At 40.5% G+C, this 72,089-nt stretch overlaps 1 protein-coding gene across 1 annotated transcript; it reads left to right on the top strand.

Annotated features, from left to right (window-relative positions):
* The first annotated feature begins 17,436 nt into the window (after window positions 1-17,436).
* On the top strand, window positions 17,437-54,044 carry SP3 (Sp3 transcription factor). The gene is made up of 7 exons (XM_059820338.1): window positions 17,437-17,468; window positions 17,799-17,923; window positions 18,102-18,218; window positions 28,604-29,966; window positions 42,970-43,162; window positions 49,865-50,061; window positions 52,324-54,044. Exons 1-7 carry the CDS (start codon window positions 17,462-17,464, stop codon window positions 52,638-52,640), a joined length of 2,319 nt encoding a protein of 772 aa, XP_059676321.1. The 5' UTR covers window positions 17,437-17,461; the 3' UTR covers window positions 52,641-54,044.
* The last annotated feature ends 18,045 nt before the right edge of the window (window positions 54,045-72,089 follow it).

Genomic DNA, 72,089 nt, shown 5'->3' with positions numbered 1-72,089 from the left:
GCCTTGTGACATTTGGGTTGCTAAAGTTATTGCTTTTGGTATGAAGTGGGTTGGTGGCTCTAGGCTCATGTGGGAGGACTAGCCTTGCTCAGAGGCAGCATGGTGGCTGCAAGGAAGTCAACCTCTCTCCCTGTTTCTTTTTCTCATTTCTACTCTATGCCCCTCTTCTTAGTTGCACAGGGACAAGTACAGAGCTCAAAAAGTTGTGCTGTGTGTTCCAAATGTGCATGTTGAAAGGAGGGAACAAAGCATGTAGCTTCGGGTGGAAATACTGAAAACAACAAGAAAACAGAATAAACAAAGCTAAAGAAAAGAGAAGTAAAACTTCTATAAATACCAAGCATAGCTAGGAATGAAGGGAACAGAAAGAAGGTATCATAGGTCAGGAAAGTGAAGCAAGAACTTTGGGGTGGGATATAAGAAACCATGAGACATCACAGGATGATCCACTGTTGATCCGGCTCACTGAGACACTGGCTATGGCACAGCCCTATTGAGGTGCCCTTCCCTGCAAGGCCAGCTGGATACCACACTGGTAGTCTTGCTCAGCTGGGCTTGAACAGAATGGGACACTTTCTTCTGCGGTCCCTAGTGGCTAATCCAGTATAGCAGTTAAGAAAGCAACGCCAGAAGACACAGTTCACTTAGGAGATACTTAGATCCTTGCCTTGAGTTGAAAAGGAAAGACCTATGCAGGCTTCTCCCAGAATCCCAAACTTGGTCTGACTGTAACAGTGAAATAGATTGATTATACCTTCTGCTCATCTGTTAGCACTGCGTTCAGCATTAAATCCTCTCTGACCTTGGAGCAGATACTGGTTTTCTCAGCTACAGTGATGCAAAGAAGACTAGTTATCAGTTCATGCTCAGAGACTTCCGACTTAGAGCAGCTAGAAACAGTCCTCAGCTAGAAACAGTTCATTATTTAAGAGTCTAGATAGTGTGACACGTTATTTCATTTGCTTCTTTTAAGTTCTTTGAGAGAACCTGGGAGACGTCAGCTGCCAGATGGCCAGCAGGAGCTGTAGAGCGTCTCTCCCATGGTGAGACCTGATATTTAAACCTGATGTTTGCTGCTCAGATGGTGTATGTGAACAAGCAGGATCCCAATGCACTTCCACTATTCACAGCCTGGGAAAGGTTGCAAGACCATTTTGTCTGTAAGTCGTCTTGTTACCGGAATTAATTTTTGCATTTTGGCACACCCCTGAGTTAGGAAGGAAGACTGTAAATATTCTGGGGGTTTTAAGAGAGTTACTACAAACTATGTAGTATTCTAATAGCTGCTCGCAAAGTTCTTGTTTATTTGGGAGCAACTTCTAAGTATCACATCTGTATAACTTTCAATGTTTAATATTAAAACATCTTGAGAGGATTTTAAAGATGTTTTTTTTTTCCTCTGTTGATTTTTGTGATGAGTCAGAAAATAGTTTTGATGCCCCTTCTGCCTCTGATTTTCTTGACCCCCAGCTGTTGTCCTGCAGCTGTAACAGACGCACACTGCACCTCCTGGGGTCTCACTGGCAGCACGAGGGGAAAATAGCCCTCAGCGAAATTCCATGGCAGGCATGCTGTGCTCCATGTGTAAAGCTGGTGGATCAAAGACGTAAACTAAGGGTATGTGCGGTTTTTATTTTTCAGTTCCTGCAGGGGGGTAAGACTTGCCTTAACTAGATCTACCTTCTAGGAACACAGTGTCAGTGTGGAAGAACACTGGGTCTTCCTGTTTCCTCAGTGTCCAGGTTGTATTTATCAGCCTTACAATAAAAGGATTCAAAAATGAATACGCAAAATGTTGAAAGGTGGAAGCAATCAGCTGGTCGGAGCCTAAGGAGCGTATTTGTATTCATGTCTCAGAAGTGAAAGCGTGATAATGTTCAGGTGCTCAGGCAGAGCAACAGAGCGGGCAGACTGTCAGGGCCTCGACCCGAGGAGCGGTGACAGTTTGCTTTCCTTCCTCCCCTCCATTTTTTTCCTTCATTCAACCAAGCAGCATAACCGCCTAGTGCTGCAGCATTTAAGTGCTGTTTTGCAACAGATGCACACAACCCAGAGTGCAGGCTTTCCTGGTATACACATTGCATCTTGTCACTGTGACTCTCCTAATCTATTTGTAAGTGTGCTACTCCCAGTCAACAGCTGCCATTTTCTTAGGGCTCAGTTCATACCGTGGTTAGACATTACACAGCGGATGAGCAGTCCCTTTGCTTGTGTAGCCTTCAGTTCTGGCCTGATTAGTGGCTTATATATGGTTAGTCTTTACACGTGAGGGAAAGAAACACCAAGGCAAATGTTCTCTGCAAGTCAGAGAGCTGTTGAGATGAGCTGGGCATCTGAATGTTCAAGCAAATGCGCGTGAAAATACAGGATACCTTATCGCAGCAGTATTTGCGATCTTGCTTTTCACTTCTGGTGTTGCAAGAGCAGCGGGTATTTGCTCAAGGAAGACTGTTTCCCGGTCAACGTTGTGCCATAACGTGATTCAGGGCAGCACTAGCGGGAAGGAGCACAGGAGCCCCGCTGGGACTGCCAGCTCTGACGGGTTTGGGCCCCCACAGCAAAGCCTGGATTAGCCCAAAGCACCTGGCTCCTGTCCTGGAGGAGACTGTGCACAATTGGAAGAAGAGCTAGAAGAAGGGGAAGCTGTAGCCCTACCTGAAGAGTAGGGAAGGACGTCGAGGACGCACCTGAAAAGAGAGAAGTCTAAGCAGGGCTGACACACAAGGTAGGTGACCGCAGCTTCGGGCACCTGATACACAGCTGGTTTGTGCTGCATAGCAGAGCTCACTCAGGACTTCAGCATGGAAGCAAATGCCTGTGGAAAATAAACGTGTGTCAAATGCACAGGTGATGGATGGAGTGAGTAATCGCACAAGATAGGCGAGAAAAACACGGAGATGAGATCAGCCGCAGGGGAAGTAGATCAAAGTCTGGGTAAAAGTGGAAAAGAAACAAGGGAGGGAGAGTTATCCCTCCTTTTTTGACAGTTTCTGGGACTAAAACAACTGTCCAGTGTAAGCACTGAATCAGAAACATTTTTTTCTTCTTTGTGTGAAATAAACTAGAATGTTTTTTAGACCAAGAACTGCCACTAAAATGCAAGCCTGTTTCCTGGAATGGAAAAAGGAAACTTACACAGCAAGAAGGGGGTTGAAAAGTAGCGGGAGGAAGGACTTTATCCTTCTCCTATTCATCCCTAACCTTTTCCTGGGAACTACCTTTTCTGATGGAAGGATATGTCACGTAAACCATGCAAATTGTTTTTTCTTATCATGATTTCACTTCAAACGTAAACACAAATGGGCTGCTCTGGGCTCTTTCTGGGCTTCTTGGGTGAGTGCACGTGCCTAAGGCATGCACCACTGCCTTACCCACCGCCCTGCAATGCTCGGCACTGCAAGAGCAGCCAGAGAGCAACAGGGCAGAAAGGCAAGGGGCCGAGGGGGAGCTGGGTGCCTGGGTTTGGAGCCCTGGTGGGAGGGGAGCCAGTAACGCTATTTTCTACGTGACAGAGGCAAAATATTGGGACAGACCATTTCTGTGATGGCCAGATACAATGACAGCGAGAGCAGCAATTTTAAGACCCACAGTGTCTGGACAAGGGAATGTTACATCTTTGTTTTGGTTACTTTTAGTATCTTCCTGTTACTAACAATGACCCCGTTGAGTGCCCCTTCCTATATGCAAACAGGCTGCTTGACTGCAGGCATGCCAGCGTAGTCTGTCGCATCAGCTGGCAGCATGCAAGGAGCCCAGCCTGTGGCCATGTACGTGTGTGAGTACCTCCATCCCCCTGAGGAGTCTGGGTGTATCTTGTATGCCTACCCGGGTGAGTAAAGTGAAGGTTCGTATGGCCACCAGGTCAGGCTGTGGGGGCATTTTGATTTAATCACGTCTCGTATATGGCAACGGGTATCATTGTATTTTTCAGCTTTGCTTTTTCCAACAGTTTTAGATACCTCATGTGGGGAAAGTAGTATCTTTTAAAGAATACATTCTATATTTGGTAATGATTCGAGGCATGAACGTGTCTGAAGGAGAAAGGCTTTTCAAGCGGCATGCTGCTGGCTCAAAGGTTCCTCAACAAACTCTGCCGGGCTCTACCTCTGAGCCGTGCTGCCCTCTCACCAGCCTGAGCCTTGAGGGATCAATTCGGGAACTGCTTGAGACTCTGCACGATATTCTTCAATAGGGCCTTTCTTCTCTGGAAGAAATATACAGGGAAAAGTCAGAGAGAATTAACAACTTAGATGGGCGGGTGGCAAGGCTTGAAAACAGTACAGAGGTGACTGAGAAAGGAGCACTGTCCCACAAGGAAACAGTTACTAATACTGCACAGGTGGATTTGGAAAAAAAGGTTTTGTTTTTTTTTTTTAAATACAGCACACCCTTAAAAAAAAAATAAAGTGGAAAACTAGATCTAACTAACCTCCAGCCAGTATCTTGGCAATAGCACTAATTGACAAAATGCTTCCAATGGCTTCTATTAACATCTAGGCTGAAAAGCTCAAGTCGGCTGTAATGCCCAGGGGCTGTAAGGATACGCTTCCTACACACAAGCATGTGTGAAATGGTCCAAACCGGAGAGTGCGTGAAAATGGTCCAAACCGGAGAGCGCGGGCCAGGCAGCAGCAGGCTCTGTGTGGGCTTTGCAGGATTCCCCACTCGGACGCTGAAGTGCCCAAGAGGACACAGAGTTGTTGATGAATTCAGAGCTGCTGCCACCATTAACGCCTTGAGTTATTTTCCTTCCGCATAACTACAGATGCGTGGTGCAGGCACAACTTGGGCTGGTGCTGCTTGGGAGCTGCATTTGTAGCTGGCCTGCTGCTTCCCGGGACGTTAACTGATGCTGTGTGACAGCAATTTGCAAATTGTGAAGGCATGTGTATGGGGAAAATCTACAACAGGAAGGAAAAACATTTTCCAAAGAACAGAATGGAGCAGTAGCCAAATAATTAGGCTCTTACTCAAAACAGAGGACAAGGAAGAACCTTGTTCCATTTTTCTTCTTTGAGGTGGAAAGATAGTGAAAGGGAGGATGGATTGGGATCCAAAAATTGGGAGTTTAGTTCTTGGTTCTGCCGTGACCTCTGGCAAGGCTCTCAATACTCCTGCACATCTCTCTCATTCATGACTGTGTGTGTGGGGATAATCTCTTCCATGATCAACAGAAATTTTATGAGGGGAACATCCTCAATGGACCAAGTCCTCAGGCAGGGAGGTAGAGCAGTACTGGAGGGAGTTGTCTGATTTCTATAATGGGCGCTGCTGAATTAGATAAGCAACAAGCCAGGATTTCAAACAGTTTTGGAGTTGAACAGTGTTGGTATCCAACAAAGAGCAAATGTTTTATATCGGGAGATAAGGATATTTTGTTTCTCACAGTGTAAACAAGAAAATATTTGTCTTTGTAGATTAGCTGCAGCAATGAAAATACTTCACATAGTCACTAGTTGGGAGTTCTCAGACACTGTTAATACAGCCGTAACAGTCTGGTACAGACTGGAATGGGGAGTTGAATTAAATACGAGATACTGGGCAGGTTGAGGCCTTTTTGCTCAGGATACAACAGGTTATGTTCTCTGTGAAGTCTCTTCTCTGCTTCTAATCATCATACTGATGACCTGTGTATCAAATGTGGACAAACGGTAGATGAACTGATGTGGAAATGGGAGAAAGGAGCATGAGCTCACTGTCGCGTTGGCTGCCACTCGTTTTTGATGCGCGAGTGGCTGCCTCTCCGACCCCATGGGAAATCATTAACATACTTAAATTCCTATTGACTTCTATGTGATAAAGGTAATGTCTAACTCACACTTTCCATGGAAGCCAAATTGGGGCTTTTTTATCCTGACTTTCACAAATAAGCTTCTTCACCCCATGGAAAGCCCAAAGGCAGATTACAAAGTTTCACGGATCATTTGGAAACCCCCAAAATTGTTTTTCTCTGTGGCCTTAGAAATCTGCTTCTCCGCCTGCCTCCTTCATTGCCTGAAAATCATGGGAATAAGGAAACATTTTCTGACTACAGCACTTCCAACTAGGAGCATTACCGTGAACTACAGAACTGTGAGTGGCTGGGTCCCAGAAACTCCGAAATCAAGCGCGTGTTTAACTTCTAGTCCATGGAGAGTCGTACTGCCCTGGGGTCTTAACTCCTTAGAGAACAGTAAATAAGAATAAGGCAGCTTTTTCTCCTTCTGGCCTAGAATTACCTTGCAGATTTAATTGACCTGTTTTATTGCAGATGTTTATGTTGAATTGTCCTACTACAGGAATTATCATTCATCCAGGAAATAAAATGGCTCCAATGACTGACTTGAGTGTCACATAAAAGAAGGTAAGAGTACTGCCAAATTTCTAAGATTTTATGATACTGTTCCCTTATACTGTTAAAATGAAAGTCAATTTGTTAAATATTTACTTACTTGACAAACATGCTGTTCTAACTTCCTCTCTATATCCTTAAGTAATGAATGACAGAGCACAAAAAGAAGGCTACTTGCCTAATTTATTTTAGATTAGTGCAGGAAAAACAGGGACTGACAAGTATAATGTAGTGAAGAGAATGGATATTTATTTTCCCATAAAATTGCAAAATGTAGCTAGTTTAAAAGACTGTAACTTGATTTTATTGCTCCAAGCCTTGGAGATTCTTATTACTGTGCCAGGTCATTATTACTCTTGTAGCAAAAAAAAGATTAAAAAAAAATAAAAAGTTCATTAAAAATATCTCAGGCTAACCTCACACATGTGTAGCAGCAAGAATAATGCCACACACATCCCTTTGTCACCCTGTGACAAGAATGGGCACTTATGTTTTTCTAGGAGTTAACCTTTTTGGGAAGAAGAGGGGAATAGCAGGATTTGGCTGCCGAATTCTTTCATTATCTCTCCTTCCTTTGTGTGGGGTATGAAGGACTGTGAATCAGAGCACTGCTAGATATGGCTACAGGCATCCAAGGCAGCCTAGGAGCATTGATTGCCTCAGCATCTACAAGCAAGATTGCTGAGCTTGAGAGCCAAGTTTCCTTGCCACACAACATGAAGAAGAATAAAAAGTTCCTGGATGATATTTTTAGAGATGTGAACGTGCCTAGCAAAGGAGGGTATGAAGCGTACAGTGCAGAAGAGAGGTATAGGTGAAAGATGAGTTACTGTGACTAGGACATAAAAAGGCAGGCAGACATCCAGAGGGGACTGCAAATGCTGGAGCACCAGAGTTTGTCCCCGGATGTGTGACTGATAGGTGATGAACATGCAACTCTGGGGTGAAGTGAACAAACCTTGTCAAACTCACCCCAGGTATGAATGGGGAAGGATTGTGACCAAGACAGCGCTACAGTGAGCAAGTGTCATGAAGACTGTGTGTTCAATCGTACATTATGCAACACACAGTTAGACCCTCTTTTGCTTTCAGTTTTCCTTTGGCATCCAAGTGAGGTGCCAAAGACGTGTGGCACTGGTTTGCGTGTCTCCCGCAGACCAGCAGAGCCAAGAGCCCTGCACTGCACCAGCAAGGGACAACAGTGCCAAGAAGCCTGACTTACCCCCTCCGGCTGCATCTTCTGCATGGATACCACACCTCTCTTGCAGAAAAATCAGGAAAGTCTATAGGCCTAAGATGTGTATCCCTCACCAAACTTCTGAGAATGGTTAGACCCTTGGACATCAGTGAGGTTAGAAAGTGGGATGAAAGGCTTTTTAACAGCACTGGCTCTTGCTAACTTAAACAAAACCAAAGTCCTGGCTGCCAGGGCAAGAAGTTTCTCTAGTCTCCAGGTTCGAGATCCTGAAGATGCTGTTTTCTCTTTGTCTAGTGTGCTGCATGAGGATCACTGAGACTCTGATGAGAATATCCCATGGTGTCTCTGAGAACACATTCTGGTCCTTCCTTTCACCTTGGGTTTCAGCTCATCAGGTTTGAGAAATCTGTATGAAAAAAAAAAAATCTTTTGTTCCCCAGAGTCAAAGGGCAAAAACCGAGTATGTCATCCTCAGAACCGGACAGCAATGGAATAGAAATCCAGCACAAACCAGTAGTCCCGTGAGCTACGGATCTGATGGGGTTGGTTTCCCTCGGGCGATCTCTTCTTTGGATTCTCCTAGGTCTACATAGCTGGAAGCTCCAACTGCAGCTTTTCCTGTGGGTGGGTATTCATAACGTCTTTCATCTTTGCAGCTTTCTTGGTGTTTAATAAGGGTTTAACTCAAGCTGCAGTGGGTCTCTCTTCTTTTACTTAGCAGCCTGTTTTCATGAAATGTATAGGAATGTAAATTTTTAGCCTTTTATTGCTATGTCAGATGTGGTTAAAATTGGCTACTGTTTGTTCTTGTTCCCCCTCTTTCTCTTGCATAACGTGCAAGTATGTACACGCACGTATGTGTGCACACATGCACGCACACACAGAGATTTATTATACATATGAGGAGATAATGATCTCAAAACCCTTTTAACTTCTGTAGGAATCCAGGCTAGGAAAAAAAGTATTGTATTGTAATGCTTTTTCTTTGGGAGAGGAAAAGGAGGATGAACTAAGTTTTTTTCCACGCAGCAGACAAAATATTCAATTACCACTCTGTTTAAACATAACATCCGTTGCTGAAAATCTGGCACCACTATTGTAAAGTAAAAGATGTAGTGTACTTGTGCTTATGCAGGGCACGCATGCTTCGCCTCCACTGCCTGAGTGGTCCTGCTGAGACTGGAGGAATGCGTAGGGAACGTAGGCTTGCCATTGAGATCCTGTCTCCATTACATCTTTTGGAGTTTTGCCATGGAAAGGAAGGCATTTTACCCTTCATTTGTAAGTAATTAAGATGATAGTGGAGTTTCTGAGTTTTCCAACTTTGTGAAAACAAACTAATAGCAATGATCCACTTCAATAATTCAGATATTAATTGACACAAGAGAGAAACAATACATTAAAAAATAATTAACTTTCGTTAATTAATTTTTAGAAATAGGAAGGACACCTGCAGCAAGTGCAAACGTTTGCAAATGTCATTAGACTGGGAAGGCTGTGCAGTAATTCTGAAATGAAAACAGGTCAAAAGGACCAAGAGTGATCTGCAGCACGGTCTGAGAAATAGCATGAACTACATGATTGCTAGTGAGCTGCAAAAAAGGGGATGAAGATGTGCATTTTTAAAAGATGTCTATAGAAGCCAGAGGTTAATTAGCATTTAAAAAATGTCTATTGGTGTTTTATGTCAGCACCACCAGTGTGTTAATTATTGTCATTTTCAAGCCTCAAATGTGCCTCTTTCAGACTTAAGCTGAAATAGATTGATGATTCTTTTACTAAGGCCTTTATCAGGTAAATTTTAATTAGTATCCTTTTTCCCTGAAAACAGTTTTTTCTATGACCAGACCTGGAATTTCAAATCTCACTCAGCTTTCTCTTCCTTGCTATTTGTGATGCAATTCCACTCGTCTGTGGTATCGCAGGAAGGTTAGGTGAACATAGCTGTTACCATGGTCTTGTCCAAATTTTAAATTTTGACTTCTCTGCAGCATAGACACATAAAAACCTGAAATGAACCCTAGAACTTTCCACCTTCTCTTTCAAAGTTAATAAGTAGAAAGGCACAAACCTAATTTGTTCTGTTGCTCTTAATGCTTATGTCTACTTTAATGAAATTATGCTTGCAGGAAAAACCACAAAGGCTTTATATGCCACCGTGGACATGCCAGAACTCTGTTCAACAACTGGGCTTCCTCACAGGGGAGTGAGAGTGGATCAGGCACTTTGGGGGCAGCCAAGCCAGCCAGTCTAGAGACAGCATGGGCTGCGTGCGGTCCCCCAGTGCTAGCTAAAACAAAATGCTGAGAACCACTGCAAGGTCAGGTCGTTCCTGCATCAGACACCTCCCTGGGAAGGTTCTCCTGCCATACATGGCCCGCAGCCCTCTTCTGGAAGCCGCTGCCCACAACTCGGCTTTCAAAGATCCTGTCAAGGATTGTTGTGGGGTTTTTTTGTAAGAAACAAAAAAACCTCTCTCACCTAAAGATATGTAACAGCTTAGAGCTATTATCCAGGTTTATAAATCTCCTTTACATACAAAAATGGACACTCACTTGGCCCCTCACTGTTCAGACCACCTTAACCCTGTGGCCTTTAGGCTGCTGGAACAGGGGCTGCTCACCAACACCTTGAGACTTGCCAAAGAGAGCACGGGTTATGGTTTGGAACGCAGCCCCACACCTCCTCCTCCTAGAGGGAGCCACAGAGTCCTGCTTGCTCTTGCTCTGGGAATGGGAATTTAGACTGAGACTCCTAAAACTAAGTCACTTCATCCCTCTAAAAATATTTCCATTCAGAATCTATAACTCCTGCTATTAAGTTTTCAATTTTTCAGTAAATGTATATGCATGTATATAATTTGCCAGTCTCTTTCATTTCCACAATGGTGTACTTTTCTATCAGTACCATTAAAAGTAAAATGCCAAACTGAGAAAAAGACAGAATTACGCTAGACAAGAAGTACATAACAAGACACTTTTTTTTTCTTTCAGGTTAATTTATCTACGTATCTATCTATTTATTTCCATGCCAATTTTGTGATGGGCTATGAGATGCCATATTACTGATTCTGCAAGTCATGGTTATAGACTTCTTCCTCTGAATAACTTTTCTAACCTTACCTGAAGGATCTATGATTTTTTTTTTATTATTCCTACAATTAAATTGTATCTGTTGTGATAACCTTGAAGGGTAGGAATTAAGCAAAAACAAACAGGATAATGATGGGGCCCAAAGGCAGTAACTTTTAGGAAGCTTGAAAAAAGATATGTGTTTCTCATTTAAGCGAGGTGAAATGAAAGAGCTGACTAGAGAGATTTACCTGCTAAAAGGCAAGTTTTCAGCTATGTACCTATCTGCTTTTTCCTGCCACCTCTCTCCAAATGGGAGATTAGATGAATTTGTTTCCTCTTTGTAAGAAACAAATTTTTTTAATGAAAAAAGTTCTTACTTAGATGGAATAAGCTGCCAATTGAATAAAAACCACCCAATTTTTACAGAGAAGATAGAACCAATATACTCTTTATTTATTTGTATACACAACTACAAACAAGACAATACAATTAATGGGGGAAAAAACCCCATGCAAGTATATTGAAATTATTCTCCTGTTTGAGTCACATAGTTTAACATGAGGAAGAAAAAAAAGCAGAATTAGTTTTCTCTAACATGTTATTAAGGACAGAGCCTGTTTACCAGTCAAATATTAGATGTCCCCATGGAATCTGACAATTTGCAAAATACACAAAAATGTATCACCCAGGGAGAGCTGCAGCTGTAACAAACGAGGAAGAATTTCTGACTAAAAGGGAACATGACTTATTTTGCCCTAACTGCTTAAAAAAATTTATAAATACAATGACTAGGCTAGAAACAATGTTCCAGAGGACTGTCCTCACACATTGGCATGTGTAGAGCTCGGACACACTTTCTGTTGGCCCCATTCTTTGAAGATCTGTCATCTGTGTTGGTGAAGAGTCACAGCCCTTAGATTTGTGTGCAGCCTGGGTTGTTAGGCTAGTTATTCACAGGTTCTTCCTCTTACTGTGGCTAGTTTGCTTGTCTCAGACCTCCAGTCTAGTGCAGAAAGTTTCTGGAGCTGGCGTGTCCTCGCTGTGAATGCTGTGCTGTCCATTAGTTTGCTAGGCCTTTCTTTATCCTGTCAACAGCTTCCACGGGACGCGAGCAGATCAGTGCAATCAAATGTCTCCCCTGCTAACAGCTGGATCTGGGTACCACAGATTTCTCTTTGACCTCTCTTTAATGGAGTTGTTTCAGGCAGAAACTAGTATTTTTAGAATTGCTTTCCCATTTAAAACAGAAAAATTGTTCTTCCAAAATCCAATTTCACTTTTACTAAATATTATTTGTCTTTTATACAGTTACACTTGGATACCATCACACTTGTGCAGTGGACTATACAAATGCCTTGATATTTCAGACGCTCTCAAGTACCATTTGTGCTACTCTAGAGGCTAGAAATCCCAGGCTACTGACAGGCACTTTACACAAACGTAGCCAAAAGCAAGTTCCTGCACAGTCTAGCAAGCTTGACAACATGAATTAATCTACTTGCTGCTGCTGAAGGGAATCCTACCTCTCCTCATCTGCTCCCACCCATGAAGCCCTGTCCCCCACTGTGTCTAGTTTATTTATCTTGCAATGTGGGGAGCAGTATTTTTGCAGGGTTTGTTTTCTGGCAGTTGTGTAAGTTGATTAAATTATGGCAAGGTCAATGAGCTATTAGGTTGGCTCAGCTTCTTCTGGTCAAACCACAACTACTGCTCAAGCCTGCACCACCATAGGGAGGTGCTTTCTGGGGGATGACGACATGATGCCAGCCAACACCCTTCTCTAGCCACTGCTGCTTCCTTACTGATTTTACACCAGGCAAGGACTCTGTTGATTTCTAAAGGGAAGAACTCAAGTCATGCAACTATCTCCCACTACTATGCGCTGACTCAAGAAACCTCACAAATCAACCTCTGGTCAGTCCTGCCTACGTAAAGATCTCCCAATATTCTTAAGCAAATGGGCCCATACCTGCCGCAGAAATTCAGAGTGCAATGTCTAGGACTAGTAGCTAGATTCCTATTCCTGTTTGCTGAGACTTAAACAAACTGGAAAGGAAGGCTGAAATTCAGAATGAAGTTGAGTTCTAGTAAGTTGAATAGGTCTGATTCAGAGCCTTGTAATTATCTTGGTCTTTGTAGTACCAAGTAAATGTTTGGCACTAAGAAACCAAAACATATGGCCCTCCAAATTCTACTGAAATTTTAAACAGATAACTAAAGTAAAAGAAGGTACCTCAAATTCAAAAGGATACCTCCTCTGAATTGTTGCGTTTTATGTCCTAGTTACTTTTTCAGGCATGAGTTTTACAGATAATTCTGCTTGTTGTCCCTTCAGCAAAGGCTGTGTTTTAAGGTCACTTGTTGAACTGAATCCCTACTGATTCTTCAATGCCATTTTAAACCCAGCCTTTCAAACTAAAGCGACCTGAGCCTGAGTTTTCCCAGTAGTACAGAACACGTTCCTGCCCATCTTGTCCAGTTGCATTCTAGGCTTCAGCATGGCAAAAACACCACTTTAGAGAGGAACGGAGTAACACGGATGTGAAAACTGAACCGGACCACATACCAATGACTCTTAAATAATACATTCCTTTAAATAAATGCAGGGTCACCAACAGAAGGGACAACTAAAGCCAGAAATAGTATGTCATAACTCAGAAGTTTCAAAGGAGTATACAGACAGAAAAGATATTTCCAAGTATAGCCAGCACTGTACTGGATGGAAGGTCTGTTAGGCGGTGCACCTCCTTCTGAACTTGTACTGAACTGATATCCTCACAGAGACTGAACTCCAAGACTTAAACCAATGAGATCTAAGTTACAGCAGCCAAATGCAGCATTGAGCTTACAACCGAACTACAGGGTAGATGTTAGTTTTGGCGTTCTTTCCAATTTGCATCTTATTTGATCTTTCAAAACCTTCCCCGAAGTTTCATCAGAAGCTGGTAGGCGTTACTTCCTCTCCTGAACTCTACTGCTACTTACCACAAAGGCTGCATCTCAGTTCTGAAATAGCTGTATTTTGGTAGCTGGTGGAGGTACTCTCATTATGTATAGACCAATGTTGCTTTCTCTGTATCTACATAGCTCAAATTACAACACACCATTTTCAGCAAATGGATTGAGAATTCATCCTAGGACCTGCAGTTTACCACAAGAGGCCTAGAAGCAGGAGGCAAGGGCTTAAAGAAGCAAGGCTCTTTAATAATAAACTGGTCATGGTTAGTTTATTCAGATCACATACAGTACATCTGGTGGGTAATCTCAAGAAAGAGGAAACAATGGCTCCTCTAATTGGGCATGGACCTCAATCTCTGTGGGGATACTGGCACAGTGCTAACTCAGCAGAAAGACCACCACCTAACAGAACTTCCAACCAGTACAGATACAATAATCTCCCTAATACATCCAGGATTTTTCTGGTGAACACCTTGATGCTAGTATACTGATAAGCAAAAAGCTACAAATAATGTCTTTTCTCATCTCCTTTTTTCCCGTGATTTTTTTTTTTTTTTTGCTTCTCATGTGTTCTTAATCTCCACTGGGAACTGGTAAATAAAAACACTTCATTTTTATTACCAATCAGTTTCTATGTAGCATTTCTGATTGAGTCTCTTCTTTACACCCCTTTTCATAATAGCATACCGTTTTTGCAACTTTCTTGTAATTTATCTTATTTTTTAATAGTATATTAATATTCTGTTTTGCTTCTTTTTTATCTGACTGTAGTATTATCATCATGGTGACGCCCTAATTTTAGGTACTTGACTAGAAGTTGGTCCTCAACTAGTGTTGTGAAGCCTATTTACATCTGAGTTTTATTGCACTGCAAAACTCCTTAATATATAAAAACAATCCCATTATTGACATTTCAAATAATTCTGTCCTAAAGCATTGAGGTTATGTCCCAAGCCTACAATCAGATCCATACAGGTAAACTACTCTATTGACAACATCTCACCGAAGTCATACAGCTCTCAACGTACATCCAATTGTAGAAGAAAGACCAACATTCTATTTAGCTTAAGTCCTAAACAACATAATCTTCCTAAAGCAAAATGCCATTGATAATATTTGGCAATACCCTGCTAATTAGCAAGGGCCAGTTTTTTAATATCGTTCCTGCCTTCCCAGCATCTGAACAAGAATTATTTCTCTTTCACATCAATCTTCAAATGAGCCACTTCCTAGGTTACTGGAAGTCCAAAGTCATCTGTAATAGTTCTGGTTCCAGGATAACAGGCTATCTTTCATTTCAGCAACAACTTCTGATAGTGCAAAACAAATTGCAGACTTTATACCAGCTGTAGAACTTTTTTTTAGATATTGCAGTAGTCTTGTGGATCGTGTAATCCTACATTTTAATTTTTCTTCTAAAATTTGCTTATGTATATATAATGACTTGTTTTTTAGAGGTTGTGGATTCTAGCTTTTACTGGCTAAAATTATTTCTGACATTATTATACTATGGTGTCAAACTAAATGTGACTTCTGTTCCTAGTTACAACTTTTGCTTCTCAAAGTGTTCTGTTATTACAATAAAAACAATGAATTGCAAAAAAAGCTTCCTCTCCTTTATCAATATGTTATTTAACTTGCCAACAACTGATTCTGAGACTATGTAAACAAATACAGACAGTTTAAAGACAGAAGTGGGGTTTGGGTTTTTAATACTCTGGAAAATATTGTGACAAACAGCTTTGGGATTAATTTACAGCTTACTATTAAAAGTCACCTGACGGCGCTCTCAACATACCGGCAAAAGTAAATGGGCTTAAAATAAGACTACACATCACACACTAAGAGCAATCTTCCACTGACAGGAAAGATACAGCAGCCTTCCTCCGTCATAACTTCCTGGTATTAAATTCATGTTTTCTCAGTGCATTTTTTCCTGTTCTGTAATAGTTTCTAGGCTAAGCCTGGGCAGTTACTGCAAGGTCATAGTGCTGGACTGATTAAAAAGCACTGTTTATTCTCTGCTCAGAGAGGCTGCTGAAAATCCTAACTGTATTTCTGCGTTTCCTAGTTACTAACTTCTCCATGGATTTATCTGGCTGGCCTGTGGCTTCAAATACTCAGCACAACTATGGACATATGCGACTATGTTCACTGTATCTTCCAGGTAATTTTCAGTGATAATTACATTAAATATTGTAACAGGAAAGGACGTTTGAGTTCTTCAATCCAATGCTTTTCAGCCTCATTCACAGACTCCCTGGAACACCACATGAAAGGTAACTAAGGAAAATTCATTCATCAGGTGAGTTTACAAGCTAAGGGTCAAAATCACTGCCTCAGCCCCCACACTGTCCTACCACCCTGCACGTGCGTTTGGATGTGAGGAAAGGCCAAGCTGAAGTTGTTCCTCTTTACAGGAACCCTTCACAAGCTACATGGTGCAGCAGGGAAACAGGCCCCACTAATAATCATTCCTGCATCATCAGATACTTATATAATGCTTTAAACATATTTCCTGCCTTAGTTTAGCAACCAGAGAGCTCACGGTTTCCTTTGTGTTGCATAACATGAGGGACAGAGCAGCAAACTGAGGCCGAGATGTTACTAATTCCCCTTAATATGACTAAAATAAAATCTGCTGGCATAAATACTCGATTTGTGCCCAGGCTCGGCTCCCTAGCTCAGAGCAGAGCGCGTCGTTGCTGTCGACGCTCCTGTTGGAAGGACGTGTCGCGTTAAAATCTTACGCGTGGCCTTATCCTCAATGGGTTTTATTTTACAGAGGAGGCAAAGGAGCTTTTTAGATTTAACCCGCCCGGGTCAGACAGGTGCGAGCCCGCGGCGGCCAGAAGGCTTATGCAACGGCCCGCGGGGTGGGCCATTGGGGTGTGGCTCCCGGGGCGGCCAGAGGCCGGCGCTGACCCGGGCGCCCCGTCCCGCAGGAGGGGGCGGCCCGCCCTGCGGGCTCGGGTACCCGGCGGCGGCGCGGGGCCGCCGCCAGGCAGGGCCTGCCCGGGCGGGCCGGCGCCCCTGGGGACCGCGCGCCGACATCTTAGCGCCGGCGGGGACGAAGCGCGGCGGCAGCAGTGGCGGCGCTGGCGGCTGGCGGGGCGCAGCTCGGCCGCCGCCCCGGAGCCGCGGCTGCCGCCAGCCCTGAGTGACACCCCCGCCAAGGAGATTTCAAACGAGCGCGGCTCCTGCCCGGCGCCTCCCGGGCACACGCGCACCGCGCCGCCTGCGCGGCGGGGGGACGGGGGACGGGGGGGGGGGGGGGGGAAGAGCGCCGCCGCGCAGCTGTGCCTCTGCGCTGACCCCTGCGGCGCGGGCGGGCGGCCAGGCCCCGCGGGCCGCGTCGTCCCGGCGCGGCGGCAGGGGAGCGCGGCGGCGCGGCCGCCTCCCCGCGGCGCGGGGGCCGCGCGGGCCCGGGCCGGAGCAGGCCGCGGGCTGTCGGCGGGTCCCGCTCATTGTTCCTCGCACAAGCCCTGGCAAACAGGAAGCCGCCTCGGCATGGGGCGCCCCCCCCGCCCCTAGCGGGTGACTGGCAGGCCGGGCGGCCAGTGCGAGCGGCGGCGGCGGCGAGGCGCAACCAATGAGCGCGCGCGCGCGGGCGTAGGCGGGAGTTCCGGGCTGGCAGGCGGGCGGGCGGGCGGCGGTGTCGGCCGGGCCCCCTCTCCCGCTGCAAGCCCCACCTTTCGGCTTTCCCGCACCGTCAATCAAAATAGGAAAAAAAACCCCGGAGTAGGCTCGGGCCGCCGCCGCCGCTTCAGCCCGTGAGCACAATAAGCATGTCCCCGGCGGCAGCCGCCTAGCCCCAGCCAGCAGGGCCTGTGTGCGAGCCAGCCAGCCTGCCTGCCTGCCTCCCGCCCAGCCAGCCAGCCGGCCGCTCGCACTCACACCATGACCGGTACGTACGCACCGACCGAGCCGCCCCGCGGGGCTCCCTGCTCCTGCTCCGGCCCTGCGCTTCCCCGCTCCGGCCCCGGAGCGTCCGTGTGCGAGCGAGGCGAGAGCGGCACTGAGAGCAGCAGCAGGAGGAGCAGGGGGAGGAGGGAGAAGAGGGGCAGGGGCAGCAGCACGGGGAGGAGGAGGAGGAGGAGGAGGAGGAGGAGGGCTCCGTGCGGGAGGGCGGGGGGAGCGCTGGGGTTAGGGGGGGGGGAAAGGGAGGGAGGGAGAGGGAGGGGGGTGATCGCTCCCGTCAGTGACTCTCCCCTCCCCCTCCCCGCTGTGCCCGCAGCTCCCGAGAAGCCCGTGAAACAAGAGGAAATGGCTGCCTTAGACGTGGACAGCAGCAGCCACAGCGAGTATCTCCAGCACGGCAACGGCGCCGCCTCGGCCTCCGCCGGGGCGGCCGCCCCCCAGGTAAGCGCAGGCCCGGCCGGGCCCCTTCCCCCCCTCCCCCGGGTGACACGTTGTGAGCGGGTGCGGGAGCCGGTGCCGCCGCCGCCGCTTCCTGTGTGCGCGTCTGCGAGGAGCCCGGTCGCTGTCCCGCACTAACCGCCACCCACTTTCTCTCCCTGAACCCGCCCATTGTGGGTAGGACGCTCAGCCGTCACCGCTCGCTCTGCTGGCGGCCACCTGCAGCAAGATCGGCCCGCCGTCGCCGGAGGAGGATGAGGCCGCCGCCGCCGCCGCTGCCTCTCACTCTGCCGGAGCGGTGAGTGCCCGCCCCGCCGCTCTCGCACGGCCTGCCGGGGGGAGAGACAGCACAGCCAGCCAGCCCGCCCGCCCGGGGGGAGGGACGGGACACACGGCACTGCCCGCCCGGGGGGAGGGACGATAGCAGGGCCGACCTGCCAGGAGAGGGGTCCCCGGGCTCCCCTGCCTCTCCAGGAGGAGCCGGGCTCCCGGGAGGAGGCGGGAGCCTAGCTCCCCCCTCGCCCGCCATTGGGAGCGGTGCCTTCATTTACTTTCAAAAACGGGGGGAGGCGGGAAATCGCCCTCCCCCGGCCCTGGCACCGGAGCGGCTCGCTCGGCACCCGGCGAGGCTAGGAGGCACCTCACCTCCACCTGAGCGCACGCCGGGTAGCCTCTCCTTAGCTGTCAGCCTGGAACCGCGCGCCCAGGCAGGAGCACAAAATGAAGGCTGGCTGTAGGGAGGGATGTAGTTAGAAGTAAAATGGCTGTTTAGAAGCCAACGCGGTGGTGGAAAGCTGCTTCCTGTATCGATGCTGTTTTTTCTAGGTGCAGTTATCATGCAGTCCCTCGCATTGTAAACTGAATCTCTGTCCTTATCTCTCATACGCTGTCGGCTCTGAAGGGAGCCTGATGACCTTGGGAACTTGTGTGATGAGATGGATCTTGCAGACTAGAAATGTATTCTTGTTGAAGCTGGTTTAACCATCTCCGTAACAAAAGCCTAATGGAAACTCATATGTCCCCTAATTGGTCTAGCTAAACTCTCTTGTTGACATATGCTCATAAAGTTAAAAGAGATGGGGCATTTCTAAATAACCGATACATAAAAATAGCAGTATATTAGAAGAGAGTTCCAAAATACCTTTTAAAATGGCATGATGAAGTATTTTTTGGCCTTAGTCCTTGAGAAATCACATATATTACCTCTGATCTTTTTTCTTTTTTATAAAAAGGGTTTTAAAACAAGCAAAAAAAAAAAAGCTTTTTTTGCTTTTAAAGGAAGTCTAGTTTTTTTAAACTTGCTGTACAACAGCCTTGTATTTTTTTAGGGTTCTTCAAATAGGAAAAAAAACTGCAAAGTGTTGTACTGGTGAATGAAGTGGCTTTGGCAAGCTTTTAACAGATGTCAAAATATTAATGCTAAGTTTACTAAATACTTGAGTGCTACACTTCAAAATACTTTTCCCTATACATTTCAGCTTACTTCACATAAAGGGAAGCTGCAGCAAAATAGTTGTCTGAGGTCATGCAGCAGGTTGTAGACTAATGACAGAGCTCGAAAATATATTAAGGTTCTGTCCCCCCTTTCAAGTGTCCTTTCTGCTGAACCTGTTTATTTTCTTAAGCAGTACACTTTTAAAAATGTTTCTAGACATTGTTAAGTGCCTGATACCTCTAAAATATGTTTCATAATACCAGGTCAGTACAGTGCTGAGAAGTGGAATGTTGGATCTGTCTCTTGCATCAACATACACATTGAAAAATGAATGATGCTTTAATGATAGCTTGCTTTCCTATATCCACCTTAAGGTTGTTCTCATTTTAAAGCTGGAATTGTGCATCTTGAGGATGGGTTGATTGCTTAGCATGAGCAGTGCTAGGTCTCACAGGGTACTAGAGTGCTAGTAAGGGAGAAATGGTTCCTGATAGTTCAAAATGGGCAAAGCAGTTTTGAAATAGTACTTCTTTATTCCTGTTAAATTAATCTGTTGTTATGTTTACGTATAAGGGGCTTTTCAGGGCAAGGCAGAAGCAATTCAAGAGAAGCCAAAATCTTAGTTAAAACTAAATGTGAATATAAACTCACTCACTACTGTTCATACATGCAGATAGGCCCCTCCTACATATCTCCTGTGAGTTAGGTTATAGCATTCTGGTAATTTTTACACTCCTACAACATAGTTCTTGACTGATTCAGAATATTTTGGGTGGAAACTAAATATAAATTGGAGGAGATACGTACAGTAGCTGGACTAGACATTGGAGTTAATTAAGATGACCTTAATAAAGGGAGGGGAGGGAATAAAGTCCCTGAAATACATTCCTTCTGAAAAACAGAATGCTGAAAGGGATTTAGTGCAATAAAGATGTTTTTTTTCTGGTCCCCTGAGTGTATCTTATTGGGGGGTGGAAGAAGGAGGGAGGAGCTAAAAAGGCTTAAGTTGGAGGTACCTCATAACTCTCATGGAAAATGAAATCTATATACCTGGAGACAGACATACTGTCTTCCCAGGGGTGTGATGCTCATCCCTTTCCCAGGGGTATAGATGAATCAGTTTGATATCTGTGTATGAGTGATGGTGCCTACTGTAGCGATGGGGAGGCAGTCTTTTCCCAATATCTTCTATACCTGGACTGCAGTTCTGACTGCTGAACGTCTGGTAGAACTCTCAAGCTATATAAATGGATAGTAGACGTTGAACTAGGCGTTTCCTTTTAGAAGCATTTGAATAGCTTGCATGTATAAGGATAGCGGTGCTGTGTTTTTGGGGTTATTTTGTTAATACTTTACTGATATGCACTTGGTAGGAACTGGCAGGGCTGGAGCCAGTATGCTAGGCTAGCCAGTTATTGCACACTGCTTTCCTGGCTGAAATGGTATGCTGCAGCTGCTCCCCAAGAGATCAGTAGTATGATTTAAAAGCAACAGCAACAACAAAGCTCCCATAGGAATGCAGGGAATATTGCATGTCTGGGATTTGGGGAAGAGCTGGGGCAAATGTGATTGTGTTTGCTGTGATCTAGATGGTCTTGCTTTGAGCCCAGGGGTTGGACCAGATGACCTTCAGAGGTCTTTTCCAACTGAAATTATTCTATGATTCTGTGTTGATACCTGAATCTAAGCCTGCTGTTTGAGTGGATGCCACTTTTATGCCACTGAAAGGATTAGTGTGGAAATCAAAAGACTAATGAACGTGGCAACTGCTTGGAAAGCAAGTGAAGAAGACAGTTGACAGAACTAAACTCAACCCTCTTCTCCCTTCCATCCTGTCAGTGAACTGGGCAGGCTGTCTCTAGTCCGCAAGGTTTTCAGCTCGGCTTAGGATTCTGGTTAGAGCTATGTTTACTTTTGGATGACGAAATACTAGCAGGCGTTACTGCTGATCTCGTCTTCGCGCATTGATGGAGATTGCAGTCTTTCAGTTTAGGCTTTGACACCATGATTTATTCTGCCTACAACCATCCGACACCAGTGCTTTGTTTTGCCTGCTGGTCCTTGGTTTTAATGTAGATGGTCTTGAGTTTGTGGCTTGCTTACATGAGAATCTTTTCCTTGGTTGCCATACTGCTGCATCCATGGTTGGTTCAAACGCTTGCCATGGAAACTTCCCCTCGAATATTGCTGCCTGCTGGTATGTATGAAAGCCTTGCTGGGATGGTATGCGCTACTGCCTGACTTAGAATGACAGCTCATATGTTTTGACCTCTCTGGATGTCTTTCTCTCTCTTGGGAATTTCAAGTCTGAGAAGTTTTAGTTTGGGTTTTGCTTTTTCACTGTTTATTGTTGACTACTTTAAACTTTCATATTTAGGATTCTTTTTCATTTAGTTATAAATACTCTAGTTTCATTCCAGTTTAAACATCTGCAAAGATTTTAGCATTAGGTGAAAAGGAGAAGCAAAGCAGAAGGTGGCAGAGCCGTGCATAGGGGAGAAAACAAACGAGGAAACAGATTCTAAAATTTAGGTTCAGCAAAGTCTTGATGGTCAGTTGTATGGTTGTCGCATGATCAGATGATTGTTTAAGAAGCTACAAAGTTGAGATGATAACCAGTTGTTTATGTTCTCTTACTTCATTGCAATGCAAAGCTAAAGACAGTCTCTTGAACTATCATGCTCCCAAGGGCCATTCTTATGGTTGTGCTGGGCATGGCTGGGGTAGGTGAGGATACAGTGCAAGACTGATGGGAGAGCAGGCTGGGAGGACTAGAAGGCGGGTGAACTGAGAAAAGTGGCAGGCTGGCTGAGAAAACTGTTGGCTCTGACAGCCGCCAAAGAATGGGAGCTGTCAGAGATGACTGCCCAATTGTGGTATGTAGTTGCATCTAGTACACTGCAGGCTGCACTGATTCTTTAGTCTTTTTTTTTTAAAAAAAGCAGGAGGGAATGATTTATTTGTGTTTTTGCTTACCAGCAATATGTGCAAAACATTTGGAGAGGTTAATAATTAGCAGTGTCGGGAAGATGAGTATCGTTTCTCTGCTGTAGACAAAGCATTTGTTTGTATCTTTTGCAAATAAAGGCTGGAGTGTTATAAGACTGCTTTGGCATATCTTGAACTTTAGAATTGAGTATCAGTGCTGCACAGAACTTAATGAAAATCTGGAATTCCAGTTTGTTTATGCCTTAGAACATTAACCATTTGAGATGCAGCTAGCTTAACCTCAGTTTAGGTGGAAATAGTAATAGTGCTGGTAGGATAGAGAAATATGAAGGCATTTTGAATTTCATGTTTTCCACTAGACAAAAATATGGGTGAATGCCATGTGTCACAGTTATGCATACTTCTCAGCTCTCTGGCCTATATGATGGTTTTGAGGAAGCTTGGAGTTATTCTGACATCCATTTTCTCCTTTATGGGTGATAATATAGCTTCCTGATGCTAGGTTTCTGGGTGTGAACAGATGTACCAGAATGTGTTCAGCCACCGCAGAAAAGTCTGCCAGGGATTGTCTTGCCTTTCTCTGTTCTATGCTTTTGCAAAACAGAGAAGTTTCAGGTAGAATGTAGTGCCTAACAGTATGTTTCCCCTGCTGCTGTCCAGAAGCTCATCTTTTAAAATGTTCTTTGATTTTTCCATTCCAATTATGTCTTCCTAGTGCTGGATCAGAACCAAGTGTAGAAGTTCTTTTACAGGTGCTTTAAGGATGTTCTTAAAAAAATTTGGTTTATTTCTCTTTACAGTTTTAGAGAAAGTAAGAAAAAAAATGTTTTAAAACATTTCCCCATTTAAAGACAGCATAAAGCAAAAAGTTCTCTCTCTGATATTTAAACATTAGTAAAAAGTGTAAGATTTCATAGAACAGTTGAGGCTGGCAGGGATCTCTGGAGATTGTCTGGTCAAGCCCCCTTGCTCAAAGCAGGATCAATGAGAGCAGATTGCTCAGGACTGTGTCCAGTGGGTTTGGAATATCTCCAGGGATGGAGACTCCACAACCTCTCTGGGCAGCCTATTCCACTATTTCACCACCCTTAAGGTTAAAAAAAAAAAAAAAAAAAAAAAATTTTTTTCTTATGTTATGGGGGACAGAGTCAAAAGCCTCACTAAAGTAGTGATAAATAATATCCCCTGCCTAATCCCATCTACCAAGCCAGTCATCTCATCGTAGAAGGTTGTCAGGTTAGTTAATTAAGCATCATTTCCCCTTCCTAAGTCTAGGCTGACTACTTCTGATCACCTTATTTTTTATTTTTTTCCCTAGGTTATTTGAAGGTTATTTTATTTTTTTCCCCAGGTTATTTTCAAGGTTATTTGCTCCATTGCCTTCCCAAAGATCAAGTTGAGACCCCAGGTCCTCTTTCTTGCCCTTCTTGATGATTTGGTAGAGCGTTCAGCACCTGAGTTGAAGGCACGAGGAAAATGAACCATTTCACACAAACTTCTACGCAAAATTCTAGTTTGGCATGCAGTTATATAGAGATTAATACACATATACAGATTAATAATTAATAAACAAATGAAGTTGCATACAATCTGGTTAAAAATGCCTCCTTGTTGCCATGTCTCATTCCTTAATACTGTGGCTTTCTTGTTTCTGCTAATGTCAGGGACATTGTATTGTCTCAATTTAGACAGGTTCTGAACTTCTGCTAATTAAAAACAAGCTATTAAAGTTTTGGGTCCAGTTGTCCATTTCAAGCAAAAAGATAGAGACATTCCTTGAATGAGACACAATCAAATGTTAAATATGTTTCACCAGATTAGAATTGTCTTTTAAAATAACATTTTAAGCAGCCCTAAATAATACTTTTTCCCTGAAACAGTCTTTGATTCTCAAAACTTTTGATTTGGGCAAATGTATTTCTTTGAATGGAGTAGCTTCATTGGCAGAGGTCTGAAACATGCAACAGAATTAATTTGCCTTAACAAGCAGCTTTGTGTCAGCTGAACCACAGTGACTGATGTTGAACATGAGTTTAACCTATGGCAAATACAAGATAGAATGTATTAGCTCATACCTTAATGAAAGAGTTGAAGCAAGTGTATTTTATCTTATATTTGTAATGACCTAAGAATGCACAGGTAGTTTACTGTAGCTTGGTAAACACATGGTATTAAACTCATGCATTAGAGCGCCAACTCTTTCATAAAACAATTTGGATGAGGCAGTGGCCAATCTTGTTCATTAGGTATGTGATTTTTAAATGTTTAGGAGCTTGTGTCTCATTATCTGTCCACCTCTGCTTGTTTTGCTGATGCTTTTGCTCCAGGACTAAATGGGGCAAAAGTGACTTTATGAAAAGTGCAGCAAAAAGCAGTCCACAATAGACTGGCCCAGATAAATGTTTGGTAGTTCTTTAGCAATAAAATACTGAAAGCTAATGGCATGTGTCCAGTTGATCACATTTGACACATTGAAATGCAGGTGCCTACAACATATATCAGTTCTTACAAGGATGTTTCTGCCCTTGCTAGTTTTATTTTGGTGAAGGATGTTTTATTTCTTTCAACCCAAGTCCCATCCCTCAACATGGTTTAGATCGCTTTTTAAAGGTATTTTATCTTCTGTATGTGTTTCTCTTGTCTCCTTCCACATTTGACTTAATGTTGTTGTAATTTTCTCTAAACAAACTGAAGAAGACAGTTATTAGATTTTTATTTTTCATGACCCCTCATTCTTCAGGGATGAGAATTTTGACTCGGAGATCTCTTTATTTTACCCGGTGGAAATTATACAAGGATTATTAAAGAATCAAAAGACAGGCTGAACAGTGGTTGTTGCTTCCACTCTTCGGTGGTACTTGACCTTTCTTCAGGTGGATGTATCATTTGATTCTAATTCTTCCCATGCCTTCTGCCAGCTATTCCCTTTGCTCTGTTCCTGTCTCTTTCTCTTGTTTCCTGATACTGCTTCCAGTGAACTCCCCCTTGCTTCCTGTTCTCTCCTCCTTGGCCGAGTAGGGCTAATGCTGAACTTTTCTCAGATCTTTGTCCCTTCCTCTTGACGCAGAGCCTTTGGATTGCAACCATCCAGCCGTCTCTTAAAGGAGCAGCTTCCAAATAACTGCTGTCTGAGTATCAGTTGATAAGGAAAATAACTGTTTCTTTATCTCTACCTTCTAAGTATTTTTCACGGATGGCAAACAAACTCTGGTCTATTAGGACTGCGCTGTAAAGATCAGTAAGCGAGTGGGCTGTAGATATTGCTGCTCATACATCAGTGGTAGAACTTTGAGTTACTACAACATTGCTTAATTGCTTGAGGATGCAGTGAAAGGTTGCTACTCTTTTTAGTAGGAAAAGGAGTCCAAGAAATGTCCTGCTAGGTCAGCAGGCTTTGAGAAAGGGTATAACAGTCAAGCTTGTTGTGACAGGTTGATGACCAGTTGAGGTTAGAGATCATCCTCAAATATGCTTTACCATACAGGGTTTTTTCATGCTTTAGTACTAGTAATTTTGATAGCTGCCAGATAGCTTCTCGAAAGCCTCACCCTCTTTTTGCCCCTCCCTCCTCATGATTCATCTGGTAGTGTCTGATACAGCCAGCTGTAAGAGCAACATGTGAATAACAGGCGTTTCATGTACTATGTGTAGCAGTAGCTTCATATCCACATGCATGGCTACCCTGAACTTCTCCATGGACTGACAAGTGCATCTTCTAGAAGAGTGGCTCTATTGAGTTAAAACTCTTACAGAGCAGGATTTGAGGGAAGATTTCACTAGATCATGAACAGGTGAGGAGAGATGTCAGCCCAACATGAAAAGGGCAAAGGCTGTTGAATGGCGATATGGAAATCAGCATGTTTGGGGAGGAGAAGAATAATGTAGGTCATTTCCATATCATGAAGGTAACAGGTTCCCTTTGAACTATTTCTGTGGAGTGTAGTTGTATCTATTACGTATAAGTAGACATACACATATTATTTTGTATTAGGTCAGTCCAGTTATAGCCTGAACATTCAACATTTGCTTGTACATAGTCTTAAATCAGTGAGAAATTGTATCAGACTTGTAATGGTTCCCATTACTTTTTCTTTCTCTCTTGTTTTAACAGATACCATCAGCACACTGTATTATACATTTATTTTATAATGACACACATTAAACATATAACAATCATATTTTTGCTTTTGGTATTTTCTGACTGATGTTTATCTATGACTTTTATGGGTATTTTGATACTTTATAAAACCTTCAGTTAATAAGTTTTTATACACTAGTGAACTGAGTAGTTACGAACTTTCTTAGCAGCATTTCAGCAACTGGTACCTATGTGTAAACAATATTAAACACAAGAGTTAAAGCTAATGTGGTAGCAGAGGAAAATGGATGTTTTTGCCTTTTTCTAGATAAGATGGTGTGATATGGAATATTGCATAATATTTTCTAATCTCATAAATTATTTAAATCCTTTAGTCTTTCAAGCTTATATGTTCTTTAAATGAAAGGCTAATCAGTATAAGAGGAAAAGAAAATAATAAAATGGAATTACCATTACTCCTTTTTCTCTTTCTGATCCTTGAAGCATTAAGGCCATAAAATTAGTTTTGTTCTGGTGATGTTCTATTTATTAATAAACTACCTGAAAGATTATATATACCTTTGAGGGCAAAAGGTTGCTAGTATTCTTTTTTTATTCACAATTATTATTTGTACAGCTCTTGAGAGGAATTTAGAACCAAGGTGTGTTTTCTTATTGGAAATGAAGCTTGCCAAGCACAGTAAAACTATTTTTTAAAATAAGTACTCGGACTTTGGAGTATTTTCTTGTACATGTAAACATTTTAGTGTCACAGCTCTGAATAGGATAAGAAAGTGAAACTAGCAAGTCCCAGCCTACGCTGTGGACTAAATTCAGTCAGATGCATGCCGCGGGATTCATTCAGGCTGGCTAAGTCTCAATGCCATGTTCGAGAAGAATAAGCTGTGTGCTGTATTTTGCATATCCAGGTTTTATTCTAAAGGAAGTCAGAGTGCAGCATCAGAAGGAAGCTGCAATATGCTCCAGTAACTTCCCTACCAGGAGTGATCACAGGATCAGTGCAGAAGGACAAACTAGAGCTTTTCTTTCATGTCCTGTGGATTCTGCCAAAGAGACAAAATTTGTTTCACAGAGCTGAATGAGTTGTGAGACAACTTACTCACCTGTTGCTAAATATTAAATTATTCCATTGGTTTTCTGTAGTGCCGTAAAAAAGAGAAGGAGAAACTTAACTACATCTTTTTTAGATTGATGGTTATTTACAATACCAAGGCGGTTGACTACACAAATCTGTGCTAAGCATTGCAGGATGTTAAATCTAATTCTTAATACTCTATTCTGAAAAAGCTTGCTTTGGTAAAGAAAGGTAAGTGCAATTTACCTTTTCTTTACTGAATAAGAAACAAAAACATACTACATCAGTTCTTTAATCTTTAACCATCTGGGGGTCTGTTCTGAAACATTGACCTTTTCTATTGTTCCAACTTAATGAAGATATATTTTCCACCCCTCACCCATCCCCCCCCCCAACAGATACCTATGACTAATCCAACTGTGATTTCAGTGTAAAAGTCTTTAGTTCAGAGACCTTCTTCCCTAGTGAAACAGTAACTCATACAAGCTTATAAATACTAGGACTTTGTATTACACGTAACTTAAACTGAGGCTATCCAATCTTTCCAACCATGTGACTAAGTCAGCTCTTAACACTCTCCATACTGCTGAGAGTCACAACATGCACGTCGATACCATATATAACACAGAGTCAAAAGGCAGTGGAGCTCCAGGAGATACAGGTGACACTGGCTTCACGGCAATTCCTCCACTTCTGCGTGATAGATGCTGGGCTAGGTAAAGAGCGTAGCTGAGTCCCAGGGTAACCTGGTGATGACAGCTCCAGCAGCCCGTGCCAGCTCCCTTTTTCCCACGGCCAGGGATTTGGGTTACTCAGCAGCCCCCACACCAGAATAACCCTGCTGCTGGTCACCTGACATAGCCATGGCACAGGAGCTGCATTTGACTTGCTCATGAGCCACTTGCAGCTCACAAACCACAGGTTGGTTGCCCTGACTTAGGCGTTAGCTCACTTACAAAATCTGTATTTCGTAGTTCAAATCCAGTTGCTGTTCTTCATATGGGCTGCACTGCATGTTTTCCAATAGTGTATCAACCTCTAGTGTTGAATTGCATGACTGTTCTAGCATATAGTCTGTATGTCTCTTGTTTTAATTTTGTCTTTTCTTTTTTTCTTTTTATTCAGACAGGGGATTTGGCTTCTGTGCAATTAACAGGAACTCCAAATAGATGGGAGGTCTTGTCTGCAGCTCCTGCCACTATAAAGGATGAAGCTGGTAATATAGTACAGATTCCAGGTGCTGCCACAGTAACTTCAAGTGGGCAGTATGTCCTTCCTATTCAGAGTTTGCAAAATCAACAAATCTTTTCTGTTGCACCAGGATCAGATTCGTCGAATGGTACAGTGTCTAACGTACAATACCAAGTAATACCCCAGATCCAGACAGCGGATGGTCAGCAGGTTCAACTTGGCTTTGCAGCCTCTTCTGATAATAGCAGTATAAATCAAGAAACTGGTCAAATTCAGATCATTCCTGGCTCTAATCAAACCATCATTGCCTCTGGAACACCTTCAGCTAATATTCAGAATATCTTATCACAGTCTGGTCAAGTCCAGGTTCAGGGAGTTGCAATCGGTGGTTCGTCTTTTCCTGGCCAAGCACAAGTAGTTGCTAACGTCCCTCTTGGACTGCCAGGAAATATTACTTTTGTACCCATCAATAGTGTTGATCTAGATTCTCTGGGACTTGGCAGTGGTTCTCAAACCATGACAGCAGGCATTAATGCAGATGGGCACTTGATAAATACTGGACAGGCCATGGATAGTTCAGATACTTCTGAAAGGACTGGTGAGCAAGTTTCTCCTGAAATTACAGAAACCGCCACTGATAATGACTTATTTGTGCCAACATCATCTTCATCACAATTGCCCGTTACCATAGACAGTTCAAGTATATTGGAACAAAATGCAAACAACTTGACCACAACTAGTGGTCAAGTTCACAGTTCTGATCTTCAGGGAAATTATATCCAGACATCAGTCTCTGATGACACGCAGGCTCAGAATATTCAGGTCTCCACAGCACAGCCAATTGTACAACACATACAGCTTCAAGAGTCTCAGCAGCCAACCAGTCAAGCTCAGATTGTACAAGGTATTGCGCAACAGACAATCCATGGTGTGCAGGCAAGTCAAAGTATATCTCAACAGGCTCTCCAAAATCTTCAACTGCAGCTGAATCCTGGAACTTTTTTAATTCAGGCACAAACAGTGACCCCTTCTGGGCAGATAACCTGGCAGACATTTCAAGTGCAAGGAGTTCAGAACTTGCAGAACTTGCAAATTCAGAATGCACCTGGTCAACAAATAACTCTAACCCCTGTGCAGACTCTCACTCTTGGTCAAGTTGCAGCAGGTGGGGCGTTGACGTCAACTCCAGTTAGTCTAAGCACTGCTCAATTGCCAAATCTACAGACAGTTACAGTAAACTCTATAGATTCTGCTGGTATTCAGCTGCATCAAGGAGAAAATGCTGGCAGTCCTGCAGGTATTTATTTTACTCTTTTTGCAGAAAATTGTTTTTTATTGTTGCATGTGGTTTGTTTGAATGGTGGTAATCGTAACATTATTGTCTTACAGTGGAAGCCTACAAAATACAGTGGGTTAAATGTAGTGTTGATAGATGTTATTTGAAACTCCTGTTTCATTAGAAACTGCTGTAATGGTAGAACATAGTCCCACCTCACTTCTCTTAGTATAAGCTCCTGTAACTCCCAACTGGTCATATTAGTTAACAGCACTTCTAATACAATGTTTATCAGTGCTTATTAGTCTTACCATGCAGAAGATCTGCATACTAAATTGTGGAAGGGGAAATTAGCATACCCCATTCTTCCCAGTCCTGAATAGATGAAGTTTTCATGGCAAATCCAAATATTTCTGTTGATACAATTTTTTTTCCGTGAAAATTTTGAGACCCGCTGAGGTGCTGTTATTGATCCGTTGTTTTGTTAAATTCGTTTCCTACTGATTCGATATCAGTGTAACTATGATGTACAAAACTCATGTAAGCAGAAGTGAAACAAGCATGTAAACATCAAAATGGAGGCTGTGCTTAAGAATGCATGTGAATTTCCAGTACTACTTATTTGCATTATGTTTCAGAATGTACAATTGTTAATGTTAAATTTAGCAGTGTGTTTTATCTCTGTGAGCAGAGAAGAAAGGCAATTTTCTTAAAATAGGTATTTCTTAATGTGAGAAAAAAATAAACATGCCTGTTTATTTTTGGTAAATCTGATACAGGGCATTTCACATTTCAGGGCATAGCTACCTAAAAGAAAGAATAAGAGATGATTGAGGTTCAAGACATTTTGCTGTACCAGAAGCCGTTTAATCTCATCATTGTGGCGTTGTACCCAGGCTAGTTATGATGGGGAGAGTGAGCAGTAGAGGTAATTTGGGAGGGAACTGTTGCACAAAGTAGCTTGGGAATTGCTGTTTTGCTATAATCATGTGATCCAAGGCTCTGGTTCATTAAGATACTGAAGCATAAATGTTTAAGTAAAACATGAATGTTTTGTATTGTATGCCTATTTAAGCATTTGAGAAGAACGCAATGTTAAGTGAAAAATGCCCAGAGGAGCTGCTGAATTGGGCTTGTTTCAAAAGTCTACTGATTATAATACTTACTGATATTGGTATATTTTATGTCAGGAAGCTTGCTTTCCCTTTGAAATCTAAAATTTGAATTTAAATAATAAGCTGGGATGATTTTTCTAGTTCTTTTTGGTTTGGAAATGACTTCTATATTACGGACTTAGCAAGGCAAAGTTACCCAGACCTAGATAAGCCTGCTTTTCATTGGCTTGTAGGCAACAGTACCAAACAGATGAGTGTGCTGCTCAGAGCATTTGCTCTGCTGAGTAATCTTGGTTCTTAAATTTTCTATTTCCAGTGACTGCAGAAAGTCTTGGTTTGTCTCCATCACACCTTGTTACCTATGAGGACAGTGGGTATAGACATCAGTAACAAAAAGCATGTATTGTGCATGATAATACAGCTAAACTCAGATGTTGGAATCCAGCTCTTGGAAAAAGAGCCCTGTGGCTAATACAAAATACAAGGAGGATTATAACTTCTTTATATCTGACATTTATATTTGGTATAGGATCATGTAGCTAATGTTATTGCTTGTGGAGTAACATAGCAGAAACTTGAGAAGAAAGATAGAAAGGAAAAGGAGAGAGGAACCAAAAGAAAAGACACATGAAAAAGAAATTGAGAAAAGTTGAGCCTCCTGTGTGCTGTGTGTATTATTTTGTCTATTGATGGCCCTTGAGAATGTCTTAATGGTGGTTCATAATAAAATGCAAGGGAGTTCCATCAAGCATTCCTTAACTGTATTTTCCTGTGAGGAAGTTCACATGGGAAAGGAAGAGAGTAAATGGGATATATGAAATGTGATTAAATAGGCAGAAGCAGTAGATGAATAGCAGAAACTATTGCCTGAAGTGAATAGCTATAAACACCTGGTTATATTAAAGATAGGGTGGAGATTTATAGTGACATTTTTCCTACTTGTCTAGGAATAGTAAATGGACTGGAAGGTATTAAAACTGCCATCCCCTAAATTTGAGGAGAATTTAGGTGGTCGCTCCTTTATGTTACAAGAAACTCACTTTTCCAAAGTAATGATCAGTGGGAAACTGCTTCTAACTAACAGAATCAGACTGAATTATCTTGATTGACCTTCAGTGTCTTTTCCATATGTGTCTGGTATTTTGTCTATATAAAAGTTGCCTGAGATGATATTTTTCAGTGATGTTCCTCCCTTTCTTGTTTATAACCCCTTACAATATGATATGGCACCCTTTCTTCAGGTTGAATAATAAATAAGCAATTAGAAGCAGACAGTGAAATTATAAAAAAAATTTTTGCAGTCAAAAATATATTGCTCTTCTGATCTGCAAATGGGGAAAAGCAGTTTAGTTTTAAACTGAAAGAGGAAGGTATGTGGAAGGGACAGCAGAATGAGAGAAGTTAAAGCTAAAGGGTGAGAGGCTAGTTGATTCTTCTTTTCTGCAAACTACCAACAAGCTTTGAGGCAAGGTAAGAAGGGTTTCCCTGTATTTTCTCCCCCCAGCTCAGGTAATGTACTTCCTTCCATAATGAATACAGTCGGGCTGTATTTTCTGTTTTCATTTGGCAAAACTTTTCTATCTGAGGCAGAAATAAACAGAACATACTCCTAGTCTTGGATCAGAGATGGTTGGTAATTATCTGAAGTCCAAATAACATAGATTGCTCTGTTAGCAGTGTAGCTGTGAAAACCGTGGGTTAGGTTTTAGATTTTTGGTAGCTACGGTCCATTGCACCTGGAATACTGTGTTCAGGTTTGGGCCCCTCGCTACAAGAAGGACATTGAGGTGCTGGAGCGTGTCCAGAGAAGGGCGACAAAGCCGGTGAGGGGTCTAGAGCACAAGTCTTATGAGGAGCGGTTGAGAGAGCTGGGGTTGTTTAGCCTGGAGAAGAGGAAGCTTGGGGAGACCTTATTGCTCTCTACAACTACCTGAAAGGGGGGTTGTAGAGAGGTGGGTGCTGGTCTCTTCTCCCAGATGACAAGTGATAGGACAAGAGGATATGGCCTCAAGTTGCGCCAGGGGAGGTTTAGATTGGATATTAGGAAAAATTTCTTTATGGAGAGAGTGGTGAAGCATTGGAACGGGCTGCCCAGGGAGGTGGTGGAGTCACCATCCCTGGAGTTATTTAAAAGACATGTGGATGTGGCGCTTAGGAACATGGTTTAGTGGTGGACTTGGTAGGGTTAGGTTAACGGTTGGACTTGATGATCTTACAGGTCTTTTCCAACCTAAATGATTCTGTGATTGTGTGAGAGGTGTTCTTCCAAGCCTCGCTTTCCCAGGTAAGCAGCAGAGAACATCTTTACTGTTCTCATGAGTGTGTGAGAGGAAAAAATGTCTTTACCTAGGTCCTACATTTTGTTTACATAATGGAAAGTCATCGCAACCCTATAACAAAGCTAATAGCTTTGTCCAGGAAACGTACAGTTTTCTTTGAAAAATATCCAGTAATTATGCTTCTGCCAAAATGTCCACTTTAACAGGCATACGTACATATGCAGAGACTTGCATTGCACTGAATTTGTTCTGAAAAGTTTTGGCTGAGCTTGTTTTATCTTAAAATGTTTATTAGAGCTCATATTCCTCCTCATTGTGCTTAGTGTTGTCTTGCAGTGGAGAAGGGAAGGGTATTGGTTAGTCATAGCTGAAACCTCCTTCAGCATTGCTTTTCAATACAAAAAGCTGTATCAAATCATGTCTATGTGTTAAACAGTGTCAAAGAGATAGCTTTCTCACCTGTGTTCTGGCTTTCTTCATCTGGTCTTGAGAGGAAGTTAAACTTGAGAAAGCTCTCTAGTAGTCTACTCCTTTTGTTGGCAGTTTGTAATAAAATACTGCATTCTGTGTTATAAGAAGAGCCATTACACACACAGTTCACATTTCTCTTTAGCAACTTACCTGTTCAAGAAAGCTATTTATTTTTAGTAGCATGTTTATAGATTCTTCTTCAAACATTTCATATAAAGTAACCTTCCTTTTGGAAAAGAACAGAGTACTGAAGTGTACCAACTTGGTTTTCATGTTTCTGATCCTCTAAATTTTGTTAATTTGAAAGAATTTTTAAGTTACTGGATTTTTTTTTTTCCCTAAAGCCATCGTCCAGACGAGGGAGACTTAACAGTGCTAATCAAAATCTAATTGTAATAGTGTCTCAGCTAATTTATTAATATACTGAATCAGTTTTGGATTGGTTATCTCCTGAAAATAAAAAGCGATTTTACCACATATTATCTGGGTTGCTTAACTTTTTATAAGATGCTGAATGTGGGGTTTTTTGATACTTCTTTTGACTATTCCAGTAGCATCCGAAGAAACTAGCAAGTAACCTGAAAGAAAGTAGCATGGGCTTGAGAAGGGACTTCGCTGCTTATCAACCCAGACACACTCAGCTGGAAGATTCGTTTATTTAAAAATAATAAAAAAAAAAAAACCCTACAGTTTCCTAGGTTGGTCTACAGTTGGAATAAAGTCAAAGGGATTCCCTTCAAGAGTTGACTCAAAGTGCCACTGCAAAACTGAGGTCTTCATTTCTACCTCTTTCTTCCCAGCTCCCCCTCTTCAGGAGTATACACAGCTACTTGCGGACTCATCTGCCTGCTGCCATTGAAAATTACAGTCATGCCTGTTGATCAACTTATAACAGTTGATAGAGAGTGGGAGTGGTTGGCTGTTTGTGGTGGGGAGTTCATTCCATTCCTGCCAGAACCTGAAGTCTTTGTCATGTTGAAGTAATTTAGCTATACTAAATCTGGCCAAAAAATTCATAGACAATTTTCAAGGTAAATAGTTGCCCAAGTGACAACTTATCTTTCATCTGCTGTTATCTTGTGAGTCTTTGGTCTAACATCTGTTAGGTAAAACAGTCTAAACCGCCAAACAAACAGAAGTGGAGTATTTACAGTTTTATTTGCAGGGATGGTTGTTTCAGTGTTTTAATGCTTCTGGTGAAGTAGTGCAGAATGCTACTTAAAGCATAGCTTTCTTCTGGCATCTGGAACTTCATAAAAAGTTTTGGCTAGTTTTCAGTATTACACAAGTTAGTTTTTTTCTTTTTAAGTTCCAGTTTTTAACCTTATTAATTTTACTTTCAGTTATGTAGTTTTTTCTTCTAAGACATTCTTTATACCAAGCTTTTGAGAGAAGGGCATGGTGTTATTATGAAATTGAATCTGGTTATTAAAAAAGTCTTATGAAATGCATAAAGTAAACTGACGCAATGATGTTAAGTAAATATTTTCATCTGACAGCATCTGTTCTGGGCTATCCCATTTACATTTGAGGCATTTGGTTTGCATGTTGTAAATCAAAATAGTTAAAAACAATTCCCCCACTGTTTTATTTTTGATATGAAAAATTAAATTGGAGACTGACAAATTTAAGTTAGTGCAGGAATTAGAGCTGTTTATGTACCAGTCTTGTATAAATAGTTTGCTTTCAGCATGCTTAAATTACATTCCTTATTTTCTCATTTTCAAAGGAAATTAATAAATTATGGAAGAATTAGATGATCGTGCTTGTATGTGTTTCACAATCTTACTTATAACAGCATATAGTAAATTATGTCACTTCAAGTGTAAGAAAGTTTGCATAACTGTAGTCTAATTATTTTTTTTTTAATGCAGTATCTACTGCTGTGGAATAGAATTGCATTTTTTCTTCAAATTCTTGAAAAGATTGAATTGTTGCATCCTTCCTCTGTCTGTACTTTATGTGCTTTTCTGCTCTGTGTTCCAAAACAGCTCAGAATCTAATTCATTTTCTTACAGCCCATGGTGGTGAGGTGAAACTTTGTTGTATGTATGTGACTCTTAAGTGAATATTCTGTCATGAATGCTGAGTGTCTGGTGATGCAACTTAGATTCTCAAGGTTAAAGAGGTTAGCCTGAGTTATCTTAGGCTCAGATATCTTCAGGATGTTCACAAAAGAATATATCACCCAGTTTCAGGTGCTCATTCCTTTTTCATTTTTCAAATACCCTTTTTACAAGATACTCCTGAAGCAAAAGGAAAACTCTCTTACACCTGGGGGGATGTATGGCAAGTATCCATGAAGTGAAAGAGGCAAGACATTTTATTTCCAGTACTGCTTCAACTTAAAAAGAAGGCTGGAAACTAATCTTCTGTCTTTTTGCAGTCTCAGCACTTTAGGTCCATTGTTTCAGGTTCTGTGCAGTTTTCTTGTCTTTTGAACCTCCTGGCAGGATCACATACTTTGGTTCTCATCTCTCAAGCTAACTTGTCAGTGCATCTGGCTCATAAAAAGCATCTGAAGTTTCTACCAAGGACAACAGGAGTCTTTTCATAATACCAGGAATGCTTACCAGGATCCTAGTTGTGATTGCCATCTTGAAGATAAGGCTGGATCGTAGATGCGTTGTCTTTCACTGCTTGTAGAAGACACGTTTTTTCAAAAGGTAGTAATTTTTAAGGGCAAAAGGGGGAAAAATACAGATTGTCAGGGAAATGTCTTCATTATTTATCATACAGAAATGATAGTTCTCAATCTGCATTTAAACTTCTTGCCAGTTTTTAATCCATGTATTCAGTGTATGTTTTGTACTTCATTTTTCTTAATCAAGATGTTTTACTGTATCCTAATAAGTCACTTGCTGTGCAGAACTCTCAAGTATATTATATCAACAATAGTGTCATCACTGATTTTTTTAAAAATTACTTTTGAATCTAATTGTTCCCATAATCCCATTTTGAGTGGTATTAATTCTTTCCCTACTTCTTTGAGTCTTTGTTTACCCTTTTTCAGTATTACCACAGTGCTAGCTTTTTTCTAACCCACTGGAACATTCACATGGTCAAAGGTTTGCAGCATTAAAACTGCAGAGAGCTTCTGCAGAGAAGAGAGCCTTCTCTTAAAATTATTGAATGGAAATTATCCTGATCTGTTGATTTAGTAAGTGTTTATTTCAGTAGCTGTTTTTACATCTTCCTGACTTACTGTCAGTGGGAAGCTTTTCAGTCTCATCTAGTGATAGGACCATTATTTGTCTTTTACCTAAATATAGAACAGAAGTACTTATTGAACAGTTCTGTCTTCCTGAATTACTGCTGACAATTCTGTTTTTTGACCCTAGCAGCGGTCTAATACTCTTTTATGTAGGAATACTTAACCCCGCTGGTCACAGAATTCTCTGTGTCCTCCTGCTTTCCTTACCTATTTCTGCAGTTCCTGGCTTCTTCTATATCGAGCATGATCAACTCTCCTTCCCCCTTTCTAGTTAACCCCTCTTATATTTTCAACTATGGGGAAAAAAAGGAAAAAATAAGAGCATGCTGCAGCAGGCATCCAAAATTTTGAGAATCTGTAGGCAACACAAAGAACTGCAGTTACTGTAGGGTAAGTAAAACTGTTCTTTGATGCATAAATATGTGTTGTGGTAGCTCTGGGTTAAGTATTTCCGTGATTCAAATTTTTAAATAATCGGCTTAGAATAATGCATAGGATCACTTGGAAATACAGTATGTGGCATTTCTTGCAAGAAAAAAAGTCTATGGCTCTATTTTTAATAATTTTGCTGGTACTGCTTAAATATTAAGTATTGTGAGGTCCTGCTCTTAGACTTGTACACAACAGTTGTTTTCCTCAGAAACTTAAAATCTGATTTAGAGCTATTGAAACTAGATGACAGGCTTTCTTCTGAGTGGAGGTTCACAGGTATTTCAAGATGACATTCCATAGTGTATCTTCTGTTGCCTTGTAATTTGTTACATAGTAAAAATGCCTGAATTCACACTTAAGTTTTGGTGGGCAAATCAGAGTAGAAATCATTAACCTTGTTGAGTTTCCTGTCTGAAAGACAGTAGGGAGAGCTTAATTTAGATAGTTTAGTTTAGATGGGAATGAACAAGGACAGTGTCTAAGAAATTGGAACATCTTTATTAAAGCTTCCTCACATCCAGAGATCAGGGGAAAATGAGTCAAGATACTGAGAGAATGTGGGTTGCACTGTAGAGAAAACTGAAAACAAAAATTAACAAGAGAAGATGGAAAGGAGATGGGAATTCACATCTGTTTTCTTGGGAGGGGTGGGAAGGGAAGCATCTATTTGGAAAAAGAAATGAATAGGCATGACTGATTACAAGACGTTGAAACTGCAGTCAGTTTGTGATGCTGTGAGGAAATTGGCGTGAAGGTGTGTGCAGTGCTGCTGCAAATCTGTTTTCAGTTGAAAGACCGTATTTCTGCTTTTCAGATCAGGAACTTGTAAAGCTTAGCTGAATGAAAAGCCAGAGTGGCTTTCAGCATCTAGGAAAAGCAGCTAAACTAGAAGCCTGCAGTTTGGAGGCGGTTACAGGTAATGCTGAGAGTGCCTTTATCTGACATTCTGCAGAGGCAGATATATGAAAAAATGGAAGTGGTGGCAGTCCTCAAATGAAACGTTTTTTTGCACTGCATCCTCCTCCTTTCTCAGTTTATCCCTGTTTCTGTGGCTGTTGGGTAAACTAGTAACTCTTGTCACAGATGAAGAAAACTGCATTTTCTTAAAGTCCTGTTTGAAACAGACCAAGATAGAACATGAAGCTTAACTGATGTTAATCTGATACATGGTGAAGTAAGTAAATGACCTGGCTATATCTGTGAGCAGCAGTAATTCTCTCCACACTAGATTATAGTTGAAATGTACTCAAGAATAGTTTAAATTGCATTTACGTCTGCATCGTTTCATCCTGTCAGTTTAGTTATTCTTCTCTGAAGCGCTTTAAACAAATCTCTTAGTTATTGTTTTTATTTGCCAAATACACTTAAACTTGCTCCATATTGTAGTCAGCTCTGTTTTTTCTGTGACTATGAAATACTACCTTTGGAACAAAATTGTACACCAAGATCCCAATTTGCATCCTTTAGAGGAAAGCAAAACCTAAACCAAATCTAGCTCACTAGATACCAAGAAGAACTTGAACAGAATATATGGTTTTCAGAATCTGTAGGCAGTTTGAAACAGTATCATTGTCTGAATTTCCCCTTCATACTTACCTAGTACTAGGTCTTGAACTTAATAAAGTAATAAGGGTATATAGATATTTGAAAGCATGGAAATAAAATAGTAGTAAAGAAAATGTAACCTTCATTTATCCTGTGTTTAATTGGTAGAAAACAAAAGTTGCTTCAAATTTACCAGTGTTTGCATCAGCTTGTCATGACTTGAGAGATTATGTAAATTTTTTAGGTCCATTTTTTTGCAGAGTATGTGCAAAACCTAGTATTCTGTCAGTTGAGACTGAATTAGAACGGAGCACATCCAGAGGAGCACCAAGGGAGAAATGCGGAGTCGTTGCTATCTGTATGAATTTGCATAGTCTCCAGTTCCATTGCATTGGAGAAGACTCTCTTTATCTGTTGCTCTTCTCCATGGTTTGCCCCTTCTACTCCTTCATTTCCTTACTGTTGTCTAAATTACAGTGGCACTTGCTCCTCCTCCCAAAAATAGTGATGGAATTTTCCCCCATCTCTTGCAATAATGTAAAACTTACTTGGAGAGCAACAGACTCATTGGTTCTAAGGACCTTGTTAAGGCAATCAGATTCACTATGGGATTTGATACAATCCACTCTCTGCTATACTACATCCTGGAGAGCTTAGATAAACACTTCATCTTTTGATATTTCTTTTAATTTTGTTTTATTTAAAGTATAATCTGCATAACTAAGTATTAAAAAGTCCTGTCTGTAAATTGCCAGTTTACATTATACTTTTCTGTTGCCTGGAGTAGAAGATGGTCCTTCCGAGGAATGCCTAAAGCAATAGCTACACTTTCAGCCTTACCGAGATAACCAGGAAACAGCACAAAATTACGAACACAGTGCTACTTTCAGTTCATTTCAGTTTTGCTTTTTTTTAAAAATAGTACCGTAAACTATTTTATGTCTGTGCAAGTTGTTATTTTCCCCAGTATCCTCAACTCTTAAGACTGTTTTGTCTGTCCCTCTTCTTTTTGTCCAAATAATTTTCTCATTTATGCCTCCACTGTTATAAAACTATTATGAGCCTTTGTGCTGCTATAATAATGGTGGCAATTGGGAGGGACTGGGAATAGAGAGATACTGATGAAAAAAGTGGAAGGAACTCATGATGAAAGTTGGTGAACTGGAACAAACATTGCATGAGTTGAAGGTAGAAAGTCCTGGATACTGGTGTGAGTAATAGACATTCTGGACATGTTTCTATTGTTAGGTGTACCTCTGTTATTAGAGTGTGACTTTGGGGTGTTAATATAACAGGAGAAATCGTATGTTATATGGAATTTTTGACTTCAGTAGTGGAGTTGGGTCTTGGGAGCACAGATCCATACCCTAATTTGATTCATTCATCTTTGCTAGGACATGTTGATATCTCTTTTGAAGTATGTGTATGCAGTGCTAACTGGATTCAGCTACTGAGTTTACAAACTCACTATATGCCAACATCTAATGTTAGTAAGATCATAATGAAATATTCTTCTTAATACAGTGTTTTATTTTATTAACATTACTTCTTATTTTGAATAAAACCAGAATGTATACAATGTATGTTTTGTGAAACATTTGATTGGTAAAAGAATTTTGAGTATGGTGCATAACATCCAGTCCTAAAGAACTGTCTGGAGGCTTGAATTGCCCTGTGCTGGCAGCCTTGCCACTTTGCTGTATTTAAATTCGTATTATGTGCCCAGTTGCATAAGAGTACATCAGGCTTTTGCCTTTTCCTAAAGTTGCTGTAAGTGCATATATTAGTTTACTTAATAGTATCCAATTTGAAAGATCAACTGTATAAATTCTTTGTATGTTGTATAGTGTTTTAATCTTTGCTTATGTAAAATGGATTTCATATATAACATGTATATACAAATTGTTACATATAATAAAATGATTTCATAGGTGAGTCTCAGTAAATGACTTGGTAGGAAAGATAGTTTGGTGGCTAATGCAGAAGACTGGAAGTCACCATGGAGGTTTTCTAGGTCTTCACATGAAAGATATTTGTTATGTTGCTGTTTGAAATTTTGAACTTCTTATGGTAACAGTGAAGCCCAGTGTGCAGGTGACTTTGGACTGCAAAAGCTTACCACAGTAGTTCTGCTTGATGTTCCCACATGCGTACAGACTCAGGAACAGTGAGTGTGCTAGCTCCTGGATTCCCACAACTCAGAGCCTGTCATATTCATGCAAACTTAATTTCTAGCATTGACTTTTGCAGCCAAACCAGATAAATATTCTAGACTTCCCTGTTTCTGAGCTGCAATTGTCTTCCCAATGGAGTGGCTTTCTAGGGAATTATTTTAACTTTAGTTACATCAGTGACGTAGTTTACAGCACAGTCCCGCAAATGGTTATGCATGTGCAACTAAAAGGAAGGCAAACTGTGGTGTTGGGAAAGACTGGACTGAGACTTTATTAGCACCAAGCAAATTCTTGTGTGTAGCTACATCCTCTGTCTCTAAACAGAAGAATGCTGGAGGTGATTCAGAAGGTAGAACAGGTAACTATTACTCTTTACATGTTTTATCATTAATTTCTTTCCTGATATTTACTGGGACAGGATGCTGTTTATGATCTGACCCAGCACAGTTTTTCTTATGTTTTGTCATGCAATCTGTGCAGCTTTGTCTTCATTGTACGGATGATGGCTGATACACTGACTCCCAGAAAGAATTTAGAGTGGCCACGGTGTTCAATTAAGGATTCGGTGTTTGAGTGGGGTTTGAGTTAAGGATAAAAATCTACATGATAACTGAGTTTGTTCTGCAGAGAAAGCAGTCTCTTAAATACATCCAGAAAGATACAGAGCTTTTAGTTTGAAGCTTCAACAAAAGAAAAAAATAAAAATAAAAATTTGATGGTTGGCTTATTAGTTTGTGCTAGTGGCTAATAATTTTCACTGAAAAAAATACAAAGTAAATTACTCTGCTGAACCAAAGAAGGAGCTGGGGTTCAGCTTTCTAAAATGATATACAGAAACCATCTTTTTTTGAAATCCAGACTTTCAGCTCATTGAGAATCCAGAATAGTGTCTGAGGGGAAAAAATGTCCCTATTAAAATGTAAATTTGTTAAAATAGTTGTTGTTTCACACTGTACTATGATGCTGCAATTAGTTCTTGGATTAGACTGAATGAATGCTCTGTAGGGAGAGGGTACACATTCTTGCAAATGTACATACTATGAGGATAACTTAAGAGGCTTTTTTGCTTCCGTGAAACTGCAAAGACCTATTTTGACTACTACCTCATCAAAACATTCCAGTGGTTCGTGTGTTGCTTGCCTCTTTCTAATGCTGAATAACATTCTTCCCTAAATGTTTTCTTCTCTATGTATAGTGGAAAAGGCATAAATTTGGGGCGAGAAGGGGAAAATGGAACAAAGGCATGAATTTGTTTTGTTTTTCTTGGATATCTTGGTCTTTCTTAGGTCAAAGCCTTTTATTTCATTGATTTCTCATATTACTTCATATATCACTGTGCATACTGAAAACTTCTGAAGATCATCGAGAAAGAGTGTTTCTACTACATGTCACACTAATTGAGAAAGCCAGTGGAAACATAAATGGCTACTCAGGATCATTTGAAACATGCATTTACATTTTTTTTCAACCGCTGTCCAACATCTTGTTCCTCAGTTTTTCCCAAGTTAAAAGCAAGCAAAATCCTCCTGGTGACAGCATTCCCTACCAAGAACAGTTCAAACTTAAAGTTTAATACTTCATTATAGCTTGTCGTCAACTTTGAAATGTATAGTAAGGTAAACTTTTAAAATATGTTACAGGTTACAAGGGCACAGGAGCAATGTCAGTATGCACTAAAGGATGTTGACTTTTGACTGACATAGTGCTCTCAACAGTAAAAAGATTTGATCATTATAGTTGCCTTATCTCTATTTAATGGGCTACTTATGGATCTGTGTTTGTTCTTTTCCTCAGATATTAGGATTAAAGAAGAGGAGCCTGATCCAGAAGAATGGCAGCTCAGTGGTGATTCCACACTGAATACCAATGATCTAACACATTTGAGAGTACAGGTGGTAGATGAGGAAGGGGACCAACCACATCAAGAGGGAAAAAGACTACGACGAGTAGCTTGCACGTGTCCCAACTGCAAAGAAGGTGGTGGAAGGTATGTAACATTCAGTGTCATATAATGCATGTAATGATGAAAGCAAATAATGAGTGAGGAAAAAAGGAGCCTTAGTTAACAGCAGTTGTCTGCAGTGAGAGAAAACTAGAGGCTTATGTAAAAGAGCTTATGAAATAGAGGACTGCCACCTTGATTTCTGGGTTTGCAGATGAACGGGCAGATTATTCCATCCTCTCTGAGTTACTCCATTGAGATTAATTGGAAAAATCTGGAGTTAGATGCCACCTAGTACAAGTGAGGGGCATAGAACATTGCCCTAAATAATATGAAATTGAAATATTTTGGAATATACACATCTGTGATTGGCTTCCTATCATACATCAAGGACTTGATTAAATCCTGTGTTCCCGCATTTCCTCACTGATTGAGCATTTTTTTCCCCTAGTTTGATTGCTTTAGAGTGTTACAAAAATACAGTTATCCTGGTTTTCTTATTCACTGATTTCCTCAGAAAAACAAGGTTTGTATAATAACTCTTAAATACCAAATTTTGAATTGGCTGATTGTTTTCAGTCAAAGTTAGTGGAGATCTGGCTAACAAAGAGGTACTAAGCTCCAATTCATATAAAACTTCAGGGCTGCATAGAAAGCCATGTTTTATTATTCTACATCTCATGAAAGTATTCTTTGGCTTTTTGTTATTATAAAGATTTTACTCTATTCCAAAACACTTCCTTTTAAACATGTTGATTATGGATATGAGAGAGGAAGTGGGGATAATAGGCTGCCTTTTAAAATACTTAGGTGTGTTTGTGCTTGATATAATTGTGCAGCGGCTTCTTTCCAGTACACTAAAATTTGTCCATTTTGATAATAGTTTCTTCTCTAATATGGATGTCTTATTTATGTGAGCACTGTAGTGTAAATTACTGAGTTCTCTTTGAAGAACCTGTCAGTGTCCTATGGCTCTAAGAGTTCTAAGAGTACTGACTGAATATGTCTATTGCTAAGTCTCTTGATACCTTCTTTGCAAGCATGGAGAGGTGATATCTTAGTCAGCCATGCCGAGTAAATATTAAGTGTTTAAGACAAAAACACTTTCATACATTTACATTACGAATGAAGCTAGTGATAATATCTGCAGTTAAGGTTATATAGCATCTTTGTCCATCAGCTTCCTCTTGTTAAATTTCTATGTGTAGTTCACTGAAACCTGGCACAGACATTTCTAAGTTCTTGGTGAACCTTGGCTCTGCCTTGAAGATCTGCCCAAAGTACACCCTGGGTTGAGATTTGCTTCAGTCTGGGAGAAAACTCTGAAAATGTGATTTGCACTGTCCATGTTCTTAGGAAACATAGAGATTTCACATGTTGCATCTTCCTCGCACTCTATTCCAAACTACAGTGGCTTTAATTTAGAGACATCTTTACTTTAAAATCCACTTCCTCATAAATGGAGTTGCTATAACACCAAATTTTCAAGTCGAAGCCCAAGAGAGAATCTTTTTGAGAGATGGTTTTGATGAAGTCTGGAAAAGGGTGTAGTGTGACTGAAACTCACATATGGGAATTTGGGAAGGAGTTGAGAGAAGAGCTAGGACAGAGTTTAGATAGGTGAGAATCTGAAATCCACTGTAAAGGAAGGACTGGACACATCAAATGTACAAAGTAAGTAGGAAAAGTAGGACAGGAAGTCAGGATGTGAGAAGAATTAGGACTGGAATAGAAACAGCATAATGAAGGAGACAATGGTGGGGAAACAGAAAAAGAGTGAAAGTGCCTACAGTTGCTAGAGCAACTTTCCCATCAGAATGTAGAATTCCTTCAGAGTCTAGCAAAAAGGAGTAAGCCCACTTGGAGGAGTATTTTCCTTCTCCCTCTGATACATGTTGATCATGTTCCATAGCTGCTACAGTTACTGGTTTATCTCCAGTGCTGCAATTCTGAGTTTTGATTTGTCTTTTCAACTCTGCTGATGACTCGTGGAGTTTCAGATAATAGGACATTTGCTTTTATAAATTTCTTCAGATAGCATTCACAATTGTTAAAATAATGTTAAGACTGCAAAATTGAAAACTTGGAAGTTGGCAAATGCCGAAGTTAAGATATCCTGGGCAACTTTAGTTTAATCCCTTGTGCATATACGTTATCATTTGGTTTCTAATTACATGACTGCATACTATTTTTTTGGTATGACCCCAGTGCCATTCAGTGGATGGGATAGATGATGCACAGGGAGTGAATCAGGGCTGTGTAATGATTGGCACCTGCTTCACTTATTGCAGATGGAACGCATTTAGGGAATGAGATAAGGGACTGCAGCAACAGGGCTCTGAAGTTTTGGATGTGTTTGTCTACCCACCCCACCTTTTCCACTGCAGAAGTACTGAGTTCATTCCTATAAAGAAGCCGATTGAGCTGAATTGTGAACATCTACTGTACTCTAAGAAAATATGCTTCTGCTATATTGAACATGACACCTCAACTGGTGGGTGTTTAACAATTTTGGCCTTAATCTCTTTCTACGTCCTATTTGGATGTTTGAAATGATTGTACTAGTTCAAGTTCACTACACAGGAGTGTTGCAAGGTGATAAATTCATTAATGTTTGTGAATTGCTTAGACACTGTGAGTGTTGTGAGTACCTGTGATGGGAAAAAAAAAATGCTGAGGAAATGAATAATTCTGTATTTAAGATAGTACTTAAATAATATGTAACTAGTAAGACAAGAAAAGCACATTAAATCAGTATGAAAAAGCTGAATAGCATTTCAGTCAATGAATACCATCCCTTCTGTGGACTGAGTGGGGTAGGAAAAGGTAGTACATGGCTTCACATATGCAGACTTCATCATAATTTCATCTTTTGCGTAGCCTTAGTTTTGGCATTTCTCGTCTTTTCTGTTTTCTGGATGCAAAGGGGAGTTGAGGGGTTCTTTTCTGGTTTTTGTTGTTTGTTTTTGTTGGGTTTTTTTGACTCTCAATACAGAGTTAAGACTATGTTGCAGTTTTCAAAGGATTTCTATTTATACCAGTACTGTGAAGTAGGAAGCCACTATTACCTTTACCTTACTGGGCAGGGAGGAAGGTAGGAAAGGAGGAGGGTGATGTATTAGATGTGTACGTTAAAACCTTATAGCCTCAAGCTTATATAGTAAATGGGGGATAAGCAAGTGGAGAGAGAGAGAGAGAGAGATGTACCTCAAAGGATGACTCTGATCTCAAACAGACTGTGTATTAGGCTTCTAGTTAGGGTGTCTAAAGTTAAGTGGAAAGTTCACCCTCCTCTCAGTTACATCTGGAGATTTCACCCTCCTCTCAATTACATCAGGAATTACATTGAGATGTAACTACTACTGTCTGGATCTATAGAGGAACAGTGCTTCTGAGTACCACTTCAGGTACATAACTCTAAAATACACATTCTTAAAATAACTAGTAAGTGTATGTTTTACCCTTGAAATACTTGGTGTTCCTCCTGGAAGTAGTGCTGGACTTAAAGTCCAGTTTCTCAGTGGATGAATGTGTCTCCTGCTGAAACCATTGCAGTCTGCATGGTTACTAAGAAACGTGGTTTCCAATCTATAAAACTGAAATGTACTATGAAAATACTTAAATATTAATTGATTTAAAGATTCCAGTTGAGTAGGCCTGAGTCATATCCTTTTGCTCAGTGGTGATGGTTATTGGCCAGTGCAGCAAGAAAGGCCTCTCACCATGACGTGTTAGGGCATAGTGCCAGATTGTCACAGCTGCAAAGCGTCCGGATAGAATTTGGCTCATATCCAGACAGTTTAGAGCACACATGAAGCAAACATTCAGATGGCTATATGAAGCTGTGTAGAATAAATACGTTTAGTTACTTATTCACAGTAGTCTTCTGGATTTCATTCTGTGAATCCCTAACTTTCCTCTCACTTTGAACTTCGGAGCCCACTAAGGAATTCTGTCACCGATTAGGTGAGGTGCTTAGAATTACATCTGCTATACCACCTGCACACAGTAAGCTGACCATGAGTTGAACCTTGGTTTTCTTCAGTCTAGACTAAGGTGCAATTAAGCAACTTCAACTGATTGACTTAGGAATCTTAAAATTATTCTGAGGGAATTCTGGTGTGATTTCATGTGATTTGTGTCACATTTATGTACTGTATCATGCAAAGTTACAAAACATTTGTACTGATTATTGTGGAGGGGAAGACTATAGTATGCTTGGAGAAGGTGTGAGGATGAAATACCAAATACAAAAAAATGTTCTATATACAGAAATATATTCTCAAATGCAGAAATGCATTTTGTTATAAGCACAGGCTGAGCACTTCTTAGGGTTACTTGGAGTTGGACAGGCAATTAAAGACACGGGATAGCAGGATCCTGTGGAGAATTCTTTCAGTTACCAAGACTGTATAATGGAGAAGAGTCATGGGTGTTCCTTTGCCTTGCACCACAATCGCTGGATGCCTTGAGCCACGAAACAAGAGGACCTGAAGAAGAGCTGTCTAGAACTGAATCATTAGATGAAGGTGAACGTAGAGCTTGAGAACTGTGGAACTGGTTGCAGTAAGGCAAAAGGAGGAATGCGGAAAACTTCTTTCTTGGAGTCTGGGGAGCTGGATGTTTTGGGCTCATGGATGAATGCTACTGGAACTGTTAAGGGTACAGTGAGTTTTGTGTGGTGGCCTAGCCATCTGCTGAGTCTGAGAAACTAGAAAAGAAAGGGGGCAATCTAAAGACATTTTGCTAAATACCTTTGAGATTGGTTGAATGTTCAGAACTTGTGATTATTGAGCTTTTGTGTAGGTGGCATAGTAGAAAGTTAAAAGCCTGACGTTACAGTTGATTTTGCTTCTTAATCTTGTCTTAAGGGAACGGCCATGGAAGAGTGTGAACCTGGCAGTTTAGATGTAGCAAAGGTTACCAAAAATGGATGTTTCAGCTGAGGTAGGAGGTGTAAAAAAGGCAATGTTTGTCCTGGTCCAAAGAAGGGATCTTCTTTTGGGACATTTGAAAAATGAAAATTAAATCAAAAGTGTTCTTGCCAAGACTAATAATGATGGAAGAGCTTAAGATGTCAGGTCAGATGTCACAGAATTTTTTTGCATGAAATTTATAAACAAGCTGGATAAAACAGGCAGGTGAACTTTCTGGGAGGCTAAGGATTGGGGGGTGGCAATAAAATTAAAAAAATCAGATAGATAAGCAGAATCTCTTCTATCGCAATATCCATAGGCTCATACGAGTCTACTGGTACTATAGAAGGGTCAAAAGCCTTCTGTACTCTCTACTTCTGCTGCTATTGAATTTGTTCTGAAGTCAAAACCTACATTGTCATGCCAATTAGTATCTGAAAGTGATAGTTGTTTTTTTTCTTCTGAGACAAAATGACTAATGAAGCACTATGAATATCACTCTATATTGAGACTTCTTACAATCCAGTTAAGATCTAGAAAATGTTTCTATCTCTTTACTTTTCTGGGCTGTCTGGAATGTTTTATGTGCATGTGTGCTTAGGTTGGAACTCCTTTTAGATGCTGTGAGCTTTTAGACTGAGTTAATTTCCGTGCCTGTTCAGAAATGCTTGCTCCAAGTGCTAGCTCCTTAAAATGTATATGCATTTTACGCTGAACCCTCATTAGACGTAAACCAGAACGTTTCTGAATGCAGGGATGAGAATCTAGCTCTAGTAGTTGCTTGGCAAATCCTTCAGCCACTGGACGGTTAAGCAGAAGTTGAGAACCCAATTTGAGGAAAAAAAATTGCTGTGGGGAGGCAACTGAAAATAGTATAATCAGTCATGGAGGATGGAGTGCCCAAGACTGTGATTTCATAATCTACTTAAGCTGTTCCAAGTTAACATTGCTGATGAATAAGGTGGCCTGATGCTTGGCTGCATTTTCCATTCTCTTCCCTTGTACCAGCATTTACCATTCATATAGCTGCATTGTCAGCCAGATCTGTTCCCTGGAGTGCCCCTTTCAGCAGCAGCAAACACTTAAATTGGCTAAAATCAATCATGATGCCCTGCGTTGGCCAGACTGATCTTTTTCTGGGTCTTCAGAGGCTCTCTCTCTCTCTGGTGATTTTATTTAAAAAAAAAAAAAAAGGAAAAAGAAAAAGTTAGGCTTTTGTGTTAGGTGCTTCCACTGAATCAGTCACCTACTATTTCAGTGAGGCAGCATCTTAAAACAGGTGTCAATCTCAGTAGTCTGGATTATACCATCTGTGAATTATGTGTTCATTTTGACGGATTTTTTTTTTTTTTTCTGAAATACCAAGGGATTAATTTAAATGTCAGCAAGATCAGCTATTTCACTGCCACTGCTTTTAGTGGAAATATTCAGGTTAGTATGCTTGTCCTCCAACCCCAAACTGCTTCTCAGGTTTCCCCAAGATGCCAGAAGTCCCATCTGTTCTCTTCCCAGTTGCCAAAATCTCCAGTTTCCGTTTTGGCAATTGCAGTAACCAAAACTGTCTTTGGTATGGTAAAAACTGAAACTGGGAGAAATTTAAAATATGGGCACTTCAGCATCAAGGTAGTACAAACTGCTGTAATGCCTGTATTTCCAACTTCATATACATGTATGCTTTCTAAAGATTACACTTCCATCATTTAAGTTTCACATGCTGCTGAATTTATAGTTTGTTGCAGAATCAGGGTAGCGTTATAGAATTTAGTTCCAGCTTCTTATGGAGTGTACTGGAATGTGATTGATTTTTTTTTTTTTTTTTTTTTTTTAACAGAGGCTCCAACTTGGGAAAAAAGAAGCAACACATTTGTCACATACCAGGGTGTGGCAAAGTATATGGGAAAACCTCGCATTTGAGAGCTCATCTCCGCTGGCATTCTGGAGAGCGTCCATTTGTTTGTAATTGGATGTTCTGTGGCAAAAGGTTCACTCGCAGTGATGAGCTTCAGCGACACCGAAGAACGCACACAGGTTTTCAGTCTTTGATTCTGGTGCACTTAACTAAATACGTGTTGTGGAGAGGGCTTGGATAAATAACTTTTAAGAGGATAACAGATCTTTGTATTGGATTGATTTTCATGTAGTGTGACTTTTCTAAAATCAGCTAATATTTGGAGCTATGTAAACACTTTGGTTTCTTTAGTAGGTCTGAGGAGGATTTTGATTCTTTTTCGATTCAGAACTGACATTTAAGCTAATATTTAGTATAGATTAGTCAGAATACTTTGATTCAGGTTCAGCAATGCATTTAATTCGTTTGAACCAGATTAGAACTGTTGTTCCAACTTAAAACTTCAGTAATTTTTCTCTCATTTTAAAAAAGAAAAATAAAAACAGAGGGCTAGATGTCCAAGGAATTAGATGTCATTCACAAAATCAAGGAAGAGCGTGTGGTGGTGCATCATTCCACATCTTCTAGTTTCATGGTTAGACCACCCATTAGGGACTCCAGGTTCACATTTCTCCTTTTGTCTAATACAAAGAAAAGAAATCAGTCCATATCTTCCACCTTTTCAAGGAGCAATTTGTTTCAAATCTGTTGACTGTACTACCTGTTTTCTACAAACTGAACCCATAATTAAATTCTACAGGGTGCTTACCTTTTAAGATTAGACTGTTTGAAAAACCCAATGACAATAGATAAATAATTTATATGCTTATCAGCATTTACGTTGCTTAGAAAACTCTTTGCAATGTCTACGAAAAATATTTCATGTTTTGTACCTAATGGTGTGCTTTTGTTAGGCATGTTGGATGCTTGAACCCAAGCTGGGTTGTTATGGTCTGTCTGGATGGACAGCCAGATGGGTTTAAAAAAAAAAGAGGCAGATTGAATGATCCAGCTCAGAGGGTATGGTTAATGGCTCCTAGTGTACCTGCATACACAGTAGAGAACTGCAGGGATCTATCCTTTGACCAGTTTTAACATCTTTATCACTGACCTGGAGGAGGCAACAGAGTGCACGTTTCTTAGGTTTGCAGATGACATCAAGCGGGGGCGACCGGTCAATACGTTTGAGGGCAAGGCTACTATTCAGAGGGACTCAGGCTGAAGGAATGGGCTGACAGGAACCTTATGAAATTGAGCAAGGATAAATGCAAAGTACTGCACCTGGGATGGAATTAACCCTTGCAGCAACACAAGCTAAGCACTGACTAGTTGGGAAGCAACTCTACTGAAAAGTACCTGGGAATCTTGACAGACAACAAGAACATGAGCCAGAGCCAGCAGCAAAGATGGCCGGGGCTGTATCAACAGAAGCAGACGCTAGTTTTAGGGAAGTGATTATCACCTTCTAAGCACTGGTTAGACTGCGTCTAGAATATTGCATCTAGTTTTCAGCCCCGAATATAAGAAAGGCACTGATCAACAGGACTGAGTTCACTAAAGGGCAACCAGGATGATCAGGAAGCTGGAGCATTTGCCTTATGAGGAGAGGCTGTAGGAACTGGGCTTATTCAGCTGCACAAAGAAAAGAGTAATGGCCGGGGGGAGCTTAATAGCAGCCTTCTAGTACCTGCAAGGCCACCATTAAGAAGACAAAGACAGACTTTTCATGGTGGTGCATTGGCGGGAGGATGAGAGACAACAGACATAAGTTGAAACAAGAGAGGTTCAGACCAGATATAACTAAAAACTTTTTCATTGTGAGGACAGCCAGGCACTGGAACAAGATGCCCAGAGAGCTTTTGCAGTCTCCATCCTTAAAGGTTTTCAAGACCAGACTGGACAAATTCCTGAGCAACCAGGTCTGACCTCATAGCTGACCCTGCTTAGAGAGAGATCAGACTAGGGACCTCCAGAGGTCCCTTCAGACCTGAATTACCTGATGATCTTGTCTGTCAGTCTCGGGTGTGATTCTGCAGGAGCTCATATGGTCTTCCCTGTCCATCATTCGGCAGGTTTTGTTCTCCTCTTAAAAGTTACTTATTGGTAATAATTGCAGTGAAACTTAGCAGCCTGAGGATATGAGATGGCAATATTCTTTAGCTTGCCTGCAAGATCTCCCCAAACTCAGTGAGACACAGAAAAATAAATCAATTCTTTTAAAGGATTTGTATGGGTGTCTAGAAATCTAACACACAAGTTTATCACGTTGGATTGCTTTTTTCTTCAGTGTAGATGTTAGAATTCTGACTCTTAAAGGCAGTGAGTTATCTCAGTTTTTAGTGTACATGTGATATTTTTAATGTTCTTGAAAACATTTTTTTTTTCCTTATCTCCTGTGACAGGTGAGAAGAAATTTGTCTGTCCAGAATGTTCAAAACGCTTTATGAGAAGTGACCACCTTGCCAAACACATTAAAACACATCAGAATAAAAAAGGTATTCACTCTAGCAGTACAGTGCTGGCATCAGTAGAAGCAACACCTGATGATACTTTGATTACTGCAGGAGGAACAACACTTATCCTTGCAAATATTCAACAAGGTTCTGTTTCAGGAATAGGAACTGTTAATACATCTGGCACCAGCAATCAGGATATTCTTACCAACACTGAAATACCTTTACAGCTTGTCACAGTTTCGGGAAACGAGACAATGGAGTAAATATTACACAAGATACCTATTAATTGTGGTTATTTTTATACAGTAGTGAGAAGAATATTGTTCCTAAGTTCTTAGATATCTTTTTATTGATGTGCAAAAATTTTTGGATTGACAGTAACTTGGTTATACATGACACTGAAATGCCTTACTTTGTATGATATTCCATAGTATATTAAAATGGTAAAATTGCATGGGTTTTGTAGGTACTTTTGGAATCTAGAAGAGATGAAATTTTACCAAGTTATATTAAAAAAAAAAAAGAATTTAACGATGGAAATGGTAGTCTAACCAAATGCATCAATCCTGTGTGGTTTAGTGTAAAAAAAATGAGAACATGTTGGTATTTATCTATTGTAAGATAAAAGAAGTTGATGGGTGAAAAGAAATCATGTTATGATAAAAGAAATTTTGTAATTTTCTTGATGACTGGAATTTTTATTATGCATAACTGACAAATCAAGTTTCCAAGCAAATGTTACATAGTGTAGGCTTTACTTAGCTCATCAACTTGTCATTTTGAAGCTAATTATTTTAATTAGGTTAACTATGTACAATATTTTAAGCATTACTCTTGTAAGATTTTGAAAACTACATTTTAACATGGAACTCTAGGGATAGTCACCTTTTAAATCCTATTGAAAAGCCATGTTTAAGATTTAATTTGCCAAAATGATGTCTTGTTAATATTCTTTCAATAACCAAGGTGGGCAATATAACCAATGTTTAAAAAGCTTAAAATGTTAAAAAACATAAATATGTATAGGTTGAGGCATTTGGGTGGTAAGGCAAATGTTATAGTGAAGTATATCCCTTCTTTTGAACATTGGAGGACCAAAAATAAGGTGTATTGCGTCTCAGCAGTGATTTTTATCAAATCTTTTTCCAAAAACCATCTGTCTGCCAGGGCCTTAAAAGCCATCATGTAAATTACCAGTAAAATATAACATATGCAAATACAACAGAAAAATCACTTCCATATTGACAGTACTCCCAAACATATGGATATAGTCATAGTGAACTAGGGGGTTTATGAGGTTTTTATTTGTTTGTTGTTTAGTTTTTGGTTAGTCAATCTGCATTTAAATATCAGCCATCTTTCCTTTTTTGCTTTTTCCCTTAAAAATTGTATGTATCCAGTACATTTAACTGATAAACATATATGTTTTTTATTATGCTGAATTTTCTTTTTATTTTTTAATTACTGTTTATATTTTCAATTATAGAAAAATGTACAAAATGAAGTTATATAGCCAGTCTGTAAGTGCTATACCATTTTCAAAAAATGTACAACAATAATTACTGCAGTTCACCTATTTACAAACATTTGGAAATCTGTTCATTTGTTATTCTTAAAACCACCTCAAATTTAAAGGCTACCTTATTGTACGTTTAAAGTGTATTATAACAGTGTGGTAGTTAATAAAACACTATTTTTTTTTTTCTTTTGACTTGAGTTTACTGTACTTCTTGTTAACTATCAAGGTGTAATTTTATAATATATCTTGATAACCTGAGATGTTTTTTTATTTTGCGCTAGGTGGCGGGAAGTAGAAATGGTGTTTCCTTTCCTTGTGGGCAAGGAGGTGGTAACACAGCACCTCTTCGCTCTGAAAAATCCCCATCTGTATGTACACGGACATGCACGTACTATATACTATGTTGGTGTCGTGGTAACTTTTTTGACCTTATGCTGAGTAGGGCACGAAGGAAACATAGGAAACATATCCTATAGAATATGAAAATAAAGTTGCATTTAAGTCCCCTGACAGTTATATGCCACAATACAGACAGCCTTGATAGGGAACTGTGGCTAAAAGGGATGATGGCCTTTTGCTTAAAGCATAGGAAGAAATAATAAGTACAAGGGGGGAAAAGCTGTGAGCTTAGAAAATATGACTAGAAGAGGGAGGTGATGGTTTTAGATGGAGTAAGAAAGACCAGCGAGAACTGTGAGTTCAAAGAGAGTGATGGTTGTATATGATGCTATAATGAAAGTAAAAAGCTTGTATTTGTGAATTCTAAAGTCTTCTAAAGTCTTGGAATATCAAACGGCCAGAAGACAGACCAGGATAAACCAGGTAGAGTTTAGCCTAGAAAAGAGGAAACTGGAAAAAATCATGAAGGGAAGATTTTCTGCATTTGCAGTTTAATGGAAAAAAATTTAATGCAAATCTTTTGAGATTCAGAGCGACAGGAATTGACAGGAACAGAGAAAAGGGAGTTAATTCACCATCAGCTTAATCTTCTATGTAATAAATTAAGAGTGAAATCGGTTGGGAAGGCACAACAGCAGCAGCTTGGGAGAGAAGACAGTTCTGCTTAGACTTGTGCCGTTCCATGGATGTTGTTAATATTTCTCTGAATCCACTTCCTTTAGACAGGTGAACGAGCATGGTTTCCAAAAGCTGTTTTAGTTCACAGAGCATGTTAGCGTAAATTACTTCCACTTGTAATACTTAGGTTCTGTTTCTCATCTCTCCAGCCATTTGTAGCTATATTAGTGCATTATTTTAAGTGGGGGGAAGAGGGTTACTTTCTTAATGAAACTGCTTTTCAATACAAAAGTTTTATGGAATAACAATTTCACTGATACACATCTGTGGATGAAGGTGTTTTGGTGCCAAGGGTTTTGATGCCTCACTGCTGAAGATGAGATTGCTTTATTTCTCAGAACTTTAATGCTTAGTGTACATCAAGTGGTTACTTTAATTAATGTTTAGGTGGCACAATTTTTTAAAAGGATATTTTGTTGTTAAGCTTCAGAAGGTAGAAGTTTTGGAAGAAAGTAACTGGAAATGTGTAGGAAAAAGTCTGACGGAAAGCCTGCAGTCTAAGGGCTGTCTGCCTAATGGCTCACAGCCATAGTGTTTGTGTTATTTGAGAACGCTGCTGTGTGTGTTCACATGTTGCATGATAGTGATTTTTGAAAGATCTCTGCTCACCTCCAGGGTACAGGTTCACGAGCTCAAGTGTAAGATCTTTGGTATATCTAGGATTGTTGCTACTTCATGGCTTGCTTTTGTGGTCACTCTAGCAACTCCTATGATACCAAGACAAAATTGTGCACTCTGTAGAAGGCTTTATGAGTTTATCTGCAAATCAGTTCTTCGTGGGTTCCTGATGATGGTTGCTTGGTGTGCTTCTTATTTCTTATTGGTACCATCTGTAGCATTTTACATATTTATTTTCACATCAGGCTTCCTTGCTTGTATAGTTTCTTGGTTTGGTAGCCTTTAGATCCTTGGATGGTTTGTATCTCTTGCAATCTGATGTAATCACTAAGAAGACCTTAGAACTGGTTCTGCAAGAGAGCATAAACTTGAGAGCAGCTCATGTTATCAGTTTCAACAGTCAGGGTACTTATTTTCAGTAAGTACAAGGCCTGTACATACACTTGCTATAATCTAAGTATTCTTGGGCTCATTCCTGAGTGAACTAATGGTTTGATCCTTGCAAGTTACAAACTACTACCAGTTCTTGCAGAGAAGAAGACGTTTTAATCATTGCTATTTACTAGGCCAAGGGGTAATATGACTAAGGAGAATTATATAATCACTGAAACACTTGTGAGGAGCAGGATTTCTGGTTTGAAGATTCAGATTTTCCTCTGGGAAGGGACACCACAGAGCTCTTCTTTCGGCTTGTCTGAACAAGAGATATCAGGCTTTGGTTTGAGGCATTTTGAGATGTAGGATAAGCCTTCCCAATGGCTTCAGGAAAGCTCTGATATGACATGTTCTCTAACTGGTTGTTCTGGGTGTTGGGGAATGAGGGAATGGCGCTAATAGTCACCTGTCAAGTGGTTCTTAGTTCCTTTAAGTAAAGAACTAATGAGCAGGTGGCTGTCTTTTCTTCAGTTTTTTACCACCACCATTACCACCACAAGTGCAGAGCATGCACTGTAGAACAGAGCAGAAGCAGCTGATGTGGCTGACTCAGATCTTATCTGGCAGATGATGTTCTCTATAAAAAGACCACCTCTATTTGATGCTCCAGGATTGCTGTTCATTACTACTTCAGTGTATTCTGGTACATCTTTCTTATAATCCATATCTGTATGATGACTGCTAGAATCTTAGCCAGATGTGTAGGTGCTTTATGCAGTCTCAAAGTATTGCTCCAAATGGGATCAGTAGTTTATCACAAGAACCTGTGACCACACCTCTTGCTGGCAGTGAAACAGTGGTCTGTGGGAGCCTTCCACCTCCCTTGTCCAGGTATGTCAGTCCCTCCCAATTCATGAGATGTGCAAGAGGCCACAGGCAAAAAAAAAAAAAAAAAGGTAAGAGGAAAAAGCTCTTGAATGTGATTTTGGGGTTTTGCAACAGTCCAAAAGGTTCAAGTTGTCCCTTTGCTTAGAATTGTGCTGCATGCCTTTTTTTGCACAGTGTCTAAGCCTTTGTGGTTGGAAAATACTTATAAAATGTGTATATAGTTCAATGTTTAGTACACAATACATGATGTACAGTGTTGTATATAAGATCTAAATACATTTCTCTGTATATGTGTGTGTGGGAAGGTAATATGTTATTTGAAGATTCTTCATTTTCACCCAGAAGCTAGAAATACTCCTGCCAGTGAAAACCTATCCTTCACTTCAGTGGTAAGTCTCCCCTGTCTCTGACAGTCGTAGCTAGCTACAAACTACATATAGTAAATCCCATAGTGTGGTGGTCATTGGGATCTAAAATTGCCCATACAAAGAAAATCTAAGGTTTGCATGTTTTGAAATTAAGGAAAACATAAAGTCTGCAAAGTAACGATACACAGCTCTTCTTCTCTGATCATCTGGCAGAGGAAGACCCTGTACTTCCCTTAGCGTTTCTACTAGACAGGAATCACTCATTTTCCACACCAGTGGAGTACTGGTGGTTTGCATCAGGTTGTTCTGTGCTCGAGTTTCTGAAAGATGGTATCAAAAGGAAACATTTTATACAAGGGGTTCTACGTACGTTTCCTTTTTCAATCTTGAAAGTAAGAAAAGAAAAGCCATTTCTGACTCAAACCAGAGAGTCTCTGTGTAACTCCAGAGCTCATTTCCACATCTTGATGCTGACCGAGCCCCTCTCTGGACAAGTTGGTACACATTCTAAAGCTCTATCATTGCTGAGTTGGCAGAAGAATGCTCTGAAAATTACCTGCAAGGAAATAGCCTTCCCTCCCCTGCTATGCTTTCTCTTTAGTCTAAAAGCCCAATTGCACAGATTTTGAACTCAACATGAGATGGACACCACCAGGAAAAGGTTCCAAAGCAAGACTCGGAACTATTTGTTGTTTGCGCACAGCTTTCCTATTCTCTCTGAAAGCTCAAATCTTGGGCATGCTAGTGGCATGCTACAGATAGAACAAGATTTACTTATCTATGTATCTTAAAATGTATTTGCATTTTTTTACAAAACTACTTAAAGAACAATACCTTTGCAAGGATTATAGGCTGCTAGATCGCTGTAGCAAGTAATTTTCAAGCACCAATGATTACTTGATAAGTGGTATCATGTTCCCAGCTCACTTACCTCAGCTCTTCTTACACACTCCCCAGTGCTGCTCTTGAAAAATATGGCGAAGTGCTGCCATACAGCCCTGTATCTGCTCCAACCACACTTGCACATTAGATGTTTCTTTATGTAAGACTGTAGCAGAGGTCCCAACAGGGATCCAAGGCTTACCAAAGCCAAAGGTATCAACATACCTTTCTCCAGAAGAGTCTTTCAAGTAAGGACCTCTTGGCATCTGACAAGAAAAGAACCATCAGAGAGATGGTTAAGCTGAGTTTCAGGCATGGACAAAATATCAATGAAATCTTACGTTATCCAAAGGAGTCCCTGACTTTCACATACTCTGGGCCACCTACCCACCCACGTTCTTAAGTTCTCCTTTCTGTTTCTATAGAACTTACTCCGCTATGCAAGGTATTCACAGAATTTTATTCATAATTTATGCACAAACCCCACAAATGGCTACTTCATCACAGATGCTTCCTAACTGGATTTTTTTTTTCCTCCATCAGGCTGTGTTTTGATTTGACAGACAAACACTTAGGAGAGTAACAGTCTACTCCATTACGTTGCAAGCAACCATTGCTGCTGTGTTAAGAAACGACACCATAGTAGATGTTTGCAGGAAAAATCACTGGGCTTCTGTGCATGTGTTCACCCCATGGTGGAGACATCATGATGATGTTTCTGATAGGACTGGTCTACATTTACTGGTTAAATTGATTCCTGATTTCTATTCTCTCTGTCTCAGCCACTGCACGAGTCATTATCAGTACACAGTGAAGGTAGCTGAATACAAAAAAATCCTATTGCTTCTGCACACTATGGTTTTGGAGACTTTTTTTTTTTTTTTTTTTGTGTATTCTGTGAACCATTCTTTTCCCCGGTACTAGAGTCTGGTTCTAGTACTACAAATGGTACTACTGGAAGGTTTATTGTTGAAAACGATGGGTCCTGAAAGGTAAGAAGCCATGTGTTGTATTGTTAGCTTGGCTGTGACCTGCTCTGGGACCTTCCACTTCTCTGAGCTCCTCCTGTTTCTGGTCACACTCTTTGCCTGTTTCAGAGGTGTTGAGCACAAGCTACTCTGGCACAGCTGTATCCCTTACTATGTAAGCCTTGGATCCCTGTTGGGAGCTCTGCTACAGCCTTACATAAAGAAACATTTAATGTGCAAGTGTGGCTGGAGCAGATACAGGGCTGTATGGCAGCACTTCGCCATATTTTTCAAGAGCAGCACTGGGGAGTGTGTAAGAAGAGCTGAGGTGAGTGAGCTGGGAACAAGCAGCCTGTTAGTACCAGACACTGAACAAGCAGTTAATAAAAGAGTGCTCTTGTGGCACAGCTTATGGGCTGGCAGGAAGACTTGTGAACGAGAACGAAGTGAGGATGGTGGGAAAGAGGTAGGGACAGATGGGTTGGACAAGTGACTTGGAGCAGGGCTGCAGAAGACTGTGGAGACACATAACAGTAAGAGTTGATGCAATGTATGGGTCCTAATCCCTGGTGTGTCCCCCACAAAACCTTCTGGGGTCCAGGTTCCAGACAGGTGTGAATGCAGCCATTCGGGGGGGCTGTAGATGGATCAGACACGATGTGACAAAGCGAGGAAAGGGGGCTGGAATGCAAAATTTGAGTGCTGCATAAAGCTTTCCAGTATTCATGATGCTTTCATAGCAGTCTTTGCTGCCTTTCGGTTCTTTACTGCTCTGTGCGCCTCTTTTTCCTGTTGTAATTCTCCTGCCAGGTCACAGGATACCATGAACCCAGCAAGAGAGCACATGCTAGACTGAGGCTTGCCATAGATATGCATTATTGCTTGAGGGCTAATAAAGCTTGTATCTGGCAATATGCACTATTGAAGGTGATTTATGATGGAGAAAAATAGATATGCACTGTGGACTACTGCTTGAGTAGTGTCTTAGCTGAATCCTGTCCTTTCATTTTAAATAGGCAGATAGCGTAGTTTAGGAACTGGATTGGAAATTTAGTACGAGAGAGGGGCCTTGGTCCTGTGGAAAAATCAAGCTTGTTTGCCTCTTCGCCTCCACGGTTTTATTTATTGTCTGAGGAAAAAAGGTTATTTTGTTTGCCTGCTGTGGTTAGAGCTGGTCTACGCCGGTCTCTTGCCATATAAGAAGGCTTCAGCCAGACTGTGATGGCGGCGTAGGCCCAGGCCCCGCGGTGACGCTCGTGCCGGCTGGAGGACCCACAGACCTCCACGCACCCCCACAGCCCTGCGACTCCCCGGCCACGCCGCCGCTGCCTCCACCTCCACAGGCATGCGCACGCACGTACACAGGGAGCACAAATCAGGTAACATTTATTTTGGAGACCAGTCCAAAGGGCTGGCCTGGTCCTGCTTGCAGCGGGGGATCCATGGCCTAGCCGTAGGGCGGGCGCTAAGGCCCCAGGCTCCCTCCCGCTCCTTCACCATCATCAGGCGGCACAAGCGGCGTGTGGGGCTGAGGGTAGCTTGGGTCTGGCGGGGGTGCGGGCCAAGGGTGCGAGCATGTGGCATCGGGCTTTGTTTTTAAGTGATGTTGGTCAGTGTGCTGCCATGCCGGTGAGAAGTGAGGAGGGTCACTGCAGCTGTGAGGGGATGCATAGGCAGGCCAGTGCCTTATGTTCTTAAAACCGTAATTCCCTCTGGGGTTATTGGTGCCAAAGCTGCCATCTGAGATAACGCGATGTAGTTGTAATTTTTCCATGCACGTTTGTAGTTGTTTTTACTAAATGTAATGTGTCCTAAATACATAATTATTTAACAGCTTGAAATGCTTCCGAAGGAGCTATTGAAGTCTTTTCCGTAAATAACACACCTTTTAGAATTATATCAATACTTAATGTCATTTGGGACTTCTCTTCCATTTCCTTAGAAAAAAATGACCCCACCCATCAGTATTTACCTGAAGAATTAAAATAGTACCATTTTCAGTTGTGCTAATTAGCTTATTTTAATGTCCAATTACGTATTTGCTCATCTGAGATTTGGAGCGGGAGGTGTTTTCTAGCTTCCCTGGAAGTCTTAACAGTCCTCAGAGGAAGGAATAGCTATGAGAAATATTTCAAATGCGGGACGATTGGAGAATCTGGCGTATTTTACAGTTTTCCCTACTGGTACGTGTACAGTACCAACTACTAGTGAATGGGAATACAGAGCAATCGTGGATGAGCTCCGACTTCAGCAGCGTAGTAAGTGAGGTGAACTGTCACCTCCCAGTGTCAATCCTCTCACTGCCTTGGTTTTCAGCCTCACTTAAGACACGCCTCTTCTGCAGCTCTCCAGATTTCTTAGAAGCCTCTTTGCTCCTCCTGCCTCTTCGAGCAAGAGCAACAGATGTTTCCTGTCTGTTCATTTGTGGGAGGCAGAAAGCTTTGGGGTAGAAATGGTCTAAACTTTGTTCTGTCCTGCTTATGAGAGAGATGGTGTGGATCCTGCTCTTGAATGTTGAACATGTGAAAAGGGGGCAAATAGTTAACTGTGGCCTGATGTCACTGCGAGGGACCTTTACATCTGTGAATGTTAAGTAAGGTAAAAGAGCTATTTGTGAATGTATCTCGTCCAGTCATTGCACAGGTTTTAAAATCCGTGCAAGATTGTATTATCCCGTCTATATAATTCCATATAACAAAGCCTATAAAATTAGGAAAAAAACCCTCATTATCACTTTTATAAAAAAATATAATTAAATATACAAATTCATAAACAATTTATTGCTTACAAACAAGTTTTATGCTTTTGTTTTGGTAAGGCTCGCATTTCCTTTTATGCCAAAAGTAAGGGATTGCCTCAGTAAAGCTCTGTTCAGTGTTACGCTACAAAAAATGACTCAAGTGAAACACTTCTATTATTTTGAGTAAACTTTCTCCCAATGTTCATTACTTTTTTCATACTTTAAAAACAGGCTAGTTTTGAAATTCAGCACCAGATACTGCAAGAAGATTGCAGATTTCAGGACCATTTCAGAGCATGTAAACAGCTGTAAAAGATTAGAAGAAAATTTTTTAAAAAAATAATAAAGTTATGTAAGTTAAAAAAAACAACACCAAAACCCACATATGTTTGACATGTCAAATATAAGCAGTTTGCAGCCTGAATGTTTAGAAGACTGGTGTGTGCATGTAAAATGTGATTTGTTTTTCAAGTGCACTGTTCAGTACATATTAGTGATCCCTGCAATTCAAAATGACATTTCTCTTTGAGTGTATTTTAACCTGTGCTTAATCTAAGGAATACTTGAAGTAGCAATGACTGGAAAAGACCACAGAGGCCAAAAGTTTTCTACTCTTTTCTTGTTTAGTTTCTATGTTTGGCAGCACAGTTTGTGATCTGTCAATTTAGTGTGTGCAGAAGATTTGTGCATAGCAGACAAGTGAAATGTGGTCCTGCAATCCCAAGACTTCAAAACCAGGCTGAGATACAGGTACAGTATTTGTTGCTTATTGGGTAATGTGGGGCTTCACTGTTTATAAAAGAGATCTTATATCCTTTGATATATATCCTGTGTGTATGCGAACTTATTAAGGCAAAGAAATATTATGGCTTGTTACCTTAGATTCCTATTTCTTGGAGCATGAAATTTTTGCATGTTCTGAGGAAGACAAAGGTAGTGAAAGGGTCCAAGACTAGTTACAAGCAAGCATCTGAGCTAAGAGAACGTGCTTTCCTGTTTCTCTTCAGCCAGGTAAGCATAAATACTTGCAAGAAACTGTTTAACTATTTCCTTCCATGCTCTTCTCTCACAGTCATTTCATTTCAGGACTACAGAAAGCATTCTAACAGCATTCTTAAACATCTATCCAGTTATTTGGTTTTTTCTCAAAGATTGTGATAGAATCTTGTCCCCCTTGTTGTTCAGTGGATGCATAATTTCATTCAAGGTGTTAATTTGAGACAGCTGCTTTAATGGGAAGCATCCACCACATTTGGGTTAGAAGCAGACTGCTTCTGTCAGTCATCTATCTGTCTTAACATTTTATTTATCTATTCCTTCCCTATTATTTCTCTCCCATTCTTTTTATCTCTCTGGAGTCTTTCCTCTGTCCTCTCTCCCTGTTATAGAAAGTACAAAATATACATTTTTAGCCTTTCTGTGCAATTTTTAGTTCTTAGACATAAAAAATGTTGTACAGTAAATTATTGAGTTTTGCTAGACTCTATACAATTTCTGCTGTTACTATCCAGAATTTCACTGAATTCTGGAATAGTTTTCTCTTCCATTTTTAAAGACTCTTTAACATCAGGATATGACATGAACGTGAGAGTGTATTTGTGAATGTCATGGTTCAAAATTTGTAGTTTACACTACTGAAAACCCAAGTATCATCTGTGAGAGATCAGAATCCATCTCAGGCTAAGCTTGGCTCTCCAAGTACTCAGCCATGTGAAATGGCCATTAATTTGAATGTTGTGATCATCTATGAAAAGAGAGATGGCTTTGACTGCCACAGACTTCATGGTTGGAAATTTGGTAAATAAATAAAGCTGCATAGAGGAACAGAGGAGTACTGGCTACAAAGGCAGCCTGAAAAAGCAAACTGAGCTAACAGCTTAGAAATCTGCTAATTACTGTTGCAGAATGGGACTATTTCTGAAACCCTGAAAGCACAATTAGAGACACGGCAAGCAAATAATAGATTCAATACTGCTTATAGAAAGAATATATTGCTGAAATGGAGGCTTCTGTACCCACACAAAAGAGAATGAAAAATCAGGAAAATTCACAACGATAGAAAAACTCTTAATTCAGTTTAAAGGAAATCATAAAAGAATCCTAGTCTTTCCTGATAGAAAGAAGGAAAAAGCTCCAAGAATTCTATACGATTATTAAGAAACAGAAAGTAAGTTGAAAGGAAAGTACTTTTCTGTATAATTTTGATTTCCCTTATATAAGAGGGTTTTTTGGGTTTTGTTCCACCCCCCACCCCCCCCCCACCCCCCCCCCCCGCCATCTTAGATTCAATTATATTCTGACTTCCTTACACTTGGTTTGGCCTTGCTGGAAAGAGGTTAAATGGCATGGTCAGCCCACACATCTATTATGGAGATTCAGTTAGGCTGGAGTGGAAACAAATAGCAAAAATCTTCTGACTAAATCTTTTTTTAGGACATATCAGAATAGACTTTGAAAGAAAAGGTGGAGCTACCTGAAAAACAGTGTTTCTTCTGAGAACAGTGATGGGGGAATGCTTATAAAATATAATGAGAGAAAAAATGTAGCAGCTTTGTCTCTGGCAGGGAAAATGGGGAAAAGAAACTGATAGAAACAAATTGCTAGATGAAATAAAAAAATATTTGGCAAAGAAGCAGAGGAACACAGATTCTGAAAGAACCCTCGAGCAGCTTACAATCCTTAGAGGCCAATTAAACCTGAATCAGTCAGGAAAGACAGAACAAGCCCTCCTCAAGCTTAATGAAAATTTGTGTCAGGCAAAATAAAACCCTGAGATTATTGGCATATAAGGCGTAGAATGCTAAGAGAAACAAGCTAGCTTGGCTATTAATGATACCAGGGTGGTATTTACATTTAAAACAAAATATATTTGTAAGGTCTTTGAAGGTTTTCTGTGTCCATCTGTATATTAACAAAAAATCAGCTCCAGCTGACAAAATAATGTATGTAATGAAGCAAATATGCCCCCAGGTTCCAGCTGCCCAAATCACCATTTTGAAGCCATCTGAGTAAGAAAAAAAATTAGAAAATATCTTCATAAAAATGCCAGCTAGCCCAGAGATCAGGTCTTTTAAATACTTCTAAACACCTTACTTAGCAACTTGTAATAGCAATCACTATGATTTTGAAGACTGGTCAGCTTTTGCTTTTGGAAGTTGATTCATTTCTCTGCAAGAGCTTGCTAAAGCATCTCTGTTAAACTTCATTGTTGTACAGTATATTAGAAGGTTATAATCATCACCATAAACCTAGCTTATAGTAAAGGCACCAGTTACTCAAAATGGTAAAAAGACGACAAAGTTATGCCTCTTGCCCTGTGTGCTCATACCTTGGATTTCCTGCAGCCATTTTAAGAGTGTGGCAATTGAAGGCTATGTGACTAGCATACCAATTTCCATAGAAAGAAGTTTGAGTGGGAAATTCATGTTTTCAGTTTCCCTATAAATCTCCCTGAAGAGTCAAATAGAACAATAAATTGGAGAGATTTGTAACTCAGGGTTAAAATGAATATTTCTTCTCAAATTCCCACTTTTCAGACATACAATTTTAGCATCTTCAAATGAAGCATATGCCAAGACCCATGCAACTGCCTTCTTAGGTGTCTTTAAAGTCAGTTGTAGTCTAGGTTAGTAGACACTACCAGCTCTCTTCTTTCACAAGGTACTCTGATCATAGTGAAAAGTTCCAAATGGACTCTGAGTTTAGAAAGCTTAAGAGGCAGGATCTAAAAACCCCGAATTACAAAAGGTAAAAGGAACCAAGGAATAATTTATACTTGATCTAGAAATTAATATCCAAATTAGATTCCGTATCTCATTGATTAGCTTCCTTAGGGGCAGGGAAAAGCCTCTGGATATGGGCTCAGTAGAGAAGATGAGTCCTCATCCACAGGATTTTTTTTTGTGGTTTGCATAGGATTCCCCATATTTGTTCATTGTTTCTTTCAGAATTCAACTGCAAAATTTTGAAACATCTCTGAACCAATTCCTGTATGCTTTAGGGCAATCCATCTTATCCCTGTTTTTCTACATCTATCTAATTACTAATTACTTTCCATGCTGTACAGTTCCTGATGCCCTTAGAAGTAATACATAATTTAAAAACTATTTTTAAAGATTGAGAATGTAGATATATATCACTGTATACAAGTAAAAAATTCAAAATTGTAATGAATTCTATTTGTAGCTCTGTTTCCCTATAGTAAAAAATGCTGTTCCAATCCTTTTTCCTTTATTGATAAGGCCTCTCAACTACGTGAAGGTTCAGATGTAGGCCCAGGTGTGCTTTAGTCTCCTGTTAGTATGTTTGATGACCACCAAAACCTTGTTGGTCCTAATAACTGAGGCTGTTTCTCAAACTGTCTTAAGTCTTTATAGAGAACACTGAATCAGCTTTCTCCTTTTAACAGCTGGCTTGCCGTATGTAAATATCTCCAATAAGGTGCAAATCAATGTTATCACTCATGGATATTTTACTTTCAGCCCCAAGTGCTTCCATGTGTAGGAATTTGACAGAGTACATTAGTCCTGCAATAAGGTATATCAACTAATGACTGTAATATGAACTGCGTATGTCCTGTCACAAAACAGACAGAACATAGAGAGTATAAATTGACTCTTCGTATGTGAACAGCTGGAATGTGACGGGAGGTTTAAATGTATGCTACCGTGTTATCTTGGTCTCTGTATAGTCATTGTAGACCTCTTATTGCTGAGTGGTTTCTTTCAGAAATGTAAGTATTCTCCCCCCACCATCTCCCAGATTCACATTTTAGAACCTCAGTTATTTCCCTGCGTTTGACTTATTGACAGATTCTACCTGATGTTCTTTCCAACTGAAACAGTTATAATGGCTGGCCACACACAGTGCCTGAGGATGTGAAAATGTATATTGAAAAGCAGCAAAGTAAAGCAATTTATGTTCTTGAAGAATTAATGGCAGCAAGAACTTATTTACCCTTCCCCTAATAGGTGGGAACCATGGGTGAAGCTGAAGAATAAGTACTCATTCTGTGTGCTGTATCTGATTATCAGTATAAACCACAGTGCCTGGGAACAGAAGTGGATCACAAGAAGACACATGTGAAATTCTCATAATAGTTTTTTGTTTAGTTTAGTGAAATCAAAATAAGACTTTTTTTTCTTTTCCTAAAGAAACTGTAGGGTTTTTTACTTGACTTTGTTCTCATGATGACGAGTAACACACGGCAACAGTACTAAGGCTGTATCTGCAATAATATCATATTAGAAATATACCAAGGCAGAAATTTTCCTATAGAACTAGAATAAAGAAGTGTATATCCATATAGATATGAAAAATACACATAGAGTATGTTTATAAAACTTGGGTGGCAAGGACTAATTTTGTTTCCTAAGATATAAATTTGAAAGGACAATGCTAAAGACCTGTTTATCATTTATTTTTATGTTCTCATTAGAATTAAAATACCAAGTGGTTGCAAAATATTCAGATCCAGAAGAGATCATTATTTATATTTTATTTACCCCTCCAGAATTCCCATGCTTGAATTCAAAGGAAGAATATCCTGGTTTGGCTCTTGTTTGTTTGTTTTACTCTGTGATCTAAACGGTTCACCTTTCTCTTAGGCCTCATCACAGATTTGCCTAAAGAGCATGACACGAAGTTGCTCAGGAAAAGGGAAGATGCAGAGGAAGACAGTAAGTACTTAGTAAGGGGAGGCAAGGGTTAAGGCCTGGGACCACAGAACAGCTGGAATATGTTAGTTCTACAGGAAGGCAGCCCGGAGAGGGAGTGTGAACTGCCAGCAGGTGGCTGGGAATGGCTGAATAACTCAGTGGTGGGACTGGAAGAGAGCTCTGCCTCTTACTGTGATGGCTCCACCAATTTCAGCAAAGGCCTGTTTTTCTTAGTAATAGTGGACCTTTGTCAAAGCCCATTAAAGTAAATTTAGCATTTCCTTTAAATATAATAGGTTCTGGATCTGGCCCCTGCTTGTTTTGACGCTGTTTTTGTTTGCTGTATCTCTTAAATCTTTACCTTATTCTTCCTCTGATGAGGGAAAGAGGACTGGTTGACTGCTAGACAGGCTTCAAAGTGTGAGGCACTGATGTGACCCTTGGAGAGACTGCCTCCAATTCAAGCAGACACTGTTTTGTCAAGAAAAGCTGCAAGCAGACAAGTGTGGGAAGAAAGGTCTGCTGGGGTTTCTCTCCCTTCTGCAGTAAGGAAAGCTATGCTGACGGAGGCAGCTGCTCTTACCACAGTAATGCTTTGCTGTGGTTTGCAGTACGGGTCTATGTTCTCCAGAAGTCCTAGTCGTAAAGTGGGCTTTGCTCTGGGTGGCACTATAGAAACACAACAGGCTGTCCCTGGCCCAAAGACCTTCAGTGTAGGTGTAAAATGAGAGATGACAGCAGGTGGACATGGAGACAGGGAAGCAGAAGGACCCAATGACAGTGTGGGTCTGGGAGCACAGCACAGCAGTTTTCTCACCATTTAATTGGCACGGTGGTAAAAGAGAGTTTGAAGGAAGGATTTGAAGATAACAGGATACTGCACAGGTATTTCTGAGAAGTTCCTCCCAAGTGTGAAGGCCAGTGTGGGATAATTTGACAATCTAACAAGGTGGCATTTGGCAGGATTGGAAGAACCAATACTGGAATAACCAAGATGTGAGGTGATGAGAGCTTGGAGAAGACTTTTATCTATATGGATGGCTGGGAAAACTTTACCTCATGCACTGAGCAGCAAGGCTCTGTAATAGTTGAATATGGCTATTAGGAGAGGAACTATAGAGAAGTCTAAGTTGAAGATGATGTCTGGATTATGTGTTTGAGCGATGGGCAGGATGGCAGTATTATCCACTGTGGCTACGAGAGGAGAGCTTGTGCAAGGTTAACTTGGAGAGAGAGAAGGGTAGGGAGAGTAGCAGCTCTATTTCAGCCACACTGATCATCAGCTAGTGGTCCAGAGGGAGCTGTCAGAGGGTGGATGAGAATGTATGTCCGGAAAGATGCAGGTGTTGGGGAACTGAGGTAGTTTGTGTTGGTGTGTGTGCACTAGAGGGATTTGTGTTTGAAGCCAAAAGAGGTAATGTTTGGGGCAGGGAGTGAAGACTAACCAAGGACAGAGACCCAAAGAAGTTGCAGTGTAGGTGTAAGATCAGAGACTTCAGATGCAAACAGGGGAGCACAAGGAAACAAAATACCTGATAGAGAGCTGGCAAGCTGGAGGGCACAGTCACAGGGATTTCTCCATAGAGCCCCTGCAAAGGCAAGTAGATATTAGAAGTAAAAGAAAATGTTAAACCTCAAGTCAAGAAAGAACAGGGCATCAAGAGTGTTGCTGACTGTTGAGGCTGACTGAGTGAATCAGGGGCTGGTGTACCTCAGAAGAATTTCAGGCAGAAAAGATGAAAACAGCTCTAGAAAGTACATACCAACATCATATGAAGGTGAACATACCGAGGGTTGGTGGCAGTTAGGAAAATGTTAAACAGAGATTATGAGAGGGCTTTTTAAAGATAGGTGATCTTAAAATTTGAAGAAACAAGCTACAGCCAGAAATCCAATTTCCTCATAACTGAAACACTGTCACTAATGTAGTCTTCTATATTTCTTTACATGACTATATCCTTGTTATTATATTTTGCTGTTTCTTTGTTACTTTCCCAGAGTAGTATGTAAAATATTCAGATTTGTGCTGAGACTCAGCATTTATGAATCTTGGTGTTTTGCTAATAATTTGCTAATAATGCTAATAATAGACCCACTTTTTTTCCAGCTTTATATTCTTGTAAGTGGACAAAAGAACTGATATCTGAGAATTTCTAAAAGTGTTTAATAGAAAATATGGTTAAGAATTGATACTTATTTTCATTACAACTAGCCAAAATTTTTGTTCCAATATACATTCCATTGAAACTATGGCACTGTACTCCAATGAAACTATAGCAACCCAGTACATGCATTGCCTAGCTAATATTTTAAGAAAAGATTCAGTACAGATTGCTTTCTAAGAAAGAAACCCAGTGACCTATTACAAAATAATTTTGGTAAATGCAAAAGGGTAAGTTACTTGGCGTTTCCGATCAAGCAAAATACTACTTTAAACTCATGTATAGATAATGAACTGGCAGTCTGCATAGGAGCTTTCATGATAGTAAGATAATAAATACTGACATGGATAAATTGTCATGAGTTGAACAAAAAAACCCCTTGTCAAATTATCGTTTTTATGAGGATGGTGCATTTGTTTATAATGAAAACAAATGTGCGGGTGGTTCCTTGCAGCAGTAATTTTTCTGTCCAAGATGACGGAGTTAGTTCTGAGAAACTTTTAAATTGTTTTATCCTCATAATGGCATACTGATCACTTTTATGTCACTGGGCAAGGAAATAATCTTAACAACAAAAGCTAGATTTCATACCAGAGGTACCACTTTTCTCTTTAATTATTTATTTGTGGCAGCACAAATGAAAATAATTGTATAGCATGATGACTGGCACAGTGGGATCCATACTGCCCATGTGTTTGAGCTGGATAGGAGCCGATACAGAGAATATGTACATGTACATGACTTGAGTTCAATATGAAAATGTTTGCAGGAGCCCTGATAGTGTGGCTATCTAAAGTATTTCCCCTGAACAGTTCAGAGGGTCTGCAAAAGATAACTGGTTTCACTGTAGTTTGCCAGGATTCCCACCAATGTCCCATCAGATGCTTGTTGCATTATTAACTGCCACCTATCTCCGTAAGCACTGTGGATGCAGCTGTATGAGTCAGAGCTTCATTCCCAAATTTATCAATCATCTCCCAGAGCCACTCAGGTGGGGAGTCAAAGTGTCTGGATGATGGAGCCACATCAACATTTTGTGTGTTGATGGCAACAGAAACAGATCTGCTTGAATCATTGTTTGATAGCTTGATTAGATCTGGTTACATCTTTACTTTAGGGTTTCACTGGGCATCCCTAAACTCAGTGCATGAAACATGAAAACAGACAGTGTCTGTTTGTTTACCAGGTTTTTGTGAGGAGCACTACATCAAATAAAAAGCAGTGACTTGAAGTGTGTAACCTATTGATCACACACCTGAACTGAATCTGTCACATTTTTATTGTAGTTAAAAAGTTGGAAGTTACAGACAGTCATACAAATCATAAAAACAGTAAGAATCAAATTACTCTAGTTTCAAAAACTTATCTTAAAAATTAAGGCAGCTTAGAGGCATGATTTTTTTAATACATTGTATACTTATTTGGAAAACACAGGGAAATATTTTGGATTATATATGAAGAGAATATATACATTTTGATACCTTGTTTCACTAAATATTTCAGATATTTTTCTCAAAACCACAGGTGATTACATGTCTTGGGTTTAATTTAGAAAAATGTGTTTTGTTTATGCCATGCCTGCCTTTGTTTTTATTAATATCAGAAGCTGAAGAGACCAACCAATTTCTTTGTCCTTTAAAACGCTACATTGCTACTGAAACTTTCCAACACTGAACATTGCACTGATCCCCTTTTCTCTGCCATCTGTCTGATCTGGCCTCTTTCCAAATAATACTGCTTTCCCAATGGATACAGTTGTCCTGGTAGAGGAGTTTTCAGTCAGTGTAAGGAAAATTCACATTATGTTCAGTTGTTTCTTTGATAGTGCATATAAATATTGAATGGCCATGTACACTTACAGTTTGTAGATTCTAAGATGCATACCAAAAAACCTCTGTTTGTCAGAAACTCTGACTTGTGCTTTGTTGAAAACCTGATGCTCACTGTTAAAAATATTTGTATTTTCTGTCATTTTGTTCTGTGTTCATTTTTTTTATTTTGACAATTACTTTATTACAGTATCCATATAATCTTCAAGAATGGATGTTTTGAAGTCTGGTTGACTGGTTAAAAAAAATTCAAGTTCCAAATTATACACAGCATTGTGGAAGTGTTAATTCAACATTTTGGAAATAGTTGTCTTATCTTAGAAGTGCAGAATGAAATGTCTTAGGAAAGATAGTGTATTTTAGAAGCTGAGCGCTTAGCCGTGTGCCATTTAATGGACTGTCCAGTTGGGCACAAAATCACTGACGTCTTCTTGACCAATATCTTAAGAATTTTAGATTTATTTAAATTATATATTGTGGTCATATATTGCTTTAGGTATTGCATCATATCTAAGGACATCAACAGAGAAATTACATCCCGTAGAACTAAGAAAATGCAATGCATCATTAAAAATACAGATCGAAAAGCATTGTATTTTTACGTGCACAAGTGCATTAACTGTTGAAAA

The sequence above is a fragment of the Gavia stellata genome, chromosome 8 (genome assembly GCF_030936135.1).
Source record: "Gavia stellata isolate bGavSte3 chromosome 8, bGavSte3.hap2, whole genome shotgun sequence".
NCBI classification, from domain to species: Eukaryota; Metazoa; Chordata; class Aves; order Gaviiformes; family Gaviidae; genus Gavia; species Gavia stellata.
Note: the sequence above shows the minus strand (reverse complement) of the source record. Positions and strands in the feature narration are given on the sequence as shown.

What these genes read in the sequence shown, in the direction of transcription:
- SP3 (XM_059820338.1), top strand. An exon ending in AAATGCTGGCAGTCCTGCAG is followed by an intron (nt 29,967 to 42,969) that starts GTATTTATTTTA and finishes TCTTTTCCTCAG; the next exon opens with ATATTAGGATTAAAGAAGAG. An exon ending in TGCAAAGAAGGTGGTGGAAG is followed by an intron (nt 43,163 to 49,864) that starts GTATGTAACATT and finishes TTTTTTTAACAG; the next exon opens with AGGCTCCAACTTGGGAAAAA.